This window comes from Pristiophorus japonicus, chromosome 2 (assembly GCF_044704955.1).
Source record: "Pristiophorus japonicus isolate sPriJap1 chromosome 2, sPriJap1.hap1, whole genome shotgun sequence".
Taxonomy (NCBI): domain Eukaryota; kingdom Metazoa; phylum Chordata; class Chondrichthyes; family Pristiophoridae; genus Pristiophorus; species Pristiophorus japonicus.
In genome coordinates this window covers 23,937,479-24,009,567 of record NC_091978.1, presented here as the reverse complement: position 1 = coordinate 24,009,567, position 72,089 = coordinate 23,937,479, and the positions used below count along the sequence as shown (strand labels likewise).

Here is a 72,089-nt window from a genome sequence, read left to right as displayed (position 1 = left end):
TGAAAACTGCGGGCATGGATTGTTTCATTTTCTGAGGAGTTGCGAATGGAACTGAGCACTGTTAAGTCATCAGCGAACATCTCCACTTCTGACCTTATGATGGAGGGAAGGTCATTGATGAAGCAACTGAAGATGGTTGGGCTTAAGACACTGCCCTTAGGAACTCCTGCAGCGATGTCCTGGGGCTGGGATGATTGACTTCCAACAATCGCAACCATCTTCCTTTGTGCTCGGTATGACTCCAGCCAGTGGAGAGTTTTCCCGCTATTCTTATTGACTTCAGTTTTACTAGGGCTCCTTGATGCTACACTCGGTCAAATGTTGCCTTGATGTCAAGGGCAGTCACTCTCACCTCACCTCTGGAATTCAGCTCTTTTGTCCATGTTTGGACCAAGGCTGTAATGGGGTCTGGAGCCGAGTGGTCCTGGCGGAACCCAAACTACTGTAGGATGTTTGTTCTTCACTCTACTCTGATTCTTAGACCCCGGAACTTATAGTGGGAAAGGACAACACGAGGCACAAAATGTTAGGCTTAACCCAGTGCCCGTTTTATTATGCAGCGAAACAAAAACGACTAAAACTACAGGACTAGACTGCTGAGAGAAATTTGACTTTAGACATACAATCACCAGAGATTCGTGGTCCTTGATTCCGTGACCTGTTGGTTCATCTTCTGGCCATTCTCTGCAGCTTCTGCTCCTTTCCTTCCGAGCTTGCTTGCTGTTTCTTCCTGTGTCCTTCCTCCTGCTTCTGCTTCACCTGCTTGTGTGTCTGTGTCCGTATATTTACATCCAGGTTTTGAAGAAGTTTCCCGCTGGGACGAAATTCGATTATCGATCTGTTTAACTGTTTGGTGATGAGTTTGAATGACTACTAATTTGCACACGGAGTCGACAATGCAAAAGATATTTCCTTATGCTGAATGCTGTCAGCCAAAAATTTGCATTTCGTGGGGTCTTTTGTTGTCTGGTCTTTTTACAGACTCGATGTCTCTAGTGGCTGTTTTCCCCACCCTGGTCAATCAAGTTCAAAGCCTCATGTAACAACTCCATTGTTGTTAGGCATGTAGTCAGTTTTATGTCCTTGACCGCAGAAAGTCCTTAATTGTCCAGCTTAATTCCAAAAGCTTGGATTAATCAATTTTTTACTTCATGGTCTGTGTTTTTCTGAAGATTAGTAACCTTACACTAGGCATAAGTGATCAGGTTATTGGTGAGTAAGTGCCGCTTGATAGCATTGTCGACGACACCTTCCATCACTTTGCTGATGATTGTGAGTAGACTGATGGGGCGGTAATTGGCTGGATTGGATTGGTCCTGCTGTTTCCTTGCCCTGAAGCCATGAGATTTCATGAGGTCCCGAGTCAATGTTGAAGACTCCCAGGGCCACTCCTTCCCCACTGTATAGCCACCTCGGGTGGGACAGGACATATCCAGGGACGGTGATGGAGGAGTCTGGGACATTGGCTGAAAGGTATGTTTCAGTGAGTATGACTAATCTGTGGGACAGCTCTCCCAATTTTGGCACAAGTCCCCAGATGTTAGTGAGGAGGACTTTACTGGGTCGACTGGACTGGGTGCGTCTAAAGCCAATGCCGAGGCCGGGTGGTCTATCCGGTTTTATTCTTATTATTTTCTGTAGTGGTTTGTTACAACTGAAAGGCTTGCTAGGCCTGGGTCTGGAGTCACATGTAGGCCAGACTAGATAAGGGCAGCAGATTTCCTTCTCTAAAAGACAATAGCAAACCAGATGAGATTTTACAACAATCCAGTAGTTTCATCCACTAGCTTTTTTTAATTCCAGATTTTATTTTTTAATTTAACTGAATTTAAATTCCCCAGCTGCCGAGATGGGATTTGAACTCATGTCTCTAGATTATGGGTCTAGGCTTCCGGATTACTAATTCCATAATTTAACCACTATGCTACCGCTCCCGGTAACTCAGTTAGATTTAGCGTAGTTAGAACTGCTTCACTGACACACCGACATAGACTTGGAGCAAACTCTGGTCCTCCAGCATTGCAATGGTCTTCAGAAACGTCTCCAAGTGTTGGTCCCCCAGCATTGCAGTGGTCTTCCTGGAACATTGTGGGCCGCCCCGACCTGTGTGAGAACACCACCGCAGATCGGGGCTTTAAATAGAGCTGGAGCGCCAGGCCCTGGAACATCGTGGGCGAAGATGCAGCGAATGAGGGTACGGGGCCCAGAAGAGCCGAGGGCCCAGGGGCAGCACGGGCCAGCCCACACTGCGATATGTATGCGCACTAGGTCCATGCAGCAGAGCAGGTCTCCAGTCGTCCTGGTTAATCCTTGCCACTGGACCAAGACTTAGCTCTGCCAAGCCTGTGTGGTGGCTGGTGTGCAACGGCCACCACACTTTAAAAAAAACACCACGCACAGGCATCATAGAGAAATTTGATACTCTACAAATATAAAATTAGCTTTTTCAGCACCAGAACATTTCAGCAGTCAATAGATGGTTAAAACTCCAGTTACACTTCATTGAACAAGGTTTAACTTTTTATGGGGCTTTAAACAGTGATATTGGAGCATAAAGGGGAACATAAGAACATAAGAACGTAAGGATGAGTAGCAGGAATAGACTATGCGGCCCCAAGCCTGCTTCACCATTCAATAAGATCATGGCTGATCTTCAACCCCACTCGATCCCTAGACTCCAAAAATCTATCTATCTCAGCCTTGTACACACTCAATGACCGAGCATCCACAGCACTTTAGGACTGAGAATTCCAAAGATTCACAACCCTCTGAGTGAAGAAATTCCTCCTCATCTGACCCTTAAAAGGCTGACCCTTGTCCTGAGACTGTGCCCCTGGTTCAAGACTGCCCAGCAAGGGGAAACAATCTTGCAGCATTTATCCTGTCAGTCCCCCTCAGGATCTGGTATGTTTCAATCAGATTCACCTCTCATTCTTCTAAACTCTAGAGCTTACATGCCCAATCTCCTCAATCTCTCCTCGTACGACAACCGTCTCATCCCAAGAATAAATCTAGTGAACCTTTGTTGCACCGCCTCTAAGACAAGTATATCCTTCCTTAGATAAAAACTGTGCACAGTATTCCACATGTGGTCTCACCAGAGTCCTGTGCAATTGTAGCAAGACTTTCTTACTCCTGTACTCTGACCCTCTAGCAATAAAGGCCAACATGCCATTTGCTTTCCAATTGCTTGTGGACCGCGTTGCGGAGTTGGAGCTGAGGGTGGATTCACTCTGGAGCATCCACGATGCTGAGAATGACGTGAGTAGCACGTGTAGCGAGTTGGTCTTACTGCAGATGAAGGGTCCACAGCCAGATAGGGAATGGAAGACCAGCAGGAAGAGCAGTGCAAGGAAGGTAGTGCAGGGGTCCCCTGTGGTCATCCCCCTGCAAAACAGATTCACTGCTTTGAGTACTGTTGAGGGGGATGACTCATCAGGGGAGGGCAGCAGCAGCCAAGTTCATGGCACCGTGGCTGGCTCTGTTGAACAGGAGGGGAGGAAAAAGAGTGGGAGAGCGATAGTAATAGGGGATTCAATTGTAAGGGGAATAGATAGGCGTTTCTGTGGCCGCAACCGAGACTCCAGGATGGTATGTTGCCTCCCTGGTGCAAGGGTCAAGGATGTCTTGGAGCGGGTGCAGGACATTCTAAAAAAGGAGGGAGAACAGCCAGTTGTCGTGGTGCACATTGGTACCAACGACATAGGTGAAAAAAAGGGATGAGGTCCTACGAAACGAATTTAAGGAGCTAGGAGCTAAATTAAAAAGTAGGACCTCAAAAGTAGTAATCTCGGGATTGCTACCAGTGCCACGTGATAGTCAGAGTAGGAATCGCAGGATAGCGCAGATGAATACATGGCTTGAGCAGTGGTGCAGCAGGGAGGGATTCAAATTCCTGGGGCATTGGAACTGCTTCTGGGGGAGGTGGGACCAGTACAAAGCGGACGGTCTACACCTGGGCAGGACCGGAACAAATGTCCGAGGGGGAGTGTTTGCTCGTGCTGTTGGGGAGGAGTTAAACTAATATGGAAGGGGGATGGGAATCAATGCAGGGAGACAGAGGGAAACAAAAAGGAGACAAAAGCAAAAGACAGAAAGGAGATGAGGAAAAGTGGAGGGCAGAGAAACCCAAGACAAAAAACAAAAAGGGCCACTGTACAGCAAAATTCTAAAAGGAAAAAGGGTGTTAAAAAAACAAGCCTGAAGGCTTTGTGTCTTAATGCAAGGAGTATCCGTAATAAGGTGGATGAATTAACTGTGCAAATAGATGTTAACAAATATGATGTGATTGGGATTACGGAGACGTGGCTCCAGGATGATCAGGGCTGGGAACTCAACATCCAGGGGTATTCAACATTGATGAAGGATAGAATAAAAGAAAAAGGAGGTGGGGTAGCATTGCTGGTTAAAGAAGAGATTAATGCAATAGTTAGAATGGACATTAGCTTGTATGATGTGGAATCTATATGGATAGAACTGCAGAACACCAAAGGGCAAAAAACATTAGTGGGAGTTGTGTACAGACCTCCAAACAGTAGTAGTAATGTTGGGGAGGGCATCAAACAGGAAATTAGGGGTGCATGCAATAAGGGTGCAGCAGTTATAATGGGTGACTTTAATATGCACATAGATTGGGCTAACCAAACTGGAAGCAATACGGTGAAGGAGGATTTCCTGGAGTGCATAAGGGATGGTTTTCTAAACCAATATGTCGAGGAAGCAACTAGGGGGGAGGCCATCTTAGACTGGGTGTTGTGTAATGAGAGAGGATTAATTAGCAATACAATTGTGCGAGGCTCCTTGGGGAAGAGTGACCATAATATGGTGGAATTCTGCATTAGGATGGAGAATGAAACAGTTAATTCAGAGACCATGGTCCAGAACTTAAAGAAGGGTAACTTTGAAGGTATGAGGCGTGAATTGGCTGGGATGGATTGGCGAATGATACTTAAGGGGTTGACTGTGGATGGGCAATGGCAGATATTTAGAGACCGCATGGATGAACTACAACAATTGTACATTCCTGTCTGTCGTAAAAATAACAAAAGGGAAGGTGGATCAATCGTGGCTATCAAGGAAAATCAGGGATAGTATTAAAGCCAAGGAAGTGGCATACAAATTGGCCAGAAATAGCAGTGAACCCGGAGACTGGGAGAAATTTAAAACTCAGCAGAGGAGGACAAAGGGTTTGATTAGGGCAGGGAAAATGGAGTACGAGAAGAAGCTTGCAGGGAACATTAAGACGGATTGCAAAAGTTTCTATAGATATGTAAAGAGAAAAAGGTTAGTAAAGACTGTAGGTCCCCTGCAGTCAGAATCAGGGGAAGTCATAACGGGAACAAAGAAATGGCGGACCAATTGAACAAGTACTTTGGTTCGGTGTTCACTAAGGAGGACACAAACAACCTTCCGGATATAAGAGGGGTCAGAGGGTCTAGTAAGGAGGAGGAACTGAGGGAAATCCTTATTAGTCGGGAAATTGTGTTGGGGAAATTAATGGGATTGAAGGCCGATAAATCCCCAGGGCCTAATGGACTGCATCCCAGAGTACGTAAGGAGGTGGCCTTGGAAATAGCGGATGCATTGACAGTCATTTTCCAACATTCCATTGACTCTGGATCAGTTCCTATCGAGTGGAGGGTAGCCAATGTAACCCCACTTTTTAAAAAAGGAGGGAGAGAGAAAACAGGGAATTATAGACCGGTAAGCCTGACATCGGTAGTGGGTAAGATGATGGAATCAATTATTAAGGATGTCATAGCAGTGCATTTGGAAAGAGCTGACATGATACGTCCAAGTCAGCATGGATTTGTGAAAGGGAAATCATGCTTGACAAATCTTCTAGAATTTTTTGAGGATGTTTCCAGTAGAGTGGACAAGGGAGAACCAGTTGATGTGGTATATTTGGACTTTCAGAAGGCTTTCGACAAGGTCCCACACAAGAGATTAATGTGCAAAGTTAAAGCACATGGGCTTGGGGGTAGTGTGCTGACATGGATTGAGAACTGGTTGTCAGACAGGAAGCAAAGAGTAGGAGTAAATGGGTACTTTTCAGAATGGCAGGCAGTGACTAGTGGGGTACCGCAAGGTTATGTGCTGGGGCCCCAGCTGTTTACACTGTACATTAATGATTTAGACGAGGAGATTAAATGTACTATCTCCAAATTTGCGGATGACACTAAGTTAGGTGGCAGTGTGAGCTGCGAGGAGGATGCTATGAGGCTGCAGAGTGACTTGGATAGGTTAGGTGAGTGGGCAAATGCATGGCAGATGAAGTATAATGTGGATAAATGTGAGGTTATCCACTTTGGTGGTAAAAACAGAGAGACAGACTATTATCTGAATGGTGACAGATTAGGAAAAGGGGAGGTGCAAAGAGACCTGGGTGTCAATGGTACATCAGTCATTGAAGGTTGGCATGCAGGTACAGCAGGCGGTTAAGAAAGCAAATGGCATGTTGGCCTTCATAGCGAGGGGATTTGAGTACAGGGGCAGGGAGGTGTTGCTACAGTTGTACAGGGCATTGGTGAGGCCACACCTGGAGTATTGTGTACAGTTTTGGTCTCCTAACCTGAGGAAGGACATTCTTGCTATTGAGGGAGTGCAGCGAAGGTTCACCAGACTGATTCCCGGGATGGAGAGACTGACCTATCAAGAAAGACTGGATCAACTGGGCTTGTATTCACTGGAGTTCAGAAGAATGAGAGGGGACCTCATAGAAACGTTTAAAATTCTGATGGGTTTAGACAGGTTAGATGCAGGAAGAATGTTTCCAATGTTGGGGAAGTCCAGAACCAGGGGTCACAGTCTAAGGATAAGGGGTAAGCCATTTAGGACCGAGATGAGGAGGAACTTCTTCACCCAGAGAGTGGTGAACGTGTGGAATTCTCTACCACAGAAAGTTGTTGAGGTCAATTCACTAAATATATTCAAAAAGGAGTTAGATGAAGTCCTTACTACTCGGGGGATCAAGGGGTATGGTGAGAAAGCAGGAATGGGGTACTGAAGTTGCATGTTCAGCCATGAACTCATTGAATGGCGGTGCAGGCTAGTTTCTATGTTTCTATGTTTCTATGTCTACCTCTTTTAGAACCCTAGAATGTAGACCACCAGGTCCAGGGGATTTGTCAGCTTTTAGTCCCATTATTATCTCAAGTACTTTTTCTCCACTGATATTAATTTGCTTAAGTTCCTCGCTCTCATTAGCCACTTGGGTCCCCACTATTTCTGGTATACTTTTTGTATCTTCTACTGTGATTACAGATGCAATATATTTATTTAAATTCTCTGTCATTTTCTATTTCACAATATAATTTCTCCTGTCTCAGCCTCTGCTTACTTTTGCTACTTTCTTCCTTTTAACATGCTTGTAGAAGTTCTTACAATCAATTTTTATATTTCTATTATAAATCTTTCTTTCTATTTTTATATTTCTTGCTAATTTGCTCTCCTATTCCATTTTCACCCATTCTATCAATCTTTGGTCACAGCTTGCTCGTTCCTAAAGCCCTCCCAATCCTCAGGCTTTCTACTATTTTTTGCAACATTATAAGCCTCGTCTTTTAATCTAATACTACACCAGTTACGTTCAGAATAACTCCGCAAGACTGTATTGTAAGCTCAAATTGTTGTGACCTTGGTCTCTTTAATGTGACTCCAGAGTGAGGAAGCAGCATGGTAGATTACCTTTTATACCTGCTTTCCCAGGGTGCACAGGTGACCCTTAGGTCTCCCACAGGTGTGCCCACTGATGGCAAGTCTTACAATTGGTAAGGTTTACATACATACATAACATCATTCCCCCCCAAAGTCTTATGTACAAGTTATTTGCAAGTTGAGGTGATCTGGCGCTCTGCGTTCCCAGGTCGATCGCCTGAGTTGAAGTCCTGGCATGGGTGATCATTGGTTGGATCATTGCTGCACGGCCGTGCGGCTGGTCTGATCGGACTGACGGGCATAGTGGGTTCATCCTCGTGGTTGATAGCGAGGTCGATTGTGTTAGTGGGTCGCTGGGGGCCAGGTCCTTTCACAGTGGTTCCTGGTTATCTGTAGTTCGCAGTTTGGTCTGGTCCAAATGCTTTCTGCGTTTGCCCATTACGTGGTTTCACGACAAACAGTCCATTTTCATCACCCCTCCTCCTTCTGAAGTCCAACGAGTAAAGACCCAGTCTACTCAATCTATCATCATAAGGTAACCCCCTCATCTCCGGAATCAGCCTAGTGAATCGTCTCTGTATCCCCTCCAAAGCTAGTATATCCTTCCTTAAGTAAGGTGACCAAAACTGCACGCAGTACTCCAGGTGCGGCCTCACCAATACCCTATACAGTTGCAGCAGGACCTCCCTGCTTTTGTACTTCATCCCTCTCGCAATGAAGGCCAACATTCCATTCGCCTTCCTGATTACCTGCTGCACCTGCAAACTAACTTTTTGGGATTCATGCACAAGGACCCCCAGGTCCCCCTGCACCGCAGCATGTTGTAATTTCTCCCCATTCATATAATTTTCCCTTTTATTGTTTTTTTTTCCAAGGTGGATGACCTCGCATTTTCCGACATTGTATTCCATCTGCCAAAGCTTAGCCCATTTGCTTAACCTATCTAAATCTCTTTGCAGCCTCTCTGTGTCCTCTACACAACCCACTTTCCCACTAATCTTTGTGTCACCTGCAAATTTTGTTACACTACACTCTGTCCCCTCTTCCAGGTCATCTATGTATATTGTAAACAATTGTGGTCCCAGCACCGATCCCTGTGGCACACCACTAACCACTGATTTTCAACCCGAAAAGGACCCATTTATCCCGACTCTCTGCTTTCTGTTAGCCAGCCAATTCTCTATCCATGCTAATACATTTCCTCTGACTCCGCGTACCTCTATCTCCTGCAGTAACCTTTTGTGTGGCACCTTATCGAATGCCTTTTGGAAATCTAAATACACCACATCCATCGGTACACCTCTATCCACCATGCTCGTTATATCCTCAAAGAATTCCAGTAAATTAGTTAAATATGATTTCCCCTTCATGAATCCATGTTGCGACTGCTTGATTGCACTATTCCTATCTAGATGTCCAGGTATTTCTTCCTTAATGATAGCTTCAAGCATTTTCCCCACTACAGATGTTAAACTAATCGGCCTATAGTTACCTGCCTTTTGTCTGCCCACTTTTTTAAACAGAGGTGTTACATTAGCTGCTTTCCAATCCGCTGGTACCTCCCCAGAGTCCAGAGAATTTTGTTAGATTATAACGAATGCATCAGCTATAACTTCCGCCATGTGACCTGCCCTATATGTTATGATTCGAAAACAACATTACTTTGTTCACAGTACTTGTAGCAGCACTTGTGTGCTGAGAGATTTGCTTAGTATTGTCACTGGTGGCAATGAACGCCTAGGCTATCGCTATGGCCTTACTCAAGGTTGGGGTCTCTACAGTCAAAAGCTTGCAAAGTATTGGTTCGTGGCCAATGCCAAGTACAAAAAAGTCTCTGAGCATGTGCTCCAAATGTCCTTCAAATTCGCAATGTCCTGCAAGGCGTCTTAACTCGCGACATAACTTGCCACTTCCTGGCCTTCAGACCTTTTGTAGGTGTAGACGGTACCTTGCCATCAGAACACTTTCCTTCGGGTTCAAATGCTCTCGGACCAGTGAGCACAAATCATCGTATGATTTCTCTGTGGGTTTCGCTGGAGTGAGCAGATTTTTCCTGAGGCCATACATTGGTGCCCCACAGATGATGAGGAGGATCGCTCTACTTTTGGCAGCACTCTCTTCCCGATCTAGCTCGTTGGCCACGAAGTATTGGTCAAGTCGGTCCACAAAAGTTTCCAATCATCTCCTTCTGAAAATTTCTCCAGGATGCACACTGTTCTCTGCATTTTTGGGTTCGCTACCTGTATCTCATCGCCAGTTGTGTATGGAGAAAGAGTCAGACTGAACACTGTGAGCTCAAAGTAAAGTGTGACCTTAGTCTTTTATTGCAGGTCTCCAGAGTGCCTCTCCAATCTGTGAAGCCTTCTTAAATACCTGTGCTCCCAAGGGATTATGGGACTCCGGGGAATGAGCCCTCTGGTGGTTGTACAGAGTAAATACAAGTCCACATATATAACAGTTACGGTTGACCCATCACTCTCTAGCACTTCCATAACTACGAGTTGGTCTGCAGGCTGCACTGTTTCCACTTTACCAGGGAGGCTTTGAGGAAATCCTTATAACGTTTCCGCTGTCCTCCTTTGGCTCGGTTACCATGAAGGAGCTCCGCATAAAGCATTTGCTTAGGGAGTCTCGTATCTGGCATGCATACTATGTGGCCTGCCCAGCGAAGCTGATCGAGTGTGGTCAGTGCTTCAATACTGGGGATGTTAGCCTGGTCGAGGACACTAATGTTGGTGCGCCTGTCCTCCCAGGAGATTTGCAGGATCTTGCGGAGACACCGTTGGTGATATATCTCCAGCGACTTGAGGTGTCTACTGTACATCGTCCATGCCTCAGACCCATACAGGAGGGCGGGTATTACTATAGCCCTGTAGACCATGAGTTTGGTGGTAGATTTGAGGGCCTGGTCTTCAAACACCTTTTTACGCAGGCAGCCGAATGCTGCACTGGCGCACTGGAGGCGATGCTGAATCTCCGTATCAATGTCTGCCTTTGTTGATAAGAGGCTCCCGAGATATGGGAAATGGTCCACGTTGTCCAGGACCGCGCCGTGGATCTTGATGATTGGAGGGCAATGCTATGCGGCGGTGACAGGCTGGTGAAGGATCTTTGTCTTACGGATGTTAAGCGTAAGGCCCATGCTTTCATATGCCTCAGTGAATACATTGACTATATCCTGGAGTTCAGCCTCTGAATGTGCGCAGACACAGGCATCGTCCGCATACTGCAGCTCAACGACAGAGGTTGGGGTGATCTTGGACCTGGCCTGGAGGCGGCGTAGGTTAAACAGCTTCCCACTGGTTCTGTAGTTTAATTCCACTCCAGCGGGAAGCTTGTTGATTGTAAGGTAGAGCATGGCGGTGAGGAAGATTGAGAAAAGGGTTGGAGTGATAATGCAGCCCTGTTTGACCCCGGTCCAGACGTGGATTGGGTCTGTAATGGATCCGTTGGTAAGGATCACGGCACTGCATGTCATCGTGAAGCAGGTGAAGGATGTTGATAAACTTTTGGAGGGAACCGAAACGGAGGAGGACGCTCCATAGACCCTCACGGTTGACAGTGTCAAAGGCCTTTGTAAGATCGAAAAGGCCATGTATAAGGGCTGGCACTGCTCCCTGCATTTTTCCTGCAACTGGCGCGCTGCATAGATCATGTCTGTTGTGCCCTGTAAGGGACGAAATCCGCATTGTGATTCCGGGAGGAGCTCCTCAGCCACAGGGAGAAGACGGTTGAGGAGAACTCGAGCGACAACTTTCCCAGTGGCTGATAGCAGGGAGATTCCCCTGTAGTTGTCGCAGTCGGACTTGTCCCCCTTTTTAAAAATGGTCACAATCACTGCATCTCTCAGATCTCTCGGCATGCTCTCCTCCCTCCAGGTGAGAGAGATGAGGTCATGTATGCGCGCCAACAGCGCCTCTCCGCCATATCTTAGCGCCTCAGCAGCGATTCCATTCGCACCCATAGCCTTGTTATTCTTAAGCTGTTTTATGGCTTTGCCTACTTTGTGCAACGTTGGAGTTTCAGTGAGTTGGTGGCGGGTCGCATGCTGCGGGATGGAATCGAGAACACGCGAGTCAAAGGCAGAGTCTCGATTGAGGAGATTAACTTATTGGATACATGTACAACTGGCTGGGGCTCGCCCGCTACTTTGGCTTGCTGTACAACACGCCCGACCCCGTGTGATAACACATCACTTGCTACAAGTACTTTATCAGATACATATACGACCGGTTGGTGTTCGCCCACTATGTTGGCTTTTTTAAGGTACCCCCGACCCCATATGATAATGCATCATTGGCCGCGAAAGATGGGTTACACAGTGCAAACAACTTATTGGAATGTGGTGGGTTCCTGGCCTTCTCAGCGGCCTCCCCTTTACCTTTGCCCCAAGCCCAGTCGTCTTCCTTGCTGGGCAACACATGCCTCTGTTTCGTTGCAGCGACCTCCCGTGGTCTGGAAGCACTTTCATCCTGTGGTCTGGACGTACTATCGTCCCATGTCTGGCTGCTCTTTCGTCCCATGGTCTGGACGTACTCTCGTCCTGTGGTCTGGATGCCCTTTCATTCCGTGGTCTGGACGCACTCTTGTCCGTGCCCGTGATGCCGACTGCCGGAATCTTCCTCCCCAGGGATTTTGCCTCTGAGGTTGGGATGCCGCATTTGGATCATTTGGGCTAGAGTGTCACTCTGCTTGGTCGACCTCGAGCCTCTTCCATCGTCACAAAGAGATCATCGGCTTTGGGTGGTAGGTACTGCGCCTGTACCGCTGCTCGATTGATCTTTACCTCCTCGTGGCCGTGATGAGCAGCCTGTGCCTTGGGAATCTGCAAATGGATCTGCACTTTGATGCCTGGTTCAGCTGAAGGTGGGGGCTTGCTCAGCCTTTGAGCAAGGGAGGCGTCGTTCACCAGAGAAGGTACACAGAGGTCTTCCCAATTCGATCGAATCTTCCCCATCCACCTTCTACCAAGCAGCGTTGGCACATTACCTGAAACAATCCACAGTGGTAAATCGTGCACTGCTCCCTCATGGGATACTCTTATGTCCGCACTACCAATAACTGGTATCAGTTCCTTGGTGTAGGTGTGCAGCTTTGGCTGAATCAGGATCAGCTTGGGCCGTTGTGCTCTGTAGCCCCACAGCCTCTCGAATGCCTTCTGACTCATTTTTGATTGACTTGCCCGCATGTCCAATTCCATGGAGACTGGAGTGCTGTTGAGTTTAACTATTAACATTATCAGAGGGCTTTTGGTGGTGAAGGTGAGTATCCCATACACTTCCTCTTCATCCTCAGGTCGAGTTGCCTCTCCTGCTCATTCAGTGTGATTCTTGCTGGATCGGTCGTCCTTTCCTGACTCTTTGCCATGTGGTGAGTCAGAGATCATTTGCACATTCGCTGGCGGTGCCCCATTGTTCCACAGCCCTTGCACACACGGTGCTTGAATCTACATTGATGGGCTCGATGACTGCCTCTGTAGCGCCAACGTGGTGTTGATGGATTCGCATTCACGCCCCATGACCGACTCTGAGTCACCCTAGGCCTAAGTCTGGCCTCTGTGGTCATGTAGGCCCTGCCATGTATAGTTCTGCCTGCTGAAAGCATTATTTTATGCACAGTACTTGCCGGTGAGCTTCGATTCTGTGAAGATATCTGTTTCGTGTTGTCGCTCGTGGATATGAAAGCCTGGGCTATCGTGATGGCCTTGCTCAGATCTTGGGATTCGGCAGACAGCAGTTTGCGAAGAATGACCTCATGGCCGATTCCAAGCACGAGAAAGTCCCGCAACATTTCCCCCAGAGATCAGGCAAATTCGCACTGTCCCGCAAGGCAACAAAGCTCACCACGTTCTGGCTCTCGGAGCGATGATGCGTGTAAAAGCGAAACCTGGCCATTAAGATGCTCTCCTTCGGCTTGAGGTGTTCCCGAACCAGCGGGCACAGCTCTGCGTAATTCTTGTCTGTTGGTTTGTCCGGTGCCAGCAGATTTTTGAGGAGGCCATATATCGAAGACCCACATAAGGTGAGGATAGCCGCCCTGTGCTTGACCACCTTCTCAGCCTTGTCCAGTTCGTTGGCCACGAAGTACTGGTCGAAACGCTCAATGAAGGCTTCTCAATCATCACCCTCAACAAATCTCTCAAGAATACCAATGACAGCCATTACCGCATGAAAGTTTGTGATCCGTCACTCGTCGCCAATTGCTATGTTCAGAATAACTCCACAAGACTGTGTTGTAAGCTCAAACTGTTCTGACCTTGGTCTCTTTAATGTGATTCCAGACTGAGGAAGCAGCATGGTGGATCACCTTTTATACCTGCTTGCCCAGGGTGCACAGGTGACCTTAAGGTCTCCCACAGGTGTGCCCCCTGGTGGCAAGTCTTACATATTGGTGAGGTTTACATACACACATAACAATCCCTAAATTCTTTACTTAGCCACGGAAGGATCACTTTTCCCATGGAGTTTTTATTTCTCAATTAAATATGCATTTGTTGAGAATGTTGGAGTATTTCTTTACATGACAGCCACTGCTTACTTGTTGTCATATCTTCTAATCTAATTTCCCACTCTGCCCACGTAATTGGCTTTGTTTCAATTTAAGATGCCAGGTTCGGATTTAAGAATGTCACTTTCGAACTGAATGTGAAATATTCTGATCATTTTTCCGAGAGGAACTCTTACTATAAGATTACTAATTAACCCTGCCTCATTACAGAAAACAAGATATAAAATAGCCTATTTCCTTGTTGGTTTCATGATGTATTGTTCTAGGAAAGAGTCTCAAATACATTCCATGAACTCGTCCTCCAAACTACACTTGCCAATTTGATTTGCCCAATTTATATGCGGATTAAAGTTCCCCACGATTATTGTATTTCATTAGTTACAAGCTCCTATTATTTCTTGATTAATACTCTGTCCATTGGTATAGCTACTGTTAGGGGGACTATAAACTACTCCCACCACTGTTTTCTGTCTCTTGTTATTTTTATCTCCACCCATAATGATTCCACTTCCTTAGCTTCTGAGCCAAGATCCTTTCTCACGACTGTCCTTATGCCGTGCTTAATTATCAGGGCTATTTCTCCCTCCAGTTCCAGTCTGCTTGTCATTTCGATACATCAAGTACCTTTGAATATTTAGTTCCCAACCCTGGTCACCTTGCAACCATCGTCGCGATTTTATGAACCTCGGCAGGTCTGTGGCGGGCAATGTCGGTGACGGGTCCCGACCCCATTGCTGTCTCCCTCCCAGCCTCTGAAATTAATTGCACCTGTGGGGGCTTGTTAAGCCGGCTCAGCACGTTTCCCGGCCAATTAGAAGAACAGGTCAGGTGACGTCCTTTGTTGATACGTCAGCAACTGGTTTCCTTAAAGGGCCCATGGTCAAGTTTAAATTGATATTTGTGCTGTCAGTGTTCTACAGCATTGAGGTGCTGCAAACACTGAGTGACTGCACAGAGGTGCACGGCTGCACCCAGGCCCTTCCATGCCTCCCGTCATATACTTTTAGAGGGAGTCACAGCACACAGGGAGGTCCTCCTCCCTTCCAATGGGCGGAAGGGACCTCCCCAAGAGATCAATACAGCCTGGTTGCATATTGCAGAGGAGGTGAACAGCAGGGATGTGGTCAGGGTGACCTGACTGCAGTGCCGCAAACCTTTCAATGATCTCAGTGGATCACGGGACGTTAGTACAAAGCCACACTCAACCTCATCCTGCTGTGCCTCTCGTCACATCCCCATCACTCTGCCTTCCCGACCCTACTCCTGCACATCCTTACTCACACCAACTTATCTTGCACCTCCACCCATCCCTCTCTCTTTATCACATCTCCATTTCACGAGCCACCCCTTACACTCGCCCTCATCCTCGTGCAGTCACACCAACTAACAGGGTGTCGGGCTGAAGGAGATTATAGAAATAGAGAGGGGTGAGGCTATGGAGGGATTTGAAAACGTGGAGGAGAATTTTGAAATCGAGGAGTTGCTTAACCGGAATGCAATGTATGTCAGCGAGCACAGGGGTGATGGGTGAGCGGGACTTGGTGCGAGTTAGGACACAGGCAGCCGAGTTTTGGATGACCTCAAGTTTACATAGGGTAGAACATGGGAGGCCAGCCAGAGGTGCATTGCAATAGTCAAGTCTAGAGGAAAGAAAGGCATGGATGAGGGTTTCAGCAGCGGATGAGCTGAGGTACGGACGGAGACAGGTGCTGTTACAGAGGTGGAAATAGGCGGTCTTAGTTATGCTGCGGATATGACCTATCTACATCCGAGTTAGTTGATTCGCTAGGACACTGGTACCAGCCGGGTTTAAGCGGGGACCATCCCAATGGAACATCTCCCTCTATCCCCAGTACTGGTGCCAGTGCCCCATGAATCAAATTCAATTGAAGTTTTCATCAGTTCAAGTAATTCACTGATTGCCGGCGATGGGGAGTGGAACTGGTTGGGTGGTGTACACCGCAGCCTGTGGCGGAGCAGGGAATAACTGATCGCGAGTTCAGGAATTCCACCTTTATCTGCGCCTGCGCTAAATCCTGAAGTTACTGTCGGTTTCAGAGGGGCAAAGGTGGTGACCTGCTGAAGGTTTCACCCTCATTACCACCGCCAAACCCGAGCCATTGTGCCTACAGTGGTCACTCCCTATCGAGCGAACAGGAACATTACCCACGTAGAGTTCTCAGTAGTTTGGTTTGGAGACTGTTTAACATGATGATGGGTGGATTTTGTGTGATTCAACACCTTTCTGGTCGAATAAAACTCTAGAATTCCAAATATAAACTCTTCTCTTTTTCTCCTAGGCCTCTGAAAGTTTGGCAACATGGCCTCGTGGATCAGATTTGGTAAGCCCTTTTATCTCAAGACATTTGCTGGGTTACCTATGTGGACTCTCGAAATGAAAGGTCTAAGCGGAGCCCTGATAGAGGTCTTTAAAATGATGATGGGGTTCGATAGGGTGCATGTGGAGAAACTATTTCTACTTGTGGAGGAATCCGGAACAAGGGGAAGAATTATAAGATAACAAGAAAAACTTGCATTTCTATAGCACCTTTTACAACCTCAGGATATCCCAAAGCACTTTACAGCCAATGAAGTACTTTGTGAAGTGTCATCACTGTTGTAATGCTGCAAACATTACAGATAGTCATTAACAGATCAAGTAAAGAATTTAGGAGGAATGTCACTTTTAGGGGAGTGGTGAGAATGTGGACTGGTTGAAGCAGATAGCGTTGACTCATTTAAGAAGAGGATTGATGCAGACATGAGGGAGAAATTAATAGAGGAATACAGGGGGCAGGGTGAGAAGACGTAATTTGAGTGGGAAGAAGATCGTGTGGTGTATAAACTCTGGCATAATTGGCCCACATGGCCTGTTTCTGTGCCATCATTCTTTACCAGAATGGTATCAGGGATGAAAGATTTCAGACACGTGGAGAGACTAGAGAAACTGGGGTGAGGAAGATAGCAACAGGTGTAGGCCATTTATCCCCTCGAGCCTGGTCTGCCATTACATAAGATCATGGCTGAACTGTGACCTAACTCCATATATCCGCCCCATATCGCTTAACAAAAATCTATCAATCCCCGATTTAAAATGGACCTAGCCTCAATTGTCATTTACGGAAGAGAATTATAAGCTTCTATCACCCTTTGCATGTACAAGTGTTTCCTAACTTCACTCCTTAAAGACCTGGCTCCAATTTTTAGACTTTCAGGATTGTTTTCTTTGGAGCAGAGAATGTTAAGGGGAGGATTTGAGAGAGGCGTTCAAAATCTTGAAGGGTTTTGACAGAGTAAATAAGCAGAAACTAATTCCAGCGGCAGAAGGGTCGTTAACCAGAGGACACTGATTGGCAAAAGAAACATAGAATCATACAACCATAGAAATTTATGGCACAGAAAACACTGGGAGGAAAAGCAATGTGTGAGGAGGGCACAACAAATCTGCAAAAGGACATAGGCAGGCTAAGTGAGTGGGCAAAAATTTGGCAGATGGAGTATAATGTTGGAAAGTGTGATGTCTTGCACTTTGGCAGAAAAAAAATCAAAGAGCAAGTTATTATTTAAATGGAGAAAGATTGCAAACTTCTGCAGTCCAGCAGGACCTGGGGGTACTTGTGCATGAAACACAAAAGGATAGTATGTAGGTACAGCAAGTGATCAGGAAGGCCAATGGAATCTTGGCCTTTATTGCAAAGGGGCTGGAGTATAAAAGCAGGGAAGTCTTGCTACAGTTGTACAGGGTATTGGTGAGGTTCAACAGCATGCTGTCATAGGAGCATGTTCTGGACTCAGTGTCATTTCAATATTGCAACATGCCACTTTAAACAGAGGCATAGCCCCAACCATCACAACAGATATTTCGAATCATCCTGTATGTTTTTAGCTAGTTAAAACTTACCAAGCAAGTTCATCCAGAAAGATGCTTTTTGTTCACTTAAATACCTCTTACGTTCACATGCTCATTCCATTCTCAAATGAACACAAGTGATCCAGTTACTAATAGGTTTACTCTTAATTACAACAGATGACCACATTCCCCCAATTTCTGTGGAAGAAAGCTTTGTTGCAGATTCAATTACATTTCGCAATACACGTGTTAAAGCCAACACAATTTTAATCAGTTGATGGCATAGAGGAAATAGGTTACAGCAATAAAATTCATCTTATTGCTCTGAACTAAAACCCCTCCACACATGCCCATTGAGGATAAAACTTAAAACAGTTGTAGATTACAAGTAATGATTTGACATGTTTCTCCTTTCCACCAATCCACATATATACACATCATTCCACAGAAAGGTCCAAGAGATCTGTTCCACCAACAGACTCTGAACGCTACAACCATGCATCGGAAATTCCTCTCCACTATTTTAGCAGAAGGGTTTAATTTAAAATACCTCCAAAAATAGTGGGCAGAGGGATGCAAAAATGCATTATTTGTTCATACACTGATATCCCATGGCATCATGAGAGGGGGTCTCATAGAAACATATAAAATACTGACAGGGCTGGACAGGTTAGATGCAGGAAGAATGTTCCCGATGTTGGGGAAGTCCAGAACCAGGGGACACAGTCTAAGGATAAGGGGTAAGCCATTTAGGACCGAGATGAGGAGAAACCTCTTCACTCAGAGAGTTGTTAACCTGCAGAATGCTCTACCGCAGAGAGTTGTCGATGCCAGTTCGTTCGATATATTCAAGAGGAAGTTAGATATAGCCCTTACAGCTAAAGGGATCAAGGGGTATGGGGAGAAAGCAGGAAAGGGGTACTGAGATGATGATCAGCCATGATCTTATTCAATGGTGGTGCAGGCTCGAAGGGCCGAATGGCCTACTCCAGCCCCTGTTTTCTATGTTTCTATAATTTCATGTTCAAAATGTTTACAGCCTCCTTCCGACTGGTTTCTGCTTCACCACATCAACTCAGCTCTTCTGCTTATGCCATGACAGATCATGAATTCACTATATGGGGACATGAGTTACACAAAAGCACATCCTCCCACTCAGTAGCCCAGCCCATAAGATCACCCATCAACATAAGATCATTCAATCAGAACAAAGTATGTAGTATTGCTTTGGAGTGAAATCGGCAAGATCAAATTCTGACAAGCAGTACAACAGGCAGAGATCAACCATTTGGATTTCGGTCCAGCTGCGGTGTAACTGCAACCAGTGCAAAAATTCCTCAATTTCATTCACAACCTTTCTGATTTTAGATGTCTTGAGAATTCTTGGGGAAGCAATTTTATATTAAAAGAGGACAGATCACAAAGGATCCACCATTTCCCATTGTCAGCTGCACTCTAAGAGAAGAATAAGGCTCTTCAGATAACCCAAAGCACTATAAACACATGGAATTACTTTTGAAGTGCAGTCACTTGTGCAGCCAAGTTGAGCAGTCAACTTACATGTTTATTTTACTGCACCATTTCAGCACTCTAAGAACCGAACAGACAGTGATTGGGGACGAGTATATGTGTGGCAGATGTTCGCATATCAAAGTTTTAAATAAATAAGCTCTGTATTTGCAGATCATAACTGAAGTCACAGAGAGGCTAATTTAATGAGCCTTCTCTGGAGTATATTCCATCGTGGGCCGGCCGGACCTGTGCGAGAACACCACCGTAGGTCGGGGCTATAAATAGAGCTGGAGCGCCAGGCACTGGAACAGCGTGGTGGAGGTGCGATGAATGAGGGACGGGTCCCAGAAGAGCCGAGGGCCAGAGGCAGCACGGGCCAGCCCACACTGCGATAAGTGTGTGCACTAGGTCCGTTCAGCAGAGCAGATCTCCAATCATCCTGGTTCAAACCTTGCCACTGGATAAAGACCTAGCTCTGTCGAGCCCGTGTGGTGGCTGATGTGCAACGGTCACCACACGTTAAAAAATTCACGCACAGGCATCTTCCACCCCCTCAATTGGAGTTCAGGACTGGAACATCGGGTCCTTCATTGAAAGATCTGTGAACTCATGTGGAAGCAAGTCCTCCTCGTTCAAGGGATCACCTATGATGCTGACTGGTGAGGCCACACCTGGAATACTGCGTGCAGTTTTGGTTTCCATATTTACAAAAGGATATACTTGCTTTGGGGGCAGTTCAGAGAAGGTTCACTAGGTTGATTCCGGAGATGAGGGGGTTGACTTATGAGGAAAGGTTGAATAGGTTGGTCCTCTACTCATTGGAATTCAGAAGAATGAGAGGTGATCTTATCGAAACTTTTGACAAGATCCCACAGAAGAGATTGGTGTGCAAAATTAAAGCACATGGTTTTAGGGGTAATGTACTGACGTGGATAGAGAATTGGTTGGCAGAGAGTCGGGAGAAACGGGTCCTTTTTAGAATGGCAGGCAGTGACTAGTGGGGTGCCGCAGGGCTCAGTGCTGGGACCCCGTCTATTTACATTAATGATTTGGATGAGGGAATTGAGTGTAATATCTCCAAGTTTGCAGATGACACTAAGCTGGGTGGCGGTGCGAGCTGTGAGGAGGACGCTAAAAGGGATTGGTGACTTGGACAGGTTAGGTGAGTGGGCAAATGCATGGCAGATGCAGTATAATGTGGATAAATGTGAGGGTATCCACTTTGGTGGCAAAAACACGAAGGCAGAATATTATCTGAATGGCAGCAGATTAGGAAAAGGGGAGGTGCAACGAGACCTGGGTGTCATGGTACATCAGTCATTGAAAGTTGGCATGCAGGTACAACAGGCGGTGAAGAAGGCAAATGGTTTGTTGGCATTCATAGCTAGGGGATATGAGTATAAGAGCAGGGAGGTCTTATTGCAGTTGTACAGGGCCTTCGTGAGGCCTCACCTGGAATATTGTGTTCAGTTTTGGTCTCCTAATCTGAGGAAGGGCGTCCTTGCTATTGAGGGAGTGCAGCGAAGGTTCACCAGACTGATTCCCGGGATGGCAGGACTGACATATGAGGAGAAATTGGATCGACTGGGACTGAGCGGGGATCTCATAGAAATGTATAAAATTCTGACGGCACTGGACAGTTTAAATGCAGGAAGAATGTTCCCGATGTTGGGGAAGTCCAGAACCAGGGGACATAGTCTAAGGATAAGGGATAAGCCATTTAGAACTAAGATGAGGAGAAACTTCTTCACTCAGAGAGTTGTTAACCTGTGGAATGCCCTACCTCAGAGAGTTGTTATGCCAGTTCATTAAATATATTCAAGAGGGAGTTAGATATGGCCCTTACGACTAAAGGGATCAAGGAGTATGGAGAGAAAGCAAGAAAGGGGTACTGAGGTGAATGATCAGCCATGATCATATTGAATGGTGGTGCAGGCTCGAAAGGCCTAATGGTCTACTCCTGCACCTATTTTCTCTGTTTCTATGCTTCTATTATGAGCAGGCTTGACAAGGTGGATGCAAAGAAGATGTTTCCACTGATGGGAGAGACTAAAACTAGAGGGCATGATCTTGAATAAGGTGCCGCCCATTTAAAACAGAGCTGAGGAGGAATTTCTTCTCTCAGAGGGTTGTAAATCTGTGGAATTTTCTGCCTCAGAGAGCATATACTATCGGGCCCTGGGGATTTATCAGCCTTCAATCCCATCAATTTCCCTAACACAATTTCCCAGCTAATAAGGATATCCTTCAGTTCCTCCTCCTCACTAGACTCACTCTCCCCTAGTACATTTGGAAGGTTATTTTTGTCTTCCTTCGTGAAGACAGAACCAAAGTATTTGTTCAATTGGTTTGCCATTTCTTTGTTCCCCATTATAAATTCACCTGGATCTGACTGCAAGGGATCCACATTTGTCTTCACTAATCTTTTTCTCTTCACATATTTATAGAAGCTTTGGCAGTCAGTTTTTATCTTCCCTGTAAGCTTCCTCTCGTACTCTATTTTCCCCCTCTTAATTAAACCCTTTGTCCTCCTCTGTTGAATTCTAAATTTCTCCCAGTCCTCAGGTTTGTTACTTTTTCTAGCCAATTTATATGCCTCTTCCTTGGTTTTAACAATATCGTTAATTTCCTCGTTAGCCACGGTTTACTCCAGACAGGGATGTACAATTGCTGGAGTTCATCCATGTGATCTTTAAATGTTTGCCATTGCTTATCCACCATCAATCCTTTAAGTATCCTTTGCCAGTCTATTCTAGCCAATTCATGCCTCATACCATCGAAGTTACCTTTTCTTAAGTTCAGGACCCTAGTTTCCAAATTAACTGTGTCACTCTCCATCTTAATAAAGAATTCTACCATATTATGGTCACTCTTCCCCAAGGGGCCTCACACAACAAGACTGCTAATTAGTCCCTTCTCATTACAAATCAGCCAGTCTAGGATGGCCAGCTCTCTAGTTTGTTCCTCGACATATTGATCGAGAAAACCATCCCTAATACACTCCAGGAAATCCTCCTCCACCGCATTGCTACCAGTTAGGTTAGCCCAATCAATATGTAGATTAAAGTCGCCCATGATAACTGCTGTACCTTTATTGCACACATCCCTTATTTCTTGTTTGATGCTGTCCCCAACTTCACTTCTACTGTTTGGTGGTCTGTACACAACTCCCACTAGCGTTTTCTGCCCTTTGGTATTCCGCAGCTCCACCCATACCGATTCCACATCATCCAGGCTAATGTCCCTCCTTACTATTGCATTAATTTCCTCTTTAACCAGCAACGCCACACTGCCTCCTTTTCCTCTCTGTCTATCCTTCCTAAATGTTGAATACCCCTGGATGTTGAGTTCTCAGCCTTGATCACCCTGGAGCCATGTCTCCGTGATGCCAATTACATCATATCCGTTAGATGCTAGTGTAATCGCTGTACTGGAACAGCTTGGCTAGAGGCGTAGCTAGTTCTGGAACACATGTCTTTAGCACGACAGCCGGGGTGTTGTCGGGGCCCATAGCCTTTGCTATACCCACTGCTCTCAGCCTTTCTTGATATCACGTGGAGTGAATCGAATTGTGTGAAGACTGGCTCCTGTGATGGTGGGGACCTCAGGAGGAAGCCGATGTGGATCATCCAGTCGCCACTTCTGGTTGAAGATGGTTGTAAACGCTTCAGCCTTGTCTTTTGCACTCATGTGCTGGGCTCCATCATCATTTCATTGAGGTTAGGGAAATTCATGGAGCCTCCTCCTGCTAGTTGTTTAATTGTCCACCATTCACGACTGGATGTGGCAGGATTGCAGAGCTTTGATCTAATTCATTGATTGTGGGATCTCTTAGCTCTGTCTATAGCATGCTGCCTCCGCTGCTGAGCATACAACGATTGCTGAGGTGCAGCTTGCCCAGTTTGGCACCTCATTGTTAGGAACACCTGGTGCTGCTCCTGGAATGCTCTTCTACACCCCTCATTGAACTCCGTCTGCACAAGGAAATTGCTGTGGTCACTGCTACCAATGGACAATGCAACAGGTAGATTCATGAGGACGATGACGAGGTCAAGTAGGTTTTTCCCTCGTGTTGGTTCTCTCACGACCTGCTGTAGGTTCAGTCTGACAGCTATGTCCTTCAGCTCGGTCAGTAGTGCTGCTACCAAGCCACTCTTGGTGATGAATATTGAAGACCCAGAGTACATTCTGTGCCCTTGCTACCCTCAGTGCTTCTTCCAAGTGGTATTCAACATGGAGGAGTACTGATTCATCAGCTGAGGGAGGGCGGTAGGTGGTAATCAGCAGGAGGTTTCCTTGCCCATGCTTGACCTGAGACTTCATGGGATCCGGAGTCAATGTTGAGGACTCCAGGGCTACTCCCTCCCAACTGTATCCCACTGTGGGATTGGTCAGACCTGCCGGTGGGACAGGGCCGTCCAAGGTGATGGAGGAGTCTGGGACATTGGTTGAAAAGGGATGATTCTGTGAGTATGAATGTGAGTCAAATTTTTAATCTCATGATACTCCTGTGAAGCACCTTGGGATGTTTCACTGCCTTAAAGGCGCTATATAAATACAAGTAATTGTTGTAGATTCTGTAAGTGTGAATAAGTCGGGCTGTTGCTTGACTAGTCTGGGGGACAGCTCTGCCAATTTTGGCACAAGTCCCCAGATGTTTGTGAGTGGGAGTTTATAGGGTCCACTGGGCTGGATGGGCCGTTGTCGTGTAAGAAGCCGGTGCTGAGGGCAATGGCAGGTGGTCCGTCCCATTTTATTTTCATAATTTTTTCTCGTAGCAACTGCGTGGCTTGCTCAGCCATTTCAGTGGGCCGTTCAGTGTCAACCACATTGCTGTGGGTCTGGAGTCACATATAGGCCAGACCGGGTAAGGTCGGCAGATTTCCTTCCCTAAAAGGCATTCGTCAACCAGAAGGGTTTTTATGTCAATCCAAAGACCGACACAAAGTATCCATTAAAACCATACCCATGTCTTCCTCCTCTACGCACAGCTTCCCTTTTGTTTTGTAATACGCACTACTCTTTCTTTAGTTATCCTCTTGGTCTTTATGTATTTATAAAACATCTTTGGGCTTTTCTCGATTTTATTTGCCAATATTTCGTCATGCCCTCTCCTTGGCTTTCCTAATTTGCTTTGTAATTTCACCCCTGCACTTTCTAGAGTTGACATGCAGAAACACTTTTTTTAACACGAGAGTTGCTATGGTCCGGGGTGAAATGTCTGACAGGGTGGTGGAAGAAGATTCAGTAGTAACTTTCAGCAGGGAAGCTGGTAAATAGATCCACAGGAAACATTTGCAGAGCTATGGGGAAAGCGCAGGGGGAGTGGGACTAATTGGACAACACTTTCAAAGAGGCAGCACAGGCACGATGGGCCGAATGGCCTCCTTCACTGCTGCAGCATTCTATGCTTCGAACAGGTGTGAGATGTGGCTCAGAAGGTTGTGAGTTAAATTCCCACTTCAGAGACTAAAGCACAGTTTCTAATCTGGCACACCACTGCAGTACTGAGGGAGCATTGCACTGTCTGAGGTGCGGTCTTTCAGATGAGACATAAAACCAAGGCCGCATCTGCCCTCATGGATCAAACATAATAACAGAAGAACATAAGAATTAGGAACAGGAGTAGGCCATCTAGCCCCTCGAGCCTGCTCCGCCACTCAACAAGATCATGGCTGATCTGGCCGTGGACTCAGCTCCACTTACCCACCCGCTCCCCATAACCCTTAATTCCCTTATTGGTTAAAAATCTATCTATCTGTGATTTGAATACATTCAATGAGCTAGCCTCAACTGCTTCCTTGGGCAGAGAATTCCACAGATTCACAACCCTCTGGGAGAAGAAATTCCTTCTCAACTCGGTTTTAAATTGGCTCCCCCGTATTTTGAGGCTGTGCCCCCTAGTTCGAGTCTCCCCGACCAGTGGAAACAACCTCTCTGCCTCTATCTTGTCTATCCCTTTCATTATTTTAAATGTTTCGATAAGATCATCCCTCATCCTTCTGAACTCCAATGAGTAAAGACCCAGTCTACTCAATCTATCATAAGGTAACCCCCTCATCTCCGTAATCAGCCTAGTGAATCATCTCTGTACACCCTCCAAAGCTAGTATATCCTTCCTTAAGCAAGGTAACCAAAACCTCACACAGTACTCTAGGTGCGGCCTCACCAATACCCTGTACAGTTGCAGCAGGACCTCCCTGCTTTTGTACTCCATCCCTCTCGCAATAAAGGCCAATATTCCATTTAACTTCCAGATTACCTGCTGCACATGCAAACTAACTTTTTAGGATTCATGCACAAGGACCCCCAGGTCCCTCTGCACCGCAGCATGTTGTAATTTCTCCCCATTCAAATAATATTCCCTTTCACTCTTTTTTTTTCCAAGGTGGATGATCTCACATTTTCCGACATTGTATTCCATCTGCCAAACCTTAGCCCATTTGCTTAACCTACCTAAATCCCTTTGCAGCCTCTCTGTGTCCTCTACACAACCCGCTTTCCCACTAATCTTTGTGTCATCTGCAAAATTTGTTACACTACACTCTGTCCCCTCGATACAAAAAGATTGTTGTGGGACTATTTAAAAGAAGAGTAGGATGGACCAGACCAACTTTATCCTTCAACCAAGATAAAAATACATTATTTGGTTATTATCAGATTGCTGTTTGTTGGACTTTGCTGTGCAAAAATTGGTTGCCGCGTTTCACACTTTATAACAGTTGCTACACTTCAAAAAGTACTTCATTGGCTGCAAAGCACTGTGGGATTGCCTGAGGCCATGAAAGTCGCTACATAAATACAAGTATTTATTGTTATAAGAAGAGCTAACCCTTTATTTGTAAACCTCAGAACATGTTTTCCCATTAGCTCCAAGTGTAAGAAGAGCATATTGACCGGCCTTCCCAGAATAACATTTAAAATATATATATATATAATGAATGTGTGGGTTCAACAGTGTAGTGTACATAGCAATTTAATATTTTCATCCTTGTTTTCCACCTCCATAATAACGCCCGTCTCCACCCCTGCCTCAGCTCATCTGTTGCTGCACAAGATAAAAGTTCAAGGGGTTGGGATTATGGATAGCGGATTGGCTAACTAACAGAAAACAGAGAGTTGGGATAAATGGTTCATTCTCTGGTTGGCAACCAGCAACTAGTGGGGTGCCGCAGGGATCAGTGCTGGGACCCCAACTATTTACAATCTATATTAACGACTTGGAAGAAGGGACGGAGTGTAACGTAGCCAAGTTTGCTGATGATACAAAGATGGGAGGAAAAGCAATGTGTGAGGAGAATACAAAAAAATCTACAAAAGGACATGGACGGTCTAAGTGAGTGGGCAAAAATTTGGCAGATGGAGTATAATGTTGGCAAGTGTGAGGTCATGCACTTTGGCAGAAAAAAACCAAAGAGCATATTATTATTTAAATGGAGAAAGATTGCAAAGTGCCGCAGTACAGCGGGACCTGGGGGTACTTGTGCATGAAACACAAAAGGATAGTATGCAGGTACAGCAAGTGATCAGGAAGGCCAATGGTATATTGGCCTTTATTGCAAAGGGGATGGATTATAAAAGCAGGGAAGTCTTGCTACAGCTATACAAGTTATTGGTGAGGCCACATCTGGAATACTGCATGCAGTTTTGGTTTCCATATTTACAAAAGGATGTACTTGCTTTGGAGGAGTTCAGAGAAGGTTCACTAGGTTGATTCCGGGGATGCGGGGGTTGACTTATGAGGAAAGGTTGAGTAGGTTGGGCTTCTACTCATTGGCGTTCAGAAGAATGAGAGGTGATCTTATCGAAACCTATAAGATTATGAGGGGGCTTGACAAGGTGGATGTAGAGAGGATGTTTCCACTGGTGGGGGAAGACTAGAACGAGAGGGCATGATCTTAGAATAAGGGGCCGCACATTTAAAACAGAGATGAGGAGGAATTTCTTCTCTCAGAGGGTTGTAAATCTCTGGAATTTGCTGCGTTGGAGAGCTGTGGAAGCTGGGACATTGAATAAATTTAAGACAGAAATAGACAGTTTCTTGAGCGATAAGGTGATAAGGGGTTATGGGGAGCGGGCGAGGAAGTGGAGCTGAGTCCATGATCAGATCAGCCATGATCTTATTAAATGGCAGAGCAGGCTCGAGGGGGCCGTATGGCCGACTCCTGTTACTATTTCTTAGGTTGTTATGTTCTTATGAAACCCTCATCCATGCCTTTGTTACCTCTAGACTTGACTATTCCAAAGCATCCTGGCTGGCCCCCCACATTCTACCCTATGAAAACTAGAGGTGATCCAAAATTTGGCAGCCCGTGTCCTAACTTGCACCAAGTCCCGCTCACCCATCACCCCTGAGCTTGCTGACCTACATTGGCTTCCGGTTAAGCAACGCCTCGATTTCAAAATTTCCATCCTTATTTTCAAATCCCTCCATGGCCTCGCCCCTCCCTATCTCTGTAATCTCCTCCAGCCCCACAACCCCCCGAGATGTCTGCACATTCTCTCCATTTCAGCATCCCTGCTTATAATCTTGCAACCATTGGTGGCTTTGCCTTCTGCTGCCTAGGCCCAAAGCTCTTGAACTCCCTGCCTAAACCTCACCGCCTCTCTATCTCTCTTTCCTCCTTCAGGACATTCTTTAAAACATACCTCTTTGACCAAGCTTTTGGTCACCTGCGCTAATTTCTACTTATGTGGCTCGGTGTCAAATTTTTTATCTCATAATACTCCTGTGAAGCGCCTTGGGATGTTTCACTACGTTAAAGGCGTTATATAAATACAATTTGTTGTTGTTGTTTTCAATTCCCTCCATGGCCTCGCACCTCCCTATCTCTATAACTACTCAAGCCCCACAATTCATCGAGATCTCTGCGCTCCTACAATTTTGGCCTCTACTGTACACTCTATTTAATCACCGATTTTCATCGCTCCACAATTGATGACCTTGCCAAGGCCCAAAGCTCTGGAATTCCCTCCCTAAACCTCTCCGCCTCTCTACCTCTCTCTCTTCCCTGAAGGCGAACCTTAAAACCGACCTCTTTGACCAAACTTTTGGTCATGTGCCCATATATATCTCCTCCTGTGGCTCGGTGTCAAATTTTGTTTGGTACCATTTCTGCGAAGCACAAGTTGTTGTTGTTATGATACTGGTTGAGCAATGAAGAGGCCTCACTTTGGCAATGTGTGCAATCGAATTCGTTAAGAAAAAAAACAGTAACTTGTAGCCAACACCGGAAAAGATGAGCACAAAAGCAGTGAGATTGTCGTTACAAACCCAACTAGTTCACTCATTCCTTCAGGGAATGGATACTCCATAACATCACCCACCTCCGCCCTTGCCTCAGCCCATCTGCTGCTGAAACTTTCCTCTAACCCAGTGTCACCTCCACTCTTAAATATTCTAAAGCTCTCCTGGCCGGTCTCATGCTTTAGAAACTTCAGATCATCCAAACTTCTGCTGCCCATATTCTATTCTGCACCAACTCTTGCTTGCTCATCACCCTTGCTGATCACTCCTGCCCTCGCTGACCTACATTGTCGCCCAGTCCTCCGACACTTCCAACTTAACATTTTCTTCCTTGTGTTTAATGGCCTTGCTCCTCCCTAGCTCTGTCAGCTCCTCCAGCCCGACAACCATCCAGAATTCAACATTCCTCTGATGTTGGCCTCTGGTGCATGCTCAACATCCTTCACCCACCATTGGTGATGATCTTCATCCATCCAGACCCTAAGCTCTAGAATTCCCTTCGTAAACCTCTCCACCTCTGTCCCTTCCTTTAAGACCCTCCTTAAAACCCACCTCTTTGACCAAGCTTTTAGGCCACCCCTCCTAATATCTCCATCTTTGGTTCAGCTTCCATTTTTTCCTGATTGCATTTCTGTGAAGTGCCCTGGGACATTTTGATATATAAAACTAGCCAAGCTGTTCCAGTACAGCTACAACACTGGCATCTATCCGACAATGTGGAAAACCGCCCAGGTATGTCCTGTCCACAAAAAGGTTTGTGACTCTTTGGAATTCTCTGTCCCAGAGGGCTGTGGATGCTGAGTATCTGAATATATTCCAGGTTGAGATAGATAGATTTTTTGAGTCTCGGGGAATCAAGGGATATGGAGATTGAATGGGAAAGTGGAGTTGATGTCGATGATCAGCCATGATCTTATTGAATGGCGGAGCAGGCTCGAGGGGCTGTATGCTCTACTCCAGCTCCTATTTCCGATGTTCTTCGGTTCTTACATTCTTAAATCCAATCTGGCCAATACCGTCCCATCAGTCTACTCTCAATCATCAGCAAAGTGATGGAAGCTATTGTCGACAGCGCTATCAAGCGACACTTACTCACCAATAACCTGCTCACCGATGCCCAATTTGGGTTCCACCAAAACCACCTGACTCCAGACCCCATTACAGCCTTGGTCCAAACATGGACAAAAGAGTTGAATTCCAGAGGTGAGGTGAGAGTGACTGCCCTTGACATCAAGGCAGCATTAGACCGAGTGTGCCATCAAGGAGCCCTAGTAAAACTGAAGTCAATGGGAATCACGGGGAAACTCTCCACTGGCTGGAATCATACTGAGTACACAGGAAGATGGTTGTGGTTGTTGGAGGTTAATCATCCCAGCCCCAGGATATCGCTGTAGGAGTTCCTCAGGGCAGTGACCTAGGCCTAACCATCTCCAGCTGCTTCATCACTGACCTTCTCTCCATCATAAGGTCAGAAGTGGGGTGACTGCACAGTCATTCACAACTCCTCAGATAATGAAGCAGTCCATGCCCACATGCAGCAAGACCTGGCCGACACTTAGCCTTAGGCTGATAAGTGGCAAGTAACATTTGCGCCACACAAGTGTCAGGCAATGACTATCTCCAACAAGCGAGTGTATCTAACCATCAATGTGGAGGTAGCAGCAGGATGGGCATGATGAGCTGAAATTTCTACAATTTAGGACCGGAAGTGGGCCATTCAGTCCCTCGAGCCTGTTCTGCCATTCTATTAGAGCATGACTGATCATCAACCCACCTTGGGTTCCATATACCTTAATGCCCTTCCTGAATAAAAATCAATTAAACTTGGTTTTGAAGTTTACAATTGAAACCCCTCTCCCCAGCCTCAACAGCTTTGCGAAGAAGAATATTGTGCACTCATAATTCAGAAATAACAACTCATTGTTTTAAATATAGGCCCGAAATTTGCAGCCTCTCCAGGTGCATACGATGTGCACACACACCCGAAGAGGCCCCGCAAATTCTGGTTCTCGGTACGCCATGCGCCGAGAACCAGCTTTTGCGATCTGTTGAAACGTCTTCCTGGAGAAGGACATTCGCGGGCGGAGATTTGGGATATTTGCCCAACTCTTGCCCAGCGAATGTCCTTCAAACTCTTACGCCTAGGAACAGTAGGCATATAGCCTACTTTTTCCAACGTAAGAGTTTAAAATCATATAAAAAATTACATATTTTTACGTTAAAAACTTTGTCTATGAAGGTAAGTTTATTTTGAACACTATTAAAATATACTTTTTTTAAATTCAAAAAAATAATTTTTTCTCTAAAACATTTAATTTACATAGAAACAGAAAATAGGTGCAGGAGTAGGCCATTTGGCACCTCGAGCCTGCTCCATCATTCAATATGATCATGGCTGATCATGCAACTTCAGTACCCCATTCCTGCTTTCTCTCTATACCCCTTGAGCCCTTTAGCTGTAAGGGCCACATCTAACTCCCTTTTGAATATATCCAACGAACTGACCTCAACAACTTTCTGCGGTAGAGAATTCCACAGGTTCACAATTCTCTGAGTGAAGAGGTTTCTCCTCATTTCAGTCCTAAATGGCTTAGACTGTGACCCCTGGTTCTGGACTTCCCCAACATCAGGAACATTCTTCCTGCATCTAGCCTGTCCAATCCCGTCAGAATTTTATATGTTTCTATGAGATCCCCTCTCATTCTTCTAAATTCCAGTGAATATAAGCCTAGTCGATCCAGTCTTTCTTCATATGTCAGTCCTGCCATCCCGGGAATCAGTCTGGTGAACCTTTGCTGCACTCACTCAATAGCAAGAATGTCCTTCCTCAGATTAGGAGACCAAAACTGGACACAATATTCAAGGTGTAGCCTCACCAAGACCCTGTACAACTGCAGTAAGTCCTCCCTGCTCCTATACTCAAATCCTCTCGCTATGAAGGCCAACATGCCATTTGCCTTCTTCAACGCCTGCTGCACCTGCATGCCAAATTTTAATGACTAATGTACCATGACACCTAGGTCTCATTGCACCTCCCCTTTACCTAATCTGTCGCCATTCAGATAATATTCTGCCTTCCTGTTTTTGTCACCAAAGTGGATAACTGTTAGCGCGAATGTTTTCCTGCAAGAATCACTCGACACTCTGGGTCGGTTCCAATGCCAAAACGGCTTTTATTACGCCGGCGGGGAGAGAGCTTCTGGTTAACTCCAGACACTCTACTCTCCACCGAACAAAGAAATTCATCGATATTTATATGTTTTACAATAGTTCATTACAGTTACTCAGCTCACTTCGGCTGGACACAATCCAATCATAATGATTATAGATTACATATAGGTTTAAATGGGCCAATAGAATTAACCCTGGTACATCAGGGGGCTGCATGATCAGTTTGTGACAGTTGGGGGCGGATGCCTATCCGTTTGATGCTCTCCAGGCCCCCCTTAACTTCGTTGCTCATGGATTCTGCCGGTGCCTAGCTCCTTATCTCTATGGTTGCTAGGCACCCTATATGGGGGTCACTGACTTGAGGACATTCCGTACTAGGTACCGCAGTGTTCTATATACTATCTTGTCTCAAGCTGTTGATTCAAGACATTCCTGAAACCAGGCTCTGCAGGGTCAGTGCTCAGTCAGCAGCTTTAGCTAACTTGGCTAACCGAGCTCCCATCATGCTTGGGCAGCCATTTTATATGTGGCCACTTTAAACCTATATGAGTTTAGATATATTCAGCAGGTGCCTAATGCCTAGTGTTTTGATAGATTCAGCAGGTGCCTATTGCCTACAACAATTCCCCCCTTTCGGTAAAGGGACTAGTCCTAGTCCCCCTTTAACCGACCGCCCTACCTTTATTAGATTCTGTGCACGGCCCGGTACTCCCTGCCTCAACGTGCTGGCCAGTCACGCGGTTTCAGGAGTCCCGGTTGCTTAAATCAAATTGACAAAGGCCAAATCCTCCTGCCCCTTTATTCGACAGGCTTGTTTAGTATCCAGGGACTGGTCATGGGTCCCTCTTCGTTGTGCGTGGTGCCTGCATGCCTGGCAGGCCATTATGCCCCATGTTATTACTAAGATCAATTGTATCCCGACCAGTATGTGTGAAATTATTCGAATCCAAGGATGGATGTTCACATTTATTCCCCAGTCCCAGACCTTTCTCCACCAATTCTGACTTTGTAAGTCTATATCGATATCTTCTTCCAGTACTTTGATTTTAGTTTGTAGTTGGTGGTAGAGCTTTACGGATTGACCCACTCTGAGCCTCAATTCTCATAATACTTCGGTTAGATGTGGGATAGGGACCTGATCTGGCTCGTCCTACTCCTGCAAATGATCATGGAGCTGATCGGTTACATCAATAACTTCGGGCTTCAGGCGCCTGACCTGGATGATATGCGCTTGCCCGATCGTGACAGGTCGTAGCGGCGCAAAGCACGGTTTGGCTGTGGTATTGGGCACTGCAGGTCATTATACCGGTATGAACGTTCTGTGGTAGAGGCGCAGTATCTTCCCTTCCCTCCGTAGCCTGCTCTCGCGAAGTGCCTGTGTGCGGGCACTATTTCTAGTACACACCCGTCGGTTCGGTTAAACCCGCACTCGTCTAGCTCACCTCGGCCTACCGGGTGAGGGCATACTGTGATCTCCCCCCTTTGCTTGCATTCTGTTAGGGAAATCCCAATAAGTATGTTGTTTCGACGAACGGCAGAGGTGGTGGTCAGATAGTAAGGTATGGAGACATTTTCCCGTATTACTCCGCTATTCTCTAGTTGGTACAGGGGGAACGGCCCTGAGTCCGGCGTGGCTATAGGGATCATCAGGACTATCCCTATCCCAGTATTCCTACCCATCTGGCAATCTGGAATCGCTGGGTATACTCGGGTCAGTCCCTTCAGAGTACAATTATCCAGTGTCCCCCTCTGATTAGCCAACTGAGCTAAATGTGAACTGTCTATCCAATCGGGTACTTCCCCGCTTTGGATCTGATCGAGATTGTGGCGGATCTGTCCCACCATCCACAGACCATAAGCGTGACAGAGTTGCCCCTGTCTTTGCTTTCCGGTATCTTCTTTTTCTCTATCAATGAGGTGATTGATGGTTTTGGCGTGAGCTTCCAGGACTGAGATGCCATCCAACTGGATTTCGGCACCCTCCTTTCCTAGGTTGGCTTGGTCTTCCTGGTTTTGCTCCACCCTTTCTAATAACCCATACATCACCCCTCTAAGCTGCTCCACCCTCTCGTTTAACCCTTGTATATCTATCGAGTTTACTACGGAGGTCCCTGTATTGAAACCGGTAGCAACATCATTAACTATTCCCCTCTTGACCCTGGGGGCTGACCCCTGTCCTCGGAATCTACTGGCACCCATTGCATCGGCAGCCTGCTGCATTACAACTTTACTTAATACATTGTACATTTTCCTTGACTGTTCCGCACAGCATTCCGGCATCTGGATGCCTGAAATATTGATCAGGACAGGCACAATTTCATGCTTAACATTATCATACAATAATTCTCCTTCGTTGTACATTACGATCCCATTTTCTGGCCCCTTGGTCTTTATTGGACAAGGCAGTTCCTCGGGCAATGTAGTGTCCCGTACGGGGCGTGATGTCGGTGAAGGGGAGAAGCACCCATACAATTATATTGCAGCAGCTCCCACCTCCTCGTAGTACCCACACAGCCCCACTCCCTTTTTGCGGATGACTGATTGCTGGGACTGTCCCGGAGGTGTGCAAATCATGCCGAAGGTACATTCATCGGGCCCTTTGGCATCCCTCCGTTTAATGCAACTGCTCCTTATACCCGTGGAGCACTGTTCTTATTAGGATTCACTTGTAACCATGCATTAAAATAAGTCCTGTCCTTGCTCCAATCCTTAGTCGCTGGGATGCACGTTCCATCCGTTAAATTAAACAAGACTCCATAGTTCGTGTAGTTGTTTATTTCCTGAGTGCACTGCAATCCGTTGGTATCATCCAGTGTTTGCGTGAGTCGTGAGGTTCCCAGTATCATGAGTCCCCAGTGTCGAAGTCACCACTGCGGTCCCATCTTGGTGAGTGTTTTATCTGAAAATTTTAAACAGATAGCCTGGTCGTCACCAGGTGTTAGGTTCTGGTCTACTTGTGTCGCGGTCACTCTGTGGAATCGGAGGTAAGGATTAGGTTATCCATATTCTTTATAGTCGTACCATCTCTATCCTTCATGTCCCTGTGGGCTGCCGTCGGTTTTGCATTTGAGCCTGCTGTGCTCGAGCCTGCACGATGACCCATCTAAATATTATCCAAACTCCAATCAACACCAATGCCACCACTATTCCTCCAAACATCCCAGTCTGCTTTACCGTTAGGTTGGGCTTGTGGACTACACCTACCCACCGTGGGGTACATTGGCTCTATTGCCATAGGTGATGGTGCTATGGCTGCGCACTGCACTATCCGTCTGGTCCCGTTTTTTAAAACTTCTCTTCCAGCCTGTTTATCTTAGCTTTTAACTCTTGACCAGCTAGTTCCATTTTATTTTTATTCTGAATATCCCACCATTTCCTCTGTCTGTCAGGTGAGTCTTCTTTATTTTAATTCAAATTAGTAAGTTCCAGTGTAAAACAGCTGTCAATGGAAAGGGTTAACTCCTTTACAGATTTGTAAGAAGGCCTGATGTCATTACGTGACTTTGCGTAATCATCCGAATTTCGATTTTTTTTAAGTCTTCGTGCCTTCAAAACTTGCTTAGAAATTAGGAATCTGTTAAAACAGCAGAAATCATTAGTAAAGCCGTTAGAATAAAAGTCTTCTCATCAGGAAAGACAGCATTTTAGATTAAATTCCAATTTTTTCTTAACTTCTAATTCAAGTACTTGCCAAAGAATTTTTTTTTTAAATTGATTTAAAACGAGACCACACATTTTTAATAGCTATTTTGTTTACTGAAATTCAAATGTTTTTTAAAATTTCTCTCTCAGCACAAAATCTAAACTTCTGTGCCAGTTCCATTTTTTCTTTCTGTTCTGAGTTCACATAGCTTAGATCTTTTCTTCTCGTTATTTTCATACATTCCAACATTTCGGGGGGTTTTTTATGGTCCCGTTCACTGGGCAAATCTTGTATTTTATTTCTCTCTCAGCACAAAATCTAAACATCCGTGCCAGTTCCATTTTCTATAAGAATTTAAAAATTCAGTAAGATTCTCTAATTCCCAGTTTTTTCTTTCTGTGCTGAGTTCGCATACCTTAGATCTTTTCTCCTCGTTATTTTCAAAACTCTCCTGCTTGTTTAGACTGTTCGGGACTTTTCTTGATAAACACTGTCCATTTTGGAAATCTTTTCAAACTGCAGTGAAACTTTCTCGTAATTTAAAATCATTATCAATGTAGAGTCTCTTTTACCTCCTCCAAATTTTTTTTTTCCAATTAAACCAATATCTTTTTCACAGTCAATATAACTAGTATTTAGTAAGTTATGTATTTTTCCATCACAAACACCCCCCTTTTTTTTCAACACCTAATTAGTGCATTACGTCTTTTTTTTTTCAGTTCACCTTTCTTCAAATAGTATTTTACACGGAGGGCTCGTGACTCCGTAACTTTGTTAATTTAAAATCATCAGACAATCGAAGACACTTTTTCTTTCAAATTCATTCAATTTGTTTACTTTCAAAGTGGCATCTTTATCTTTTTCTTTTCTCCACAACTAGAATGGAGTCTAGCATGTAGGCTTTGAGGGCTGCTTTTCGTTATCTCAAATTCCACTTTCAAGGTTGTTACAATGTTTTTTCTAAACTGGTAAAGCTTGTTGTTTTAACATTTTTCAAAAGTCCCTTTTACACCTTTGCAGATAGCTCGCCACTCGCCCAGGAGTTTGATCTGATCCGTGAAGGTATTTCTAGTTTGTTTCCAAACCTTTTAGTTTTATTTCTCCTTTTTTCTATAAGAGATTTAATTTAATAATTAAATATATTTTTTAGTTGAATCCATCTCAGTATTTTGCTGTGCCTTCTCTTAATATCTCAAAATCCCAATTCAAATTTTGTAACTCTTTTTTTTTACTGAGCTAGAAGCTTTTGCGTCAAGGTTTTACACAAAGGAAAATTGGAGTGTACTTCCCCAGCCTGCAGCCTCGACACACTTCTTTTTTTTAAAAGGCATTACAGTTTCCCTTCTCTGTTCTTTATCTTATTCCTAGACAGACATTCACAAAAGTTTCTTTTCATTCAACGAAGTTTATTGTTTAGCTGGCTCTATACTTGGATACATACTTCACTTAAGATAATCACAATCAGGTTTTTTTTTCTTACATATTGATTTACTTCCTCTGTTAATTTTACATGGGCTCACAGTATAAAGACCACAGCCTTTTCATTTTTATCTTTCTTTTCCTTCTCCCACCATTCCCGTCGATTTGCTGGCGGGTCCTGGGGGTCCCATCCTGACTTAATCATCTTCTTAATTAGTTTCTTTTGTTTTCCCGCCAGGTGGCGGGTAAGGGACCCTTCTGGTTCCCACTTGAGGTTACTTGCTTTATTGGCCATTCCTGGGTAGGACTAGAACCGTTAGGAATCTACTTTCAGAGGTCCACTTTCTACCTAGCGCAACTTGTAGCAGACCGTCTCCTGGCTACTGTCAGGTCACAAGTTCTGCTGTTACACAAACTTATACAATTCTTAAAACGCGTTTAAGCAATTCCCGCAATGCCCCATGCCACCTTAACGACTACCTACCACCGTTTTGTCTGTCGGTCCAACCCTGATCACAGGTTTAGTTTCCGTTGGTCGCTGTGCACCGCCTGGTCTCCGGGGTATATTTTCAAATCACACTACTGGGTCCGGGAGATGTTGCTCGGTATCACGATCCCACGGTCTAAGTGTGTTCCCTACGCCTACTTAGTTCCTGGCCATCACGTGAGACAAAAGTCCTCTTAATTCAGGCTCAGGCTAGAGGTTTGAGATATTAGACCGTCTCCTCGTGTCGATCAACCGGCTTCCACCTCCCACACCCTTTATAATTAAACATTTTTTATACTCACCCGGCTTTTTCCAAGGGCGTCCAGTGACTCCGGGAAATCCTGTTCGTGATGCCACTGTTAGCGCGAATGTTTTCCTGCAAGAATCACTCGACACTCTGGGTCGGTTCCAACGCCAAAACGGCTTTTATTACGCCGGCGGGGAGAGAGCCTCTGGTTAACTGCAGGCAATCCATTCTCCACCGAACAAAGAAATTCATCGATATTTATATGTTTTACAATAGTTCATTACAGTTACTCAGCTCACTTAAGCTGGACACAATCCAATCATAATGATTATAGATTACATATAGGTTTAAATGGGCCAATAGAATTAACCCTGGTAAATCAGGGGGCTGCATGATCAGTTTGTGACAGTTGGGGGCGGATCCCTATTCGTTTGATGCTCTCCAGGCCCCCCTTAACTTCGTTGCTCATGGATTCTGCCGGTGCCTAGCTCCTTATCTCTATGGTTGCTAGACACCCTATATGGGGGTCACTGACTTGAGGACATTCCGTACTAGGTACCGCAGTGTTCTATATACTATCTTGTCTCAAGCTGTTGATTCAAGACATTCCTGAAACCAGGCTCTGCAGGGTCAGTGCTCAGTCAGCAGCTTTAGCTAACTTGGCTAACCGAGCTCCCATCATGCTTGGGTAGCCATTTTATATGTGGGCACTTTAAACCTATATGAGTTTAGATATATTCAGCAGGTGCCTAATGCCTAGTGTTTTGATAGATTCAGCAGGTGCCTATTGCCTACAACAATTCCCCCCTTTCGGTAAAGGGACTAGTACTAGTCCCCCTTTAACCGACCGCCCTACCTTTATTAGATTCTGTGCACGGCCCGGTACTCCCTGCCTCAACGTGCTGGCCAGTCACGCGGTTTCAGGAGTCCCGGTTGCTTAAATCAAATTGACAAAGGCCAAATCCTCCTGCCCCTTTATTCGACAGGCTTGTTTAGTATCCAGGGACTGGTCATGGGTCCCTCTTCGTTGTGCGTGGTGCCTGCATGCCTGGCAGGCCATTATGCCCCATGTTATTGCTAAGATCAATTGTATCCCGACCAGTATGTGTGAAATTATTCGAATCCAAGGATGGATGTTCACATTTATTCCCCAGTCCCAGACCTTTCTCCACCAATTCTGACTTTGTAAGTCTATATCGATATCTTCTTCCAGTACTTTGATTTTAGTTTGTAGTTGGTGGTAGAGCTTTACGGATTGACCCACTCTGAGCCTCAATTCTCATAATACTTCGGTTAGATGTGGGATAGGGACCTGATCTGGCTCGTCCTATTCCTGTAAATGATCGTGGAGCTGATCGGTTACATCAATAACTTCAGGCTTCAGGCGCCTGACCTGGGTGATATGCGCTTGCCCGATCGTGACAGGTCGTAGCGGCGCAAAGCACGGTTTGGCTGCGGTATTGGGCACTGCAGGTCATTATACTGGTATGAATGTTCTGTGGTAGAGGCGCAGTATCTTCCCTTCCCTCCGTAGCCTGCCCTCACGAAGTGCCTGTGTGCGGGCACTATTTCTAGTACACACCCGTCGGTTCGGTTAAACCCGCACTCGTCTAGCTCACCTCGGCCTACCGGGTGAGGGCATACTGTGATCTCCCCCCTTTGCTTGCATTCTGTTAGGGAAATCCCAATAAGTATGTTGTTTCGACGAACGGCAGAGGTGGTGGTCAGATAGTAAGGTATGGAGACATTTTCCCGTATTACTCCGCTATTCTCTAGTTGGTACAGGGGGAACGGCCCTGAGTCCGGCGTGGCTATAGGGATCATCAGGACTATCCCTATCCCAGTATTCCTACCCATCTGGCAATCTGGAATCGCTGGGTATACTCGGGTCAGTCCCTTCAGAGTACAATTATCCAGTGTCCCCCTCTGATTAGCCAACTGAGCTAAATGTGAACTGTCTATCCAATCGGGTACTTCCCCGCTTTGGATCTGATCGAGATTGTGGCGGATCTGTCCCACCATCCACAGACCATAAGCGTGACAGAGTTGCCCCTGTCTTTGCTTTCCGGTATCTTCTTTTTCTCTATCAATGAGGTGATTGATGGTTTTGGCGTGAGCTTCCAGGACTGAGATGCCATCCAACTGGATTTCGGCACCCTCCTTTCCTAGGTTGGCTTGGTCTTCCTGGTTTTGCTCCACCCTTTCTAATAACCCATACATCACCCCTCTAAGCTGCTCCACCCTCTCGTTTAACCCTTGTATATCTATCGAGTTTACTACGGAGGTCCCTGTATTGAAACCGGTAGCAACATCATTAACTATTCCCCTCTTGACCCTGGGGGCTGACCCCTGTCCTCGGAATCTACTGGCACCCATTGCATCGGCAGCCTGCTGCATTACAACTTTACTTAATACATTGTACATTTTCCTTGACTGTTCCGTACAGCATTCCGGCATCTGGATGCCTGAAATATTGATCAGGACAGGCACAATTTCATGCTTAACATTATCATACAATAATTCTCCTTCGTTGTACATTACGATCCCATTTTCTGGCCCCTTGGTCTTTATTGGACAAGGCAGTTCCTCGGGCAATGTAGTGTCCCGTACGGGCCGTGATGTCGGTGAAGGGGAGAAGCACCCATACAATGATATTGCAGCAGCTCCCACCTCCTCGTAGTACCCACACAGCCCCACTCCCTTTTTGCGGATGACTGATTGCTGGGACTGTCCCGGAGGTGTGCAAATCATGCCGAAGGTACATTCATCGGGCCCTTTGGCATCCCTCCGTTTAATGCAGCTGCTCCTTATACCCGTGGAGCACTGTTCTTATTAGGATTCACTTGTAACCATGCATTAAAATAAGTCCTGTCCTTGCTCCAATCCTTAGTCGCTGGGATGCACGTTCCATCCGTTAAATTAAACAAGACTCCATAGTTCGTGTAGTTGTTTATTTCCTGAGTGCACTGCAATCCGTTGGTATCATCCAGTGTTTGCGTGAGTCATGAGGTTCCCAGTATCATGAGTCCCCAGTGTCGAAGTCACCACTGCGGTCCCATCTTGGTGAGTGTTTTATCTGAAAATTTTAAACAGATAGCCTGGTCGTCACCAGATGTTAGGTTCTGGTCTACTTGTGTCGCGGTCACTCTGTGGAATCGGAGGTAAGGATTAGGTTATCCATATTCTTTATAGTCGTACCATCTCTATCCTTCATGTCCCTGTCTGGGCTGCCGTCGGTTTTGCATTTGAGCCTGCTGTGCTCGAGCCTGCACGATGACCCATCTAAATATTATCCAAACTCCAATCAACACCAATGCCACCACTATTCCTCCAAACATCCCAGTCTGCTTTACCGTTAGGTTGGGCTTGTGGACTACACCTACCCACCGTGGGGTACATTGGCTCTATTGCCATAGGTGATGGTGCTATGGCTGCGCACTGCACTATCCGTCTGGTCCCGTTTTTTAAAACTTCTCTTCCAGCCTGTTTATCTTAGCTTTTAACTCTTGACCAGCTAGTTCCATTTTATTTTTATTCTGAATATCCCACCATTTCCTCTGTCTGTCAGGTGAGTCTTCTTTATTTTAATTCAAATTAGTAAGTTCCAGTGTAAAACAGCTGTCAATGGAAAGGGTTAACTCCTTTACAGATTTGTAAGAAGGCCTGATGTCATTACGTGACTTTGCGTAATCATCCGAATTTCGATTTTTTTTAAGTCTTCGTGCCTTCAAAACTTGCTTAGAAATTAGGAATCTGTTAAAACAGCAGAAATCATTAGTAAAGCCGTTAGAATAAAAGTCTTCTCATCAGGAAAGACAGCATTTTAGATTAAATTCCAATTTTTTCTTAACTTCTAATTCAAGTACTTGCCAAAGAATTTTTTTTTTAAATTGATTTAAAACGAGACCACACATTTTTAATAGCTATTTTGTTTACTGAAATTCAAATGTTTTTTAAAATTTCTCTCTCAGCACAAAATCTAAACTTCTGTGCCAGTTCCATTTTTTCTTTCTGTTCTGAGTTCACATAGCTTAGATCTTTTCTTCTCGTTATTTTCATACATTCCAACATTTCGGGGGGTTTTTTATGGTCCCGTTCACTGGGCAAATCTTGTATTTTATTTCTCTCTCAGCACAAAATCTAAACATCCGTGCCAGTTCCATTTTCTATAAGAATTTAAAAATTCAGTAAGATTCTCTAATTCCCAGTTTTTTCTTTCTGTGCTGAGTTCGCATACCTTAGATCTTTTCTCCTCGTTATTTTCAAAACTCTCCTGCTTGTTTAGACTGTTCGGGACTTTTCTTGATAAACACTGTCCATTTTGGAAATCTTTTCAAACTGCAGTGAAACTTTCTCGTAATTTAAAATCATTATCAATGTAGAGTCTCTTTTACCTCCTCCAAATTTTTTTTTTCCAATTAAACCAATATCTTTTTCACAGTCAATATCAACTAGTATTTAGTAAGTTATGTATTTTTCCATCACAAACACCCCCCTTTTTTTTCAACACCTAATTAGTGCATTACGTCTTTTTTTTTTCAGTTCACCTTTCTTCAAATAGTATTTTACACGGAGGGCTCGTGACTCCGTAACTTTGTTAATTTAAAATCATCAGACAATCGAAGACACTTTTTCTTTCAAATTCATTCAATTTGTTTACTTTCAAAGTGGCATCTTTATCTTTTTCTTTTCTCCACAACTAGAATGGAGTCTAGCATGTAGGCTTTGAGGGCTGCTTTTCGTTATCTCAAATTCCACTTTCAAGGTTGTTACAATGTTTTTTCTAAACTGCTAAAGCTTGTTGTTTTAACATTTTTCAAAAGTCCCTTTTACACCTTTGCAGATAGCTCGCCACTCGCCCAGGAGTTTGATCTGATCCGTGAAGGTATTTCTAGTTTGTTTCCAAACCTTTTAGTTTTATTTCTCCTTTTTTCTATAAGAGATTTAATTTAATAATTAAATATATTTTTTAGTTGAATCCATCTCAGTATTTTGCTGTGCCTTCTCTTAATATCTCAAAATCCCAATTCAAATTTTGTAACTCTTTTTTTTTACTGAGCTAGAAGCTTTTGCGTCAAGGTTTTACACAAAGGAAAATTGGAGTGTACTTCCCCAGCCTGCAGCCTCGACACACTTCTTTTTTTTAAAAGGCATTACAGTTTCCCTTCTCTGTTCTTTATCTTATTCCTAGACAGACATTCACAAAAGTTTCTTTTCATTCAACGAAGTTTATTGTTTAGCTGGCTCTATACTTGGATACATACTTCACTTAAGATAATCACAATCAGGTTTTTTTTTCTTACATATTGATTTACTTCCTCTGTTAATTTTACATGGGCTCACAGTATAAAGACCACAGCCTTTTCATTTTTATCTTTCTTTTCCTTCTCCCACCATTCCCGTCGATTTGCTGGCGGGTCCTGGGGGTCCCATCCTGACTTAATCATCTTCTTAATTAGTTTCTTTTGTTTTCCCACCAGGTGGCGGGTAAGGGATCCTTCTGGTTCCCACTTGAGGTTACTTGCTTTATTGGCCATTCCTGGGTAGGACTAGAACCGTTAGGAATCTACTCTCAGAGGTCCACTTTCTACCTAGCGCAACTTGTAGCAGACCGTCTCCTGGCTACTGTCAGGTCACAAGTTCTGCTGTTACACAAACTTATACAATTCTTAAAACGCGTTTAAGCAATTCCCGCAATGCCCCACGCCACCTTAACGACTACCTACCACCGTTTTGTCTGTCGGTCCAACCCTGATCACAGGTTTAGTTTCCGTTGGTCGCTGTGCACCGCCTGGTCTCCGGGGTATATTTTCAAATCACATTACTGGGTCCGGGAGATGTTGCTCGGTATCACGATCCCACGGTCTAAGTGTGTTCCCTACGCCTACTTAGTTCCTGGCCATCACGTGAGACAAAAGTCCTCTTAATTCAGGCTCAGGCTAGAGGTTTGAGATATTAGACCGTCTCCTCGTGTCGATCAACCGGCTTCCACCTCCCACACCCTTTATAATTAAACATTTTTTATACTCACCCGGCTTTTTCCAAGGGCGTCCAGTGACTCCGGGAAATCCTGTTCGTGATGCCACTGTTAGCGCGAATGTTTTCCTGCAAGAATCACTCGACACTCTGGGTCGGTTCCAACGCCAAAACGGCTTTTATTACGCCGGCGGGGAGAGAGCCTCTGGTTAACTGCAGGCAACCCATTCTCCACCGAACAAAGAAATTCATCGATATTTATATGTTTTACAATAGTTCATTACAGTTACTCAGCTCACTTCAGCTGGACACAATCCAATCATAATGATTATAGATTACATATAGGTTTAAATGGGCCAATAGAATTAACCCGGGTAAATCAGGGGGCTGCATGATCAGTTTGTGACAGTTGGGGGCGGATCCCTATTCGTTTGATGCTCTCCAGGCCCCCCTTAACTTCGTTGCTCATGGATTCTGCCGGTGCCTAGCTCCTTATCTCTATGGTTGCTAGGCACCCTATATGGGGGTCACTGACTTGAGGACATTCCGCACTAGGTACCGCAGTGTTCTATATACTATCTTGTCTCAAGCTGTTGATTCAAGACATTCCTGAAACCAGGCTCTGCAGGGTCAGTGCTCAGTCAGCAGCTTTAGCTAACTTGGCTAACCGAGCTCCCATCATGCTTGGGCAGCCATTTTATATGTGGCCACTTTAAACCTATATGAGTTTAGATATATTCAGCAGGTGCCTAATGCCTAGTGTTTTGATAGATTCAGCAGGTGCCTATTGCCTACAACAATTCCCCCCTTTCGGTAAAGGGACTAGTACTAGTCCCCCTTTAACCGACCGCCCTACCTTTATTAGATTCTGTGCACGGCCCGGTACTCCCTGCCTCAACGTGCTGGCCAGTCACGCGGTTTCAGGAGTCCCGGTTGCTTAAATCAAATTGACAAAGGCCAAATCCTCCTGCCCCTTTATTCGACAGGCTTGTTTAGTATCCAGGGACTGGTCATGGGTCCCTCTTCGTTGTGCGTGGTGCCTGCATGCCTGGCAGGCCATTATGCCCCATGTTATTGCTAAGATCAATTGTATCCCGACCAGTATGTGTGAAATTATTCGAATCCAAGGATGGATGTTCACATTTATTCCCCAGTCCCAGACCTTTCTCCACCAATTCTGACTTTGTAAGTCTATATCGATATCTTCTTCCAGTACTTTGATTTTAGTTTGTAGTTGGTGGTAGAGCTTTACGGATTGACCCACTCTGAGCCTCAATTCTCATAATACTTCGGTTAGATGTGGGATAGGGACCTGATCTGGCTCATCCTATTCCTGCAAATGATCGTAGAGCTGATCGGTTACATCAATAACTTCGGGCTTCAGGCACCTGACCTGGGTGATATGCGCTTGCCCGATCGTGACAGGTCGTAGCGGCGCAAAGCACGGTTTGGCTGCGGTATTGGGCACTGCAGGTCATTATACCGGTATGAATGTTCTGTGGTAGAGGCGCAGTATCTTCCCTTCCCTCCGTAGCCTGCCCTCGCGAAGTGCCTGTGTGCGGGCACTATTTCTAGTACACACCCGTCGGTTCGGTTAAACCCGCACTCGTCTAGCTCACCTCGGCCTACCGGGTGAGGGCATACTGTGATCTCCCCCCTTTGCTTGCATTCTGTTAGGGAAATCCCAATAAGTATGTTGTTTCGACGAACGGCGGAGGTGGTGGTCAGATAGTAACGTATGGAGACATTTTCCCGTATTACTCCGATATTCTCTAGTTGGTACAGGGGGAACGGCCCTGAGTCCGGCGTGGCTATAGGGATCATCAGGACTATCCCTATCCCAGTATTCCTACCCATCTGGCAATCTGGAATCGCTGGGTATACTCGGGTCAGTCCCTTCAGAGTACAATTATCCAGTGTCACTCTCTGGTTAGCCAACTGAGCTAAATGTGAACTGTCTATCCAATCGGGTACTTCCCCGCTTTGGATCTGATCGAGATTGTGGCGGATCTGTCCCACCATCCACAGACCATAAGCGTGATAGAGTTGCCCCTGTCTTTGCTTTCCAGTATCTTCTTTTTCTCTATCAATGAGGTGATTGATGGTTTTGGTGTGAGCTTCCAGGACTGAGATGCCATCCAACTGGATTTCGGCACCCTCCTTTCCTAGGTTGGCTTGGTCTTCCTGGTTTTGCTCCACCCTTTCTAATAACCCCTTCATCACCCCTCTAAGCTGTTCCACCCTCTCGTTTAACCCTTGTATATCTATCGAGTTTACTACGGAGGTCCCTGTATTGAAACCGGTAGCAACATCATTAACTATTCCCCTCTTTATCCTGGGGGCTGACCCCTGTCCTCGGAATCTACTGGCACCCATTGCGTCGGCAGCCTGCTGCATTACAACTCTACTTAATACATTGTACATTTTCCTTGACTGTTCTGTACAGCATTCCGGCATCTGGATGCCTGAAATATTGATCAGGACAGGCACAATTTCATGCTTAACATTATCATACAATAATTCTCCTTCGTTGTACATTACGATCCCATTTTCTGGCCCCTTGGTCTTTATTGGACAAGGCAGTTCCTCGGGCAATGTAGTGTCCCGTACGGGGCGTGATGTCGGTGAAGGGGAGAAGCACCCATACAATGATATTGCAGCAGCTCCCACCTCCTCGTAGTACCCACACAGCCCCACTCCCTTTTTGCGGATGACTGATTGCTGGGACTGTCCCGGAGGTGTGCAAATCATGCCGAAGGTACATTCATCGGGCCCTTTGGCATCCCTCCGTTTAATGCAGCTGCTCCTTATACCCGTGGAGCACTGTTCTTATTAGGATTCACTTGTAACCATGCATTAAAATAAGTCCTGTCCTTGCTCCAATCCTTAGTCGCTGGGATGCACGTTCCATCCGTTAAATTAAACAAGACTCCATAGTTCGTGTAGTTGTTTATTTCCTGAGTGCACTGCAATCCGTTGGTATCATCCAGTGTTTGCGTGAGTCTTGAGGTTCCCAGTATCATGAGTCCCCAGTGTCGAAGTCACCACTGCGGTCCCATCTTGGTGAGTGTTTTATCTGAAAATTTTAAACAGATAGCCTGGTCGTCACCAGGTGTTAGGTTCTGGTCTACTTGTGTCGCGGTCACTCTGTGGAATCGGAGGTTAGGATTAGGTGATCCATATTCTTTATAGTCGTACCATCTCTATCACTTCATGTCCCTGTCTGGGCTGCCGTCGGTTTTGCATTTGAGCCTGCTGTGCTCGAGCCTGCACGATGACCCATCTAAATATTATCCAAACTCCAATCAACACCAATGCCACCACTATTCCTCCAAACATCCCAGTCTGCTTTACCGTTAGGTTGGGCTTGTGGACTACACCTACCCACCGTGAGGTACATTGGCTCTATTGCCATAGGTGATGGTGCTATGGCTGCGCACTGCACTATCCGTCTGGTCCCGTTTTTTAAAACATCTCTTCCAGCCTGTTTATCTTAGCTTTTAACTCTTGACCAGCTAGTTCCGTTTTATTTTTATTCTGAATATCCCACCATTTCCTCTGTCTGTCAGGTGAGTCTTCTTTATTTTAATTCAAATTAGTAAGGTCCAGTGTAAAACAGCTGTCAATGGAAAGGGTTAACTCCTTGACAGATTTGTAAGAAGGCCTGATGTCATTACGTGACTTTGCGTAATCATCCGAATTTCGATTTTTTTTAAGTCTTCGTGCCTTCAAAACTTGCTTAGAAATTAGGAATCTGTTAAAACAGCAGAAATCATTAGTAAAGCCGTTAGAATAAAAGTCTTCTCATCAGGAAAGACAGCATTTTAGATTAAATTCCAATTTTTTCTTAACTTCTAATTCAAGTACTTGCCAAAGAATTTTTTTAAAAAATTGATTTAAAACGAGACCACACATTTTTAATAGCTATTTTGTTTACTGAAATTAAAAATTTTTTTTTAAATTTCTCTCTCAGCACAAAATCTAAACTTCTGTGCCAGTTCCATTTTTTCTTTCTGTTCTGAGTTCACATAGCTTAGATCTTTTCTTCTCGTTATTTTCATACATTCCAACATTTCGGGGGGTTTTTTATGGTCCCGTTCACTGGGCAAATCTTGTATTTTATTTCTCTCTCAGCACAAAATCTAAACATCCGTGCCAGTTCCATTTTCTATAAGAATTTAAAAATTCAGTAAGATTCTCTAATTCCCAGTTTTTTCTTTCTGTGCTGAGTTCGCATACCTTAGATCTTTTCTCCTCGTTATTTTCAAAACTCTCCTGCTTGTTTAGACTGTTCGGGACTTTTCTTGATAAACACTGTCCATTTTGGAAATCTTTTCAAACTGCAGTGAAACTTTCTCGTAATTTAAAATCATTATCAATGTAGAGTCTCTTTTACCTCCTCCAAATTTTTTTTTTCCAATTAAACCAATATCTTTTTCACAGTCAATATCAACTAGTATTTAGTAAGTTATGTATTTTTCCATCACAAACACCCCCCTTTTTTTTCAACACCTAATTAGTGCATTACGTCTTTTTTTTTTCAGTTCACCTTTCTTCAAATAGTATTTTACACGGAGGGCTCGTGACTCCGTAACTTTGTTAATTTAAAATCATCAGACAATCGAAGACACTTTTTCTTTCAAATTCATTCAATTTGTTTACTTTCAAAGTGGCATCTTTATCTTTTTCTTTTCTCCACAACTAGAATGGAGTCTAGCATGTAGGCTTTGAGGGCTGCTTTTCGTTATCTCAAATTCCACTTTCAAGGTTGTTACAATGTTTTTTCTAAACTGCTAAAGCTTGTTGTTTTAACATTTTTCAAAAGTCCCTTTTACACCTTTGCAGATAGCTCGCCACTCGCCCAGGAGTTTGATCTGATCCGTGAAGGTATTTCTAGTTTGTTTCCAAACCTTTTAGTTTTATTTCTCCTTTTTTCTATAAGAGATTTAATTTAATAATTAAAGATATTTTTTAGTTGAATCCATCTCAGTATTTTGCTGTGCCTTTTCTTAATATCTCAAAATCCCAATTCAAATTTTGTAACTCTTTTTTTTTACTGAGCTAGAAGCTTTTGCGTCAAGGTTTTACACAAAGGAAAATTGGAGTGTACTTCCCCAGCCTGCAGCCTTGACACACTTCTTTTTTTTTAAAGGCATTACAGTTTCCCTTCTCTGTTCTTTATCTTATTCCTAGACAGACATTCACAAAAGTTTCTTTTCATTCAACGAAGTTTATTGTTTAGCTGGCTCTATACTTGGATACATACTTCACTTAAGATAATCACAATCAGGTTTTTTTTTCTTACATATTGATTTACTTCCTCTGTTAATTTTACATGGGCTCACAGTATAAAGACCACAGCCTTTTCATTTTTATCTTTCTTTTCCTTCTCCCACCATTCCCGCCGATTTTCTGGCGGGTCCTGGGGGTCCCATCCTGACTTAATCATCTTCTCAATTAGTTTCTTTTGTTTTCCCGCCAGGTGGCGGGTAAGGGACCCTTCTGGTTCCCACTTGAGGTTACTTGCTTTATTGGCCATTCCTGGGTAGGACTAGAACTATTAGGAATCTACTCTCAGAGGTCCACTTTCTACCTAGCGCAACTTGTAGCAGACCGTCTCCTGGCTACTGTCAGGTCACAAGTTCTGCTGTTACACAAACTTATACAATTCTTAAAATGCGTTTAAGCAATTCCCGCAGTGCCCCACTCCACCTTAACGACTACCTACCACCGTTTTGTCTGTCGGTCCGACCCTGTTCACAGGTTTAGTTTCCGTTGGTCGCTGTGCACCGCCTGGTCTCCGGGGTATATTTTCAAATCACACTACTGGGTCCGGGAGATGTTGCTCGGTATCACGATCCCACGGTCTAAGTGTGTTCCCTACGCCTACTTAGTTCCTGGCCATCACGTGAGACAAAAGTCCTCTTAATTCAGGCTCAGGCTAGAGGTTTGAGATATTAGACCGTCTCCTCGTGTCGATCAACCGGCTTCCACCTCCCACACCCTTTATAATTAAACATTTTTTATACTCACCCGGCTTTTTCCAAGGGCGTCCAGTGACTCCGGGAAATCCTGTTCGTGATGCCACTGTTAGCGCGAATGTTTTCCTGCAAGAATCACTCGACACTCTGGGTCGGTTCCAATGCCAAAACGGCTTTTATTACGCCGGCGGGGAGAGAGCCTCTGGTTAACTGCAGGCAACCCATTCTCCACCGAACAAAGAAATTCATCGATATTTATATGTTTTACAATAGTTCATTACAGTTACTCAGCTCACTTCGGCTGGACACAATCCAATCATAATGATTATAGATTACATATAGGTTTAAATGGGCCAATAGAATTAACCCTGGTAAATCAGGGGGCTGCATGATCAGTTTGTGACAGTTGGGGGCGGATCCCTATTCGTTTGATGCTCTCCTTCAAAAAGGAGTTAGATGAGGTCCTTACTGCTAGGGGGATCAAGGGGTATGGCGAGAAAGCAGGAATGGGGTACTGAAGTTGAATGTTCAGCCATGAACTCATTGAATGGCGGTGCAGGCTAGAAGGGCCGAATGGCCTACTCCTGCACCTATTTTCTATGTTTCTATGTTTCTATGTTTCCAAGCCCCCCTTAACTTCGTTGCTCATGGATTCTGCCGGTGCCTAGCTCCTTATCTCTATGGTTGCTAGGCACCCTATATGGGGGTCACTGACTTGAGGACATTCCATACTAGGTACCGCAGTGTTCTATATACTATCTTGTCTCAAGCTGTTGATTCAAGACATTCCTGAAACCAGGCTCTGCAGGGTCAGTGCTCAGTCAGCAGCTTTAGCTAACTTGGCTAACCGAGCTCCCATCATGCTTGGGCAGTCATTTTATATGTGGCCACTTTAAACCTATATGAGTTTAGATATATTCAGCAGGTGCCTAATGCCTAGTGTTTTGATAGATTCAGCAGGTGCCCAACGCCTACAACAATAACCTCACATTTATCGACATTATACTGCATCTGCCATACATTTGCCCACTCACCTAACTGTCTAAATCACCCTGCAGCCTCTTAGCATCCTCCTCACAGCTCACACTGCCACCCAGCTTAGTGTGATCTGCAAACTTGGAGATATTACATTGAATTCCTTTGTCTTAATCATAATATATATTGCAAATAGCTGGGGTCCCAGCACTGAACCTAGTCATTGCCTGTCATTCTGAAAAGGACCCATTTATTCCGACTCTTTACTTCCTGTCTGCCAACCAGTTCTCTATCCATGTCAATACATTATCCCCAATACCATGTGCTTTCATTTTGCACACTAATTACTTGAGTGGGACCTTGTCAAAAGATTTTTAAAAGTCCAAATACACCATATCAACTGGTTCTCCCTTGTCCACTTTACGAGTTACATTCTCAAAAAATTCTAGAAGATTTGTCAAGCATGATTTCCCTTTCATAAATCCATGCTGACTTGGACCGATCCTGTCACTGCTTTCCAAATGCGCTGCTATTACATCTTTAATAATTGATTCCAACATTTTCCCCACTACCGATGTAAGGCTAACCAGTCTATAATTCCCTGTTTTCTCTCTCCCTCCTTTTTTAAAAATTGGGGTTGCATTAGCTACCAATCCATAGGAACTGATCCAGAGTCTATAGAATGTTGGAAAATGATCACCAATGCATCTACTATTTCTAGGGCCACTTCCTTAAGTACTCTGGGATGCAGATTATCAGGCCCTCGGGATTTATTGGCCTTCAATCCCATCAATTTCCCTTACACAATTTCATGATTAATAAGGATTTTCTTCAGTTCCTCCTTCTCTCTAGACCCTCGGTCCCCTAGTATTTCCAGAAGGTTATTTGTGTCTTCCTTAGTGGAGACAGAACCAAAGTATTTGTTTAATTGGTCTGCCATTTCTTTGTTCCCCATTCTAAATTCACCTGATTCTGACTGCAAGGGACCTACATTTGTCTTCACTAATTGGTTTCTCTTCATATATCTACAGAAGCTTTTGCAGTCAGTTTTTATGTTCTTTGCATGCTTACCTCATACTCTATTTTACCCCTCCTAATTAAACCCTTCATCCTCCTCTGCTGAATTCAAAATTTCTCCCAGTCCTCAGATTTGCTGCTTTTTCTGACCAATTTATATGCCTCTTCCTTGGATTTAACACTATCCCTAATTTCCCTTGTTGGCCACGGTTGAGCCACCTTCCCTGTTTTATTTTTACTCCAGACAGGGATGTATAATTATTGAAGTTCATCCATGTGATCTTTAAATGTTTATCCACCGTCAACCCTTTAAGTATCATTCGCCAGTCTATCCTAGCCAATTCACGTCTCATACCATCGAAGTTACTTTTCTTTAAGTTCAGGACCCTAGTCTCTGAATTACCTGTGTCACTCTCCACCTTAATGAAGAATTCTACCATATTATGGTCACTCTTCCCCAAGGGGTCTCGCACAGCAAGGTTGCTAATTAATCCTCTCTCATTGCACAACACCCAGTCTAGGATGGGGTTTCTATTCATTTCTATTAATTTAAAAAAAGTTAAGTGTTTTTTTTATTTATGTGTGTTGTTTTATTTGATTTTAGGTGTATTCTCATCGATAGTAATGGGAGCTCGGAGCTCGGGGCTGCCAATACTATGAATGAGAATACTACACTGTGATTGGTGGTCCAGGCCCACGTGATCCCAGGATACACATATGTGTTCCCATACACTGGACTGTGAAACTAGAACAGTCCTACCTTTTCCGGGACCAGCATGTATTTTCGTTAAAAGAATTTTGGTCAGAAGGGTTCGCCTGCAATTTTCAGGCCATTATCTTTTCTTGTAAATAAATTTTCAGGGTCTAACTTTTTTTTCCCCCTCTATAATGTGCAGATATCAACATCACCGTTTTATCCCGTGGAATGAAAGGCATCACGATATTTTCAATCCTGCTCATGGTTGGTTTCAGCCTCTACAACCCAGTTAACGTCACGATGAAGAAGGTGACCATTTTATCGTACGTCAAGAAGTTTATCGGGAGTTCCGGTGTCACGCCAGCCCCGATGAATTTGAGCAATGGGACTGAGGAGCGGGTTGCCGGTCAGTCCACGGTGCAAATGGCTCCAGTCACCTGCCTTCCAAGCTTGGCCTTTAACAACCTCACCGCCAAACTCAAGCCGATCTACAAGGACTTCATGATGTACCGACACTGCAGGGATTTCCCGCTCCTGCGCGAGGTCCGAGACTGCCGGGGGAAGGACGCGTTCCTGCTGCTGGCGATCAAGTCACTGGCGGAGAATGCCGACCGCCGGGCCGCGGTGCGCGACACGTGGGGGCGGGAGGGGATGGTGGGCGGGGTGCGGGTGCGCCGCGTCTTCCTGCTGGGCCTGACGGAGAGCCACATCCGCTCGCAGGACGTGCAGGCCCTGGTGGACCACGAGAGCGAGGAGCACGGCGACGTGGTCCAGTGGGCCTTCCGCGAGTCCTTCTTCAACATCACGCTGAAGGAGACCCTCTTCTGGCGCTGGTTCTCCCGCCACTGCCCGGCCGCCAGCTTCGTCCTCAAGGGTGACGACGACGTGTTTGTCAACGTCAAAAACGTGGTGGAATACCTGAAGGACTTCAACGCTTCCCAGGACCTCTATGTGGGGGACGTTTTCCGAAACTGGTACCCGTCGAGGGCCGAGTCCAGTAAATACTATATCCCGTTCTTTCTGTACGGCAACGAGCATTACCCTCCGTACGCCGGTGGGGGAGGTTACCTGTTGTCTGGAACATCAATCCACAAACTGTACCAGGCCTCCAAATCCGAGAAACTCTTTCCCATTGATGACGCTTTTGTGGGAATATGCGCTCGGAGGGCCAAGATTGAAGTGGTCTCCCACGCGGGCTTCCGCACCTATGGAAATATTCCTTACGACCCGTGCATTTACAAAGGGTTAATGCTGGTCCACCGAGTGACAGCCAATGAACTGCGGCTGATTTGGAGCTTGCTCAAGGGCGACACCAAGCCATGTAGCCATCTCACAAGAATCTAATTTATAAACTGTCGACTAAGCAGTTCAGTAGTGCCATAAACATCCGAGAGCAATACGTAACTTTCGAGATCAGAAGTGGGAACTGTGCACTTTATCCCCCTTAACCACCACACCCCCACCCCCGTCAACGTTGATGACAATTGAAGGACCCAGCCTGCCAATCCATCTGAGATCAACTAACTGAGCACAGATCAGCAGCCCTGGGGGGTAGCCTGGCCGTTGCGGCTCAGACTCTGGGACTTGACCTGTCTTCTGGGGCCAGATATTAACCTGAAGCAGGACCGGCTGCCCTGTTAGATGGACATAAACGATCCCGTGGCACTATTTGTAGAAGAGCAAGGGGAGCTCTCCTGGTGTCTTGACCAACATTTGTCCCTCAACCAACACTGCCCAAAACTGACTGCTGTTTGTGGGAGCTTGCTGTGCGCAAATTGGCTGCTGCATTTCGTAACATTACAACAGTGACTACACTTCAAAAAGTACTTCCTTGGCTGAATAAAGGCGCTATATAAGGCACATCATGCAAGTCTTTCTTTTCTTTTTTTCCTGGTGAAGTCCCGCTCACCCATCACCTCTGGGCTTGCAGACCTATATTGGCTTCCAGTTAAGCAACACCTCGATTTCAAACTTCTCATCCTTATTTTCAAATCCCTCTGTGACCTCACCCTTTAGAAACATAGAAACATAGAAAATAGGTGCAGGAGTAGGCCATTCGGTCCTTCGAGCCTGTACCGCCATTCAATGAATTCATGGCTGAACATGCAACTTCAGAACCCCATTCCTGCTTTCTCGCCATATTCCTTGATCCCCCTAGTAGTAAGGACTTCATCTAACTCCTTTTTGAATATATTTAGTGAATTGGCCTCAACAATTTCCTATCTCTGTAATCTCCTCCAGCTCCACAAGCCCCCCTAAGGGAATAAGGGAATAAGGGGTTATGGGGAGCGGGCGGGAGCTGAGTCCATGATCAGATCAGCATGGTCTTATCACTTCAAATGCACTTCATTGGCAGTAAAGTGCTTTGGGACGTCCTGAGATTTGTGAAAAGCACTCGATGTAAAGGGAAGTTCTTTCTCGTTACCTTGTAACCCGAAATGTTAAAAAAGCTTTTCTCATTCGGATCTTGCTTGATGCTGCGCACTTTTATAATTTTATATCCCCTCAGTCAGTTGAGGTGTTGATTCTTGGGAATTACCAGCAATCAGGAGGGGAGGGAAGAGAGATTGCATTAGTCCATTAGCTAAAGCTATAATTTATAAAAGAATGAAATCGCACTGTTGCATTGAAATCTTGATTTGCTTTGTTTAAACAGTTAGGTCCAGAAATTGGTCTCGAACTCTGCGCCTGATGGAACTGACTCTCAGGCGTTGCGTATAACGGGTGGCCAATCCAATCCCGCCCGTCTTGCGTCACCGCCCAAGAACAAGTTCTCGGTCTCAGCATTTTGCCAAACGGGACAACTTCTTGTTCTGAATGGGATTACTGTGATATTTCTGAATGGGATGCTCTAGGTCCCATATCATTTTATACACCTCAATCAGGTCTCCCCTCAGCCTCGACTGTTCCAGAGAAAACAACCCCAGCCTATCCAATCTTTCCTCATAGCTAAAATTCTCCAGTCCAGGCAATAACCTCATATATCTCTTCAGTACCTTCTCCATTGCAATCACTTATTTCCTGTAATCTTTCCTGGCTTAACTCCAACCTCAGAAGAGTATCCCTTCTTAGCAGCACTGAGTCACTTTTAATTTTCCATTTATTCAGTCCTTATCAACTAATTGAAGAAATCCAATAGCTAATATGAAATGAATGATAAGTGCATTCTCATGGGTTTGGAGGTCTTGTAGGAAGCAGGAAAGAGAAAGAGATTTTATTTTAAAATTTAATCATTCATGGGACATGGGTGTTGCTGGCATTTATTGCTCATCCCTAGATGCCCTTGAGAAAGTGGTGGTGAGCCGCCTTCTTACGCAGGATTACACAGGATATACAGCACAGAATCAGACCAGTCAGCCCAACCAGTCCATGCCGGCGTTTATGCTACACTCGAACCTCCTCCTGTCTTTCCTCATCTAAATCTATCAACATAACCCTCTATTCCCTTCTCCCTCATATGCGTGTCTCGCCTCCCCTTAAATGCATCTATAATATTCTCTTCAACCACTCCCTGTGGTAGCGAGTTCCTCATTCTCTCCACTCTTTGGGTAAAGAAGTTTCTTCTGAATTCCCTATATCTTGGTGACTATCTTATATTGATGGCCTCCAGTTTTGCTCTTCCCCAAAAGTGGAAACATTCTCTCTGTATCCACTCCATCAAAACCTTTCATAATTTTAAAGACCTCTATTAGGTCATCCATCAGCCTTCTTTTTTCAAGCGAAAAGAAACCCAGCCTGTTCATCCTTTCCTGATAGGTATACCCTCATATTTCTGGTATCATCCTTGTAAATCTTCTCTGCACCCTCTCCAGTGACTCTATATCCTTTTTATAATATGGCGACCAGAATTGTATGCAGTATTACAAGTGTGGTCCAACCAAAGTTCAATACAAGTTTAGCATAACTTCACTATTTTTCAATTCTATCCCTCTAGAAATAAACCCGAGTGCTTGGTTTGCTTTTTTATGGCCTTGTTAACCTGTGGCACATCTTTTAGTGATTGGTGTATTTGTACTCCCAGATCCCTTTGTTCCTTTACCCCACCCAGACTCACACCCTCTAAGCAATAAGTGACCTCCCTATTCTTCCTACCAAAATGTAATACCTTGCATTTATCTGTATTGAATTTCATTTGCTGATTATATGCCCATTCCGCCAGTTTATTAATGACCTCCTGTAATTTCTTGCAGTCCTCCTCAGTATTGACTATCGCCCCCAGTTTGGTGTCATTCGCAAATTTAGAAATTTTGCTTTTGACTCAAAGTTTAAATCGTTAATATAAATTGTAAACAACAATGCTCCCAGCACTGATCCTTGTGGATGACCACTATCCACTGTCTGCCATTGTAAATAACTACTCTTTACCTCTACTCTCTGCTTTCTGTCTTGAAATCAGCTAGCTATCCATTCTTCTACTTGTCCCCTGATGCCGCATTCTCTGACCTTATTCTTGAACATCTGCAGTTCGTGAGCTGTATAAGGGAGGGAGTTCAAGGATTTTGACTCAGTGATGATGAAGGAAAGGCGATACATTTCCAAGTCAGGATGGAGTGTGATTCGAAGGGAATTTGGAGGTGGTGGTGTTCCCACACGTCCACTGCTCTTGTCCTTCTAGGTGGTAGAAGTCACGAGTTTGGGAGGTGCTGTCGAAGAAGCCTTGGCAAGTTGCTGCAGTGTATCTTGTAAAAGGTACACACTGCAGCCACGGTGCGCCGGTGGTGAACTTACATTTATATAGCGCTTCTCATGACCTCAGGATGTCCAAAGGCACTTTACAGCCAATGAAGCACATTTTTGAAGCGTAGTCACTTTTGTAATGTAGGAAACGCGACAGCCAATTAGTGCACAGCAAGCTCCCACAAACAGCAATGACCAGATCATCTGTTTTTTAATAGCGTTGGTTGAGAGCTAAATATTGGCCAGGACACCGAGGAGAACTCCCTGCTCTTCTTCGAAATAGTGCCGCTGGATCTTTTATGTCCGGCTGAGAGGGGAATGGATGATTGACGGGGCGTGGGTTCACGATGTCTTCCTGCTGGGGCTAATGGAGAGCTATGAAGAACACTACGACGTGGTTGAATGGGGCTTCCACGAGTCCATCTTTAACGCCACGCTCAAATACATTATTCTCTGTAAATGGTTCATCGAAATGTTGTATATGTGAACTATCAAAAGACATTTGATGACATGCCACATAACAGACGTATTCTGAAAATATATGCACGTGATTAAAGGGATGGTGTTAATTGGCTAAGGGATAGGCGGCAGAGAGTAGTGGTGAATGGATGATTGTCTTTCTGGTGAGAAGTATGCAGTGAGGCCACCAATGATCGGTATTAGGACCATTGCTTTTCTTGATATATATAAATTACCTGGATTTGGGTATAGGGAATAGAATTTCAAAGTTTGAGGATGATACAAAACTTGGCGACATAATAAATAGTGAGCAGCACAATAGCAGATATCAGGAGGACATAGATTGAGGAAATGGGCAGAGACAAGGCAGATGCAATTTAATGCAGATCAGTGAGAAGTGATGCACTTTGGGAGAAACAACATGGGGAGACAGTATAATCTAAATGTTACTATTTTGCGGAGTGTGCAAAAGCAGAGGAACCTGGGGGGTGCATAATCACAAATTTTTGAAGGTGGCAGGGCAAGTTGATAAGGCGGTTAAGAAGACATATGTAATGTATTTGCTTCATGAGTTCTTTGCTTAAGAATTCATAGTAACACATTTTTATTATGAACTAGTTGGTTTATTATCAAAGGTTTAACAATCACACTGCACATTATCAGTTCATCCACTAGGCTCACAACTGCATACCTCATCGTGGATGACCTAGACCCAAGTGACTGGGGTTTTATTGAGTTTTGTAAACATCACGTGACTGGCTAAGCCACTCACAATGCAACTATTTTTGGTAGAACCTATAAATCAAGTGCCCCTGATTAAAGGGGGGCACTAAAACCGACAAACTTAAACAAATTAGACTTTGAACAGTAAACTTAAATCAAATTAAAATTTGGGCCAGGGGTGATGATGCATTCCAGTCTCTCCGGTGTCCACCTCTTGCGGAAGGCCGTGAGCGTACCGGTGAACACCGCGTGCTCCATCTCCAGGGACACCCTGGCTCGCATGTGACCATGGAAGAGAGGCAGGCAGTTGGGCTGAACAACCCCCTCGACCGCCCACTGCCTGGACGGGCTGATGGCCCCTTTGGCCATGCCCAGGAGCAGTCCTACGAGGACAATAGCTCTACAAACCTGTGAGCAAATTTAAGGTGCATACATTACAGTATACGGGATACTTGGCTTTATAAACAGGCACATAGAATACATAGAAACATAGAAACATTGAAATTTACAGCGCAGAAGGAGGCCATTTTGGCCCATCGTGTCCGCGTCGGCCGACAAAGAGTCGCACGGCTCTCGGTCAGTAGCCCTGAAGGTTACATATAAACCTATGAACAATGAACAATGGCGGAAAGGCAAAGAGCACCCAGCCCAACCAGTCCACCCCACACAACTGCGACACCCCTTACAGTAAAACATTCTACATTCCACCCCAACTGGAGCCTCCTGGGAGCGGCAAAAAGCAGATAAAAACCCAGGCCAATTGGGGGGAAAAAAATCTGGGAAAATTCCTCTCCAACCCATCCAGGCGATAGGAACTAATCCAGGAGATCATCCTGGCCGTATTCGATTCCCTGCAACACTTACCATCGTATCTGCGCCAGTCAACAAGAGGTTATCCAGTCTAATCCCAAAAACAAAGAACTCATGCTAAACCTTTACAAATCTCTGGTTAGGCATCAGCTGGAGTATTGTGTAAAGTTCTGGGCACCACATACTGACAATGTAGGTTAGCCTTTGAGAGGGTGCCGGGGAGGTTTACCAGGATAATACCAGGAATACTTCTGTTATTTGAAGAGATTGGAGAAGTTACAATTGTTCTCCTTGGAGCAGAGAAGGTTAAGGGAAGACCCAATAGAGTTAGCCAAAATTATGAGGGGTTTTGACAGAGCAAATAAGGAGAAACTGTTTCCTCTGGCAAGTGAGCCGGTAACCAAAGGTCATAGATTTAAGATATTTGGCAAAAGTACTAGAGGGGAAAAGAGGAGATTTTTTTCAGAGGGTTGTTTAAGATCTGGTACGCATTTCCTGAAAGGGTGGTGGAATCAGATTCAATAGTAAATTTCAAAAAGCAATTGGACATGGACTTGAAGAGGACTAATTTGCTGGGTTATGGGGAAAATGCTGGGCTGTGGGATTAAATTGGAGAGCTCTTTCAAAGAGCTGGCATGGGCACGATGGGCCGAATGGCCTCCTGTGTTTAAAGATTCTATGATTGCTGGACCATGGATTTTGTTTTAAAGGGCGATGGCGACGAATTTGTCAACGTGGAAGATGTTGTGGAATACTTGAAGGACCTTAGTGATTCCCAAGATCTTTACGTCGGAGATGTTTTCAGAAACTGGTAGCGGATGAGGGCCGAATACAGTAAATACTACATCCCTCTCTTTTTGCATGGAAAAAAGCCTGGTTACCTGTTGTCTGGAACACCAATCCAGAAACTGCACAAAGTCTCTGAAACAGAGGAGCTCTTTAACATTGATGATGCTTTTGTGTGCCCACAAGGTCCCATCTGAAAGACGGCACCACTGACAGTGCAGCACTCCTGAAGTGTCAGCCTAGATTTTGTGCTCAAGTCTCTGAAGGGAGGCTTGAATCATGGAATCATTGGAGCCCGTGACATCTCTCTGCAGGAGCTTTTCAGCAAGTCCCACACTCCACCCTTTCTCTGTAGCCCTGCAATTTCTTTTCCTTCAGGTACTTATCCAATTCCCTTTTGAAAGCCACGATTGAAACTGCCTCCACCACCCTTTCAGGCCGTGCATTCCAGATCCTAACCACTCGCTGCCTAAAAAAGGTTTTTCCTCATGTCGCCTTTGGTTATTCTGCCAATCACCTTAAATCTGTGTCCTCTGGTTCTCGACATTTTTGCCAATGGGAACAGTTTCTCCCAATCTACTCAGTCTAGACCCCCCATGATTTTGAACACTTCTATCAAATCTCCTCTTAAACCTCTCTGCTCTAAGGCAAAGAATCCCAGCTTCTCCAGTCTATCCATGTAACTGAAGTCGTTTCAGCCCTGGAACCATTCTTGTAAATCTTTTCTGCACCCTCTCTAATGCCTTCACATCCTTCCTAAAGTGCGATGCCCAGAATTGGACACAATACTCCAGTTGAGGCCAAAGCAGTGTTGTGCAAAGGCTCATCATAACTTCCTTGCTTTTGTACTCTATGCCTCTATTTATGGAATCCAGGATCCCTAATGCTTTTTTACTGTTTTCTCAACTGGCCCTGCCACCGTCATCCCCAGGTATCTATGTTCCTCCAGCCTCTGATCTTCTGATCCCAACTGAGCCACGAGACCTAGAAATACTCTTTGCCATTGAACCAAGACCTAGCTCTGTCGAGCCTGTGTGGTGGCTGGTGTGCAACGGCCACCCCACGTTAGAAAAATCCACGCACAGGCATCTTCCACCCTTTGGGATGTAGGTCGGGTCTTTCATTGAAACACTATGAACTCATCCTTTTTTGGCGTGGAAGCAAGTCATCCTCATTTCGAGGGACTGCCGATGATGATGAGAAATACTCTTTATACAGAGTTGCCCATTGAAGTTCGGAGTTCCTTCATAATAGTAAAGTTCTCGTTGAATCTTTGTAGGTGGAATATTTCTTTTGACAGATTCATTTTAAAACGTAGCCAATGAAGAATTAAAGTTTATTTCAATGATAGGCTGATTATTTTTAATTTGAAAAGCGAAACAAATTCTAGTTTTTTTATTGTATGATATCGATTCAGGACATTGTTATCTCACTTTGCTGCATCGTGCCCTGTCATGGTGCATGTAATAAAGGGTTGTAATTATCTGATTAAAAATTTTATTATTTTAATTTAACTGTGGTATTTTTGTAAAACAATTTTTTTTTAAAGAAGGTTTGCTCTGGACTTCTTTGATTTTTTTTACCTCTGTTGTGAATTTTGCGTTTACCGAAGTCGGGGATCTTACCTGGGATTGGAGCACTTTGGAGATTCCCTGAGCTGAGAGTTCCTGCCCCTTAAGCTGGAATGAGGCTGGAGTGAGTGGACAAGGCCTGCACAAGAATGTGTGTGTGTGTGTGTGTGTGTGCGTGAGAGACCCACTGGTATGGGATCAAGGCTTGGCAAATGGTCTGTGTAATGTATTTGCTTCATGCATTCTTTGCTTAAGAATTCATAGCAACACATTGCTATTAAGAACTAGTTGGTTTATTAGCAATGGTTCAATAATCACACTTCACATTAGCAGTTCATCCATCAGGCTCACAACCACCTGCCTGGGGGTCCTTGTGCATGAAACACAAAAAGTTAGTATGCAGGTACAGTAAATAATCAGGGAGTCAAATGGAATGTTGGCCTTTATTGCAAGAGGGACAGAAAATAAAAGCAGAGAAGTCCTGCTTCAACTGTACAGGGTATTGGTGAGGCCACACCTGGAGTACTGCGTACGGTTTTGGTCTCCGTATTTAAGGAAGGATATACTTGCATTGGAGGCTGTTCAGAGAAGGTTCACTAGGTTGATTCCAGAGATGAGGGGGTTGACTTATGAGGATAGGTTGAGTAGGAATTCAGAAGAATGAGAGGTGATCTTATCGAAACTTATTAGATAATGAGGGGGCTCAACAAGGGTGAAGCAGAGAGGATATTTCCACTCACAGGGGAAACTAGAACTAGGGGACATAATCTCAGAATAAGGGGCCACCCATTTCAAACTGAGATGAGGAGAAAATTCTGCTCCCAGAGAGTTGTAAATCTGTGGAATTCTCTGCCCCAGAGAGCTGTGGAGGCTGGGTCATTGAATATATTTAAGGCGGAGATAGACAGATTTTTGAGCAATAAGGGAGTAAAGGGTTATGGGGAGCGGGCAGGGAAGTGGAGCTGAGTCCATGATCAGATCAGCCATGATCTTATTGAATGGTGCAGCAGGCTCGAGGGACCAAATACCTACTCCTGCTCCTATTTCTTATGTTCTTATGCCGCATCGTGGATCCTCTGAACCCAACTGGCTGGGGTTTTATTGAGTCTGCTGAGCAACACATGACTGGCTAAGCCAGTCACAGTGCAACAGCTCTACAAACCCGTGAGCATACATTACAGTCTGGACCCCCATGAAAAGAGTCAGGACAGATCTCCCAAACACCCTCTGAACCCAGTCTGGGGAGGGAAAAAAGGAACCATAGCTGGCCAGAAAGAGGGCCAAGGTTACCCCTCTCCCTCGAGCAGCTGGATGATCGATGCCATGTTGCGTGTGCCAGGTGGGCACCAAGGTGACCCTGCTCCACACTAATTAAATGCTCTGTCGCTTACCACCGCCCTTTAGTGCAGTGAGTGCCGGAGGACACAGGCTGGTGCAAACCAAAGTAATGCCACGTGTCTGGTAAAGATAACAACAACAACTTGTATTTATATTGCACCTTTAACGTAGTGAAACGACCCAAGGCGCTTCACAGGAGTATTATGAGATAGAAGGTGACCGAAAGTTTGGTCAAAGAGGTTGGTTTTAAGGAGTGTCTTGGAGGAGGAAAGAAAGGTAGAGAGGCGGAGAGGTTTAGGGAGGGAGTTCCAGAGCTTGGTGCCTAGAGAAGGCACGGCTACCAATGGTTGAGCGATTATAATCAGGGATGCTCAGGAGGGCACAATTAGAGTAGCGCAGACATCCCAGGGGGTTGTAGGGCTGGAGGAGATTACAGAGATAGGGAGGGGCGAAGCCATGGAGGGATTTGAAAATATGGATTAGAATTTTGAAATCAAGGCGTTGCTTAAACAGAAGCCAATGTAGGTCAGCGAGCACAGAGGTGACGTGTGAGTGGGACTTGGTGCCAGTTAGTAAATTAGAACAAATCACCTCTAATTTACGTAGGGTAGAATGGAATAGTCATGTCTAGAGGTAACAAAGGCATGGATGAGGGCTTCAGCAATGGATGAGCTGAGGCAAGGGCAGAGACGGGCGATGTTATGGAGATGAAAGTAGGCAGTTTTAGTTATGCTGTGGATATATGCTCGAAAGCTCATTTCAGGGTCAAATATGTCACCAAGGTTGCGAATAGTCTGATTCAGCGTCAGACAGAAGTTAGGGAGAGGGATGGAGTCAGTACCTAGGGAACAGAGTTTGTGGTGGGGACCGAAAACAATGGCTTCGATCTTCCCAATATTCAATTGGAGAAAAAAAATGTTTTGCTCATGAAAGGAACAATCGGGGATTGCGGGCAGCCTGAAAACAAGATGTTACCTTTCTGGTCTGTCACACTGTGAAAGAGGAAAAGGAAGGTTCGTGTTTACTGTGTAAACCCTTCATCAGAACTTTATCCAAGTTTCCACACAAGCACATTGTGGGTTCTGGTCTATCCAGTTGAAATGGATTTTGAATGAGTAATCTTCATCATCATAGGCAGTCCCTCGAACCGAGGCTGACTTGCTTCCACATCAAAAAGTTCACCGGTGTTTAAATGATGGACCTAAAATTCCAAGTCCGAACTAAATATTGAAGAGTGGAAGATGCCTGTGCTTGGATTTTTTTAACGTGTGCACACCAGCCACCACACGGGCTTGACAGAGCTAGGTCTTGGTCCAGGAGCAAGGATTACCCAAGACGACTGGAGACCTGCTCTGCTGCACGGACTGAGTGCGCGCACACATATCGCAGTGTGGGCTGGCCCGTGCTGCCCCTGGGCCCTCGCCTCTTCTGGGCCCCAAACTCACGCCTCTCCTGGGCCCCCATCACGCCGCTCCTAATGTACCTGCCCACACTCCAATCACCGACCTGGATCTTGGTGACGTCCCTCTTCACTGCCGTTGCTCTCCTGCTCTAGCACGTGCTGCTCCCTGGAGTGGTACGCTGCCACACTGCTCCTTGCGCTCCCCAGCCCGCTCCGATGGTGCTCGCAGGCCGGGGGCCACGCAGACTGCTGGGCTAGGCTGCCACACTGCCCCTTCCGCTCCCTGGCCTGCTGGGTAGAGGAGCCTCAGTGTGCAGATTGTTAAAGGTGGCTTCAGTGAGTACTGTAATGTGTGCACCTGTGAGCATGCTCCCAGGCTTGTGGAGCTTGTTCCATATGGAGAAAGAGTCAGACTGAACACTATGCGCTCAATGTAAAGTGTGATCTTAGTCTTTTATTGCAGGTCTACAGAGTGCCTCTCCAACCTGGGAAGCCTCCTTAAATACCTGTGCTCCCAAGGGATTATGGGATCCCTTGGGATTCCCGGGGATGAGCCCGCTGGTGGCTGAAAAGAGTAAATACAAGTTTACATATATAACAACATTCTCCCCCAAAGTCAATATTGTAACTATTTACAATGTGAGTCGATCTGGGGCCCTTCTTGCCCTGGTTGATCATCTCGGTGTGAAAGCTGGTGTTGTTGAATCATTTGTTGTCACTGGGCTGCTGTGAAGCTGGCCTTGCAGGGCTGCTGTGGATGATGGGTTCTGCTTCGTGGTCAACCGTGGTGCCGGTTGCCACTGGTGCGTATGTTGGGGGATCAAAAAAGGTAGGGTCCAAGGTGGGTTGCTCAGGATAGTCCATGAATCTGAATTTGATTTGGTCCAAGGGTTTCCGGTGAATAAGTCCATTTGAAAGTTTGACCCGAAACACCCTGCTCCCCTCTTTGGCCACGACAGTGCCGGGAAGTCACTTGGGACCTTGTCCATAATTTAACACAACTACAGGATCATTGATTCCAATCTCGCGTGACACATTTGCACAATCATGTTATACACTTTGTTGAAACTGCCTGCTCTCTACCTGTTCATGTAGATCAGGGTGAACGAACGAGAGCCTTGTCTTAAGTGCTCGTTTCATGAGCAGTTCAGCAGGTGGGATCTCGTGTGGTAGCTAAGCAGGACTCAGGATAGGCGAATCTGCAGTGAGCCTTCAGTTAACCTCTTCAAGCCCTGCTTGATGGTTTGCACTGCTGTCTGGATGCTGGTTCAAATGGGGCAGATGTGACATAGAAACATAGAAACATAGAAAATAGGTGCAGGAGTAGGCCATTCGGCCCTTCAAGCCTGCACCACCATTCAATAAGATCATGGCTGATCATTCACCTCAGTACCCCTTTCCTGCTTTCTCTCTATATCCCTTGATCCCTTTAGCAGTAAGGGCCATATCTAACTCCCTCTTGAATATATCCAATGAACTGGCATCAACAACTCTCTGCAGTTGGGAATTCCACAGGTTAACAACTCTCTGAGTGAAGAAGTTTCTCCTCATTTCAGTCCTAAATGGTTTACCCCTTATCCTTAGACTGTGTCCCCTGGTTCTGGACTTCCCCAACATCGGGAACATTTTTCCTGCATCTAACCTGTCCAGTCCCGTCAGAATTTTAAATGTTTCTATGAGATCCCCTCTCATCCTTCTAAACTTCAGTGAATGCAGGCCCAGTCGATCCAGTCTCTCCTCATATGTCAGTCCTGCCATTCCGGGAATCAGTCTGGTGAATCTTCGCTACAGTCACTCAATAGCAAGAACGTCTTTCCTCAGATTAGGAGACCAAAACTGAACACAATATTCCAGGTGAGGCCTCACCAAGGCCCTATACGATTGCAGTAAGACTTCCCTGTTCCGATATTCAAATCCCCTAGATATGAAGACCAACATTAAATTTGCCTTCTTCACCGCCTGCTGTACCTGCATGCCAACTTTCAATGCCTGATGTACCATGACACCCAGGTCTCGTTGCACCTCCCCTTTTCCTAATCTGCCACTATTCAGATAATATTCTGCCTTTGCGTTTTTGCCCCCAAAGAGGATAACCTCACATTTATCCACATTATACTGCACCTGCCATGCATTTGCCCACTCACCTAACCTGTCCATGTCACCCTGCAGCCTCTTAGCATTCTCCTCACAGCTCATACCGCCACCCAGCTTAGTGTCATCTACAAACTTGGAGACATGTTTGATCCCGTTACGGGTCATGAATTCTTTGAACTCAGCACTGGTAAAACATGGCCCGTTTTCACTCACCAGGACATCAGGTAAGCCGTGAATAGCAATGATGGCCCGCAGGCTTTCAGTAGTGGCAGGGAACGTGCTAGCCGACATTATCTCACATTCAATCCACTTGGAGTACGCGTCTACAACCACAAGGAATATTTTACCCAAGAATGGGCCTGCATAGTCGATGTGCACCCTAGACCACGGTTTGGAGGGACAAGACCATAAACTTAGCGGCGCCTTCCTGGGTACATTGCTTAACTGAGAGCATGTATTACATCTGTGAACGCAGGACTCTAAGTCCGCATCGATACCGGGCCACCACACGTGGGATCTGGCTATCACTTTCATCATTACGATGCCTGGGTGGGTACTGTGGAGGTCATTGATGCCCCACAGGAGGCAGTCTGCCTATATAGACATTTCATCTTTGCACCGCTGGAACGGCTTTATCTCTTCCTGCATTTCCACTGGGACACTGGACCAGCTCCCGTGAAGCACAAAGCTTTTGACGAGAGATAATAAAAGGTCCTGGCTTGTCCAGGTTTTGATCTGCCGGACAGTGACGGGTGATTGCTCACTCTCAAATGCTTCCATAACCATGGCTAGATCTGCGGGCTGCGCCATTTCCACTCCCGTGGTGGGCAATGGCAGCCTACTGAGTGCATCGGTGCAGTTTTCTGTGCCTGGCCTGTGGCGAAGGGCGTAGTTGTATGCGGACAACGTGAGCACCCATCCCTGAATGCGGGCCGATGCGTTGGTATTTATCCCTTTACTCTTGGAAAACAGAGATATAAGTGGCTTATGGTCAGTCTCCAATTCGAATTTTAGTCCAAGTAGGTACAGAAACATAGAAACATAGAAAATAGGTGCAGGAGTAGGCCATTCGGCCCTTCGAGCCTGCACCGCCATTCAATAAGATCATGGCTGATCATTCCCTCAGTACCCCTTTCCTGCTTTCTCTCCATACCCCTTGATCTCTTTAGCCGTAAGGGCCATATCTAACTCCCTCTTGAATATATCCAATGAACTGGCATCAATAACTCTCTGTGGCAGGGAATTCCATAGGTTAACAACTCTCTGAGTGAAGAAGTTTCTCCTCATCTCAGTCCTAAATGGCCTACCCCTTATCCTAAAACTATGTCACCTGGTTCTGGACTTCCCCAACATCGGGAACATTCTTCCCGCATCTAACCTGTCCAGTCCCGTCAGAATCTTATACATTTCTATGAGATGCCCTCTCATCCTTCTAAACTCCAGTGCATAAAGGCCCAGATGATCCAGTCTCTCCTCATATGACAGTCCAGCCATCCCAGGAATCAGTCTGGTGAGCCTTCGCTGCACTCCCTCAATAGTGAGAACGTCCTTCCTCAGATTAGGAGACCAAAACTGAACACAATATTCCAGGTGAGGCCTCATTAAGGCCCTGTACAACTGTAGTAAAACCTCCCTACTCGTGTATTCAAATCCACTAGCTATGAAGGCCAACATACCATTTGCCTTCTTCACCGCCTGCTGTACCTGCATGCCCACTTTCAGTGACTGATGAACCATGACCCCCAGGTCTCGTTGCACCTCCCCTTTTCCTAATCAGATAATATTCTGCCTTCGTGTTTTTGCCCCCAAAGTGGATAACCTCACATTTATCCACATTATACTGCATCTGCCATGTATTTGCCCACTCGCCTAACCTGTCCAAGTCACCCTGCAACCTCTTAGCGTCCTCCTCACAGCTCACACCACACCCAGTTTAGTGTCATCCGCAAACTTGGAGATTACACTCAATTCCATCATCTAAATCATTAATATATATTGTAAAAAGCTGGGGTCCCAGCACTGAGCCCTGTGGCACTCCCCTAGTCACTGCCTGCCATTCTGAAAAGGACCCATTTATCCCGATTCTCTGCTTCCTATCAGCCAACCAGTTCTCTATCCACGTCAGTACATTACCCCCAAAACCATGTGCTTTGATTTTGCACACGAATCTCTTGTGTGGGACCTTGTCAAAAGCTTTTTGAAAGTCCAAATACACTACATCCACTGATTCTCCCTTGTCCACTCTACCAGTTACACCCTCAAAAAATTCTAGAAGATTTGTCAAGCATGATTTCCCTTTCATAAATACATGCTGACTTGGACCAATCCCATCACTGCTTTCCAATGCGCTGCTATTTCATCCTTAATGATTGATTCCAACATCGTCCCCACTACTGATGTCAGGCTAACCAGTCTATAATTACCCGTTTTCTCTCTCCCTCCTTTTTTAAAAAGTGGTTTTATATTAGCAACCCTCCAGTCCATAGGAACTGATCCAGAGTCGATAGATTGCTGGAAAATGATCACCAATGCATCCACTATTTCTAGGGCCACTTCCTTAAGTACTCTGGGATGTAGACTATCAGGCCCTGGGGATTTATCGGCCTTCAATCCCGTCAATTTCCCTAACATAATTTACCGCCTAATAAGGATATCCTTTAGTTCCTCCTTCTCACTAGACCCTCGGTCCCCTAGTACATCTGGAACGTTATTTGTGTCTTCCTTTGTGAGGACAGAACCGAAGTACTTGTTCAATTGGTCTGCCATTTCTTTGTTCCCCATTATAAATTCACCCGAATCCGACTGCTAGGGTCCTACATTTGTCTTCACTAACCTTTTTCTCTTCACATCTCTATAGAAGCTTCTGCTGTCAGTTTTTATGTTTCCAGCAAGCTTCCTCTCGTATTCTATTTTCCCCCTCTTAATTAAACCCTTAGTCCTCCTCTGCTGAATTCTAAATTTCTCCCAGTCCTCCGGTTTGCTGCTTTTTCGGGCTAATTTGTATGCCTCTTCCTTGGATTTAACACTAGCCTTAATTTCCCTTGTTCCATGGTTGAGCCACCTTCCCTGTTTTATATCCCTGACAGGGATATACACTTGTTGAAGTTCATCCATGTGATCTTTAAATGTTTGCCATTGCCTATCCACCGTCAACCCTTGAAGTATCATTTGCCAGTCTAATCTAGCCAATTCCGCCTCATACCGTCGAAGTTACCTTTCCTTAAGTTCAGGACCCTAGTTTCCAAATTAACTGTGTCACTCTCCATCTTAATTAAGAATTCTACCATATTATGGTCACTCTTCCCCAAGGGGCCTCGCACAACAAGAGTCCCTTCTCATTACAAATCACCCAGTCTAGGATGGCCAGCTCTCTGGTTGGTTCCTCGACATATTGGTCTGCAAAACCATCCCTAATACACTCCATAAAATTGCTGCCAGTTAGGTTAGTCCAATCAATATGTAGATTAAAGTCGCCTATGATGACTGCTGTACCTTTATTGCACACATCCCTTATTTCTTGTTTGATGCTGTCCCCAACCTCACTACTACTATTTGGTGGCCTGTACACAACTCCCAATAGCGTTTTCTGCCCTTTGGCATTCCGTAGTTCCACCCATACCGATTCCACATCATCCAAGCTAATGTCCTTCCTTACAATTGCATTAATTTCCTCTTTAACCAGCAATGCCACCCCGCCTCCTTTTCCATTCTGTCTATCCTTCCTAAATGCTGAATACGCTTGGATGTTGAGTTCCCAGCCTTGGTCAACCTAGAGCCATGTTTCCGTGATGCCAATCACATCGTATCCGTTAACTGCTATCTGCGCAGTTAATTCGTCTACCTTATTCAGAATACTCCTCGCATTGAGACACAGAGCCTTCAGGCTTGTCTTTTTAACATACTTTGACCCTTTAGAATTTTGCTGTAATGTGGCCCTTTTTGTTTTTTGCCTTGGGTTTCTCTGCCCCCCACTTTTACTATTCTCCTTTCTATCTTTTGCTTCTGTCTCCATTTTATTTTCCTCTGTCTCCCTGCATACGTTCCCATCCCCCTGCCATATTAGTTTAACTCCTCCAAAACAGCACTAGCAAACACTCCCCCTCGAACATTGGTTCCGGTCCTGTCCAGGTGCAGACCGTCTGATTTGTACTGGTCCCAACTCCCCCAGAACTGGTTCCAATGCTCCAGGAATTTGAATCCCTCCCTGCTGCACCACTGCTCAAGCCACATATTCATCTGAGCTATCCTGCGATTCCTACTCTGACTAACACTTGGCACTGGTAGCAATCCTAAGATTACTACTTTTGAGGTCCTACATTTTAATTTAACTCCTAGCTCCCTAAATTCATCTCGTAGGACCTCATCCCGTTTTTTACCGATATCATTGGTACCTATATGCACCACGACAACTGACTGTTCACCCTCCCTTTTTAGAATGTCCTGCACCCGCTCCGAGACATCCTTGACCCTTGCACCAGGGAGTCTCGGTTGCGGCCGCAGAAACGTCTATCTATTCCCCTTACAATTGAATCCACTATCACTATCGCTCTCCCACTCTTTTTCCTGCCCTCCTGTGCAGCAGAGCCACTCACGGTGCCATGAACATGGCAGCTGCTGCCCTCCCCTGATGAGTCTTCCCCCTCAACAGTACCCAAAGCGGTGTATTTGTTTTGCAGGGGGATGACCGCAGGGGACCCCTGCACTACCTTCCTTGCACTGCTCTTCCTGTTGGTCTTCCATTCCTTATTTGGCTGTGTATCCTTTTGGTAAGAACAGCTCGCTAAACATGCTATTCACTTCATTCTCAGCATCGTGGATGCTCCAGAGTGAATCCACCCGCAGCTCCAGTGCCGCAATGTGGTCCGTCAGGAGCTGGAGGCGGATACACCTCCCACACACGTAGTCGTCAGGGACACCTGAAGCGTCCCTGATTTCCCACATAGTACAGGAGGAGCATAACAAGTATCCGAGCTCTCCTGCCATTTCTTAACCCTTAGATTAACAATTTGGCAACAACAATGCTAAAGGTTACTTACTGATAAAGGAAAGAAAAAGAAAAAGAAAAACTACTCACCAATCACCAGCCAATCACTTACCCCCTTGGCTGTGACGTAGCTATTGATGCATTTTCTTTACCCCATAGACACATGCTAACGCTTCTTTCTCAATCATGCTGTAGGCTCTCTCAGCCGTAGACAGACTCCTGGATGCATAAGCAACCGATTTCCCAATGCCATAGGACGACACATCACATGCTAGTACCAAAGGCTTACATGGATCATACAACACAAGCAATTTGTTTGAGCATAACAATTTTCTCGCTTTTACAAAGGCATTTTCTTGGCTTTTGCCCCAAACCCGTTCGCCCCCTTTTCGTAGTAAGACATGTAGTGCAGGAGTTCCAGAAACGACCGCAGCTCTGTCACGTTCTGTGGCCTCGGTGCATTCTCGATTGCCTCCGTCTTCACATTGGTGGGTCTGATGCTATCCGCCGCAATCCTCCTTCCCAAGAACTCCACTTCAGGTGCTAGGAAAACACAATTCGAGCATTTTAACCTGAGCCCCACACAGTTGAGTCGACTAAGAACCTCCTCCAGGTTCTGCAGGTGCTCGACTGTGTTCCGACCTGTGACCAAGATGTCGTCTTGGAAGACCACGGTGTGCGGGACCGACTTCAGTAAACTTTCCATGTTTCTCTGGAATATCACCGCCGCTGATCGGATTCCAAACGGGCATCTGGTGTAAACAAAAAGACCTTTGTGCGTGTTGATGCAGGTGAGGGCCTTCAATGATTCCTCCAGTTCCTGCGTCATGTAGGTTGAAAGTCAGATCCAGCTTCGTGAA

At 45.3% G+C, this 72,089-nt stretch overlaps 1 protein-coding gene across 1 annotated transcript; it reads left to right on the top strand.

Moving 5' to 3' along the window:
- The first annotated feature begins 29,824 nt into the window (after positions 1-29,824).
- Positions 29,825-53,729, top strand: LOC139228501 (N-acetyllactosaminide beta-1,3-N-acetylglucosaminyltransferase 4-like). The gene is made up of 2 exons (XM_070859571.1): positions 29,825-29,975; positions 52,585-53,729. Exons 1-2 carry the CDS (start codon positions 29,825-29,827, stop codon positions 53,727-53,729), a joined length of 1,296 nt encoding a protein of 431 aa, XP_070715672.1.
- Positions 53,730-72,089: the final 18,360 nt, after the last annotated feature.

Coding starts and splice junctions, on each gene's coding strand:
- LOC139228501 (XM_070859571.1), top strand. CDS start 29,825: ATGGAAGCTATTGTCGACAGCGCTATCAAGCGACACTTACTCACCAAT. Junction 29,976..52,584: donor AAAAGAGTTGAATTCCAGAG/GTGAGGTGAGAG, acceptor TATAATGTGCAG/ATATCAACATCACCGTTTTA.